A 72,089-nucleotide genomic window follows, 5' to 3' on the forward strand; every position below is an offset into this window, starting at 1 on the left:
ATTGGAAAAAATCCATCTTTGAGGACTTCCCTGGTGTTCTTGTGGTTGAGATTTTGCCTTCCAATGCAAGGGGTGCAGGTTTGAACCCTGATCGGGGAAGCTAGGATCCCACACGCCTTTCAGCCAAGAAGTCAAAACATAAAACAATATTGTAACAAATTCAACAAAAACTTAAAAAAAAATCCCTATCTTCAGGGACGTCATGGTCAAGAGAAATACAAGCCTGCAATACAAATAACTGCAATACAGTAGAAGTACCAGCAGGAGCTCTGTGAAGGGAATAACTAATACTGCCCAAAAGACAGAGAAAAAACTAAGCAGAGGAGGTGATAGCTGAGGAATAAGAAGGTGTTACTGTTCCATTGGGACATCTCCTTGGAGTATGAGTGGACATACTGGGACATTCTGGCCCAGACCCAAGGCATCTTCCCCCAACATGTGACAAGTGCCAAAGCTAAATGAAAGGTTTCATTTTGCTGTTAGATAAGGGCTTCTCTCGGTTCACGTATTGCTGAAGCCTGGCTTGGAGAATTTTGAGCATTACTTTACTAGTGTGAGATGAGTGCAATTGTGCGGTAGTTTGAGCATTCTTTGGCATTGCCTTTCTTTGGGATTGGAATGAAAACTGACCTTTTCCAGTCCTGTGGCCACTGCTGAGTTTTCCAAATTTACTGGCATACTGGCAGCACTTTCACAGCATCATCTTTCAGGATTTGAAATAGCTCAACTGGAATTCCATCACATCCACTAGCTTTGTTCGTAGTGATGCTTTCTAAGGCTCACTTGACTTCACATTCCAGGATGTCTGGCTCTAGGTGAGTGATCACACCATTGTGATTATCTGGGTCGTGAAGATCTTTTTTGTACAGTTCTTCTGTGTATTCTTGCCACCTCTTCTTAATATCTTCTGCTTCTGTTAGGTCCATACCATTTCTGTCCTTTATCAAACCCATCTTTGCCTGAAATGTTCCCTTGATATCTCTAATTTTCTTGAAGAGATCTCTAGTTTTTCCCATTCTGTTGTTTTCCTCTATTTCTTTGCATTGATCACTGAAGAATGCTTTCTTATCTGGTTTTAGAAATGGCAGAGGAAACAGAAATCAAATTGCCAATATCCACTGGATCATTGAAAAAGCAAGAGAGTTCCAGAAAAACATCTATTTCTGCTTTATTGACTACGCCAAAGCCTTCAACTGTGTGGATCACAAGAAACTGTGGAAAACTCTGAAAGAGATGGGAACACCAGACCACCTGACCTGCCTCTTGAGAAACCTATATGCAGGTCAGGAAGCAACAATTAGAACTGGATATGAAAAAACAGACTAGTTCCAAATAGGAAAAGGAGTACATCAAGGCTGAATATTGTCACCCTGCTTATTTAACTTCTATGCAGAGCACATCATGAGAAACGCTGGGGTGGAAGAAGCACAAGCCGGAATCAAGATTGCTGAGAAAAATATCAATAACCTCAGATATGCAGATGACACCATCCTTATGGCAGAGAGTGAAGAGGAACTAAAAAGCCTCTTGATGAAAGTGAAAGAGGAGAGTGGAAAAGTTGGCTTAAAGCTTAACATTCAGAAAACTAAGATCATGGCATCTGGTCCCATCACCTCATGGGAAATAGATGGGGAGACAGTGGAAACAGTGTCAGACTTGATTTTGGGGGGCTCCAAAATCACTGCAGATGGCGACTGCAGCCATGAAATTAAAAGACGCTTACTCCTTGGAAGGAAAGTTATGACCAACCTAGACAGCATATTAAAAAGCAGAGACATTACTTTGCCAACAAAGGTCTGTCTGGTCAAGGCTATGGTTTTTCCAGTGGTCATGTATGGATGTGAGATTTGGACTGTGAAGAAAGCTGAGTGCCGAAGAATTGATGCTTTTGAACTGTGGTGTTGGAGAAGACTCTTGAGAGTCCCTTGGACTGCAAGGAGATCCAACCAGTCCATCCTAAAGGAAATCAGTCCTGGGTCTTCATTGGACGGACTGATGTTGAAGCTGAAACTCCAATACTTTGGCCACCTCATGCGAAGAGTTGACTCATTGGAAAAGACCCTGATGCTGGGAGGGATTGGGGGCAGGAGGAGAAAGGGGACCGAGGATGAGATGGCTAGATGGCATCACCGACTCAATGGGCATGAGTTTGAGTAAACTCCGGGAGTTGGTGTTGGACAGGGAGGCCTGGCATGCTGCGATTCATGGGGTCGCAAAGAGTCGGACACGACTGAGTGACTGAACTGAAGGGATTCTCTGGTAACTCAGCTGGTAAAGAGTCTGCCTGCAACATGGAAGCAACCCAGATGCCCATCAGCAGACGAATGGATAAGGAAGCTGTGGTACATATACACCATGGAATATTACTCAGCCATTAAAAAGAATTCATTTGAATCAGTTCTAATGAGATGGATGAAACTGGAGCCCATTATACAGAGCGAAGTAAGCCAGAAAGATAAAGACCATTACAGTATACTAACACATATATATGGACTTTAGAAAGATGGTAACGATAACCCTATATGCAAAACAGAAAAAGAGACTCAGATGTATAGAACAGACTTGTGGACTCTGGGAGAAGGCGAGGGTGGGATGTTTCAAGAGAACAGCATTGAAACATGTATATTATCTAGGGTGAAACAGATCACCAGCCCAGGTTGGGTGCATGAGACAAGTACTCGGGCCTGGTGGACTGGGAAGACCCAGAGGGATCGGGTGGAGAGGGAGGTGGGAGGGGGGACTGGGATAGGGAATACATGTAAATCCATGGCTAATTCATTTCAATGTATGACAAAAACTACTGTAATGATGTAAAGTAATTAGCCTCCAACTAATAAAAATAAATGGAAAAAAAAAAAAAAAGACAAAAAAAAAAAAAAAAAGAGTCTGCCTGCAATGCAGGAGACCCTGGTTTTATTCCTGGGTTGGGAAGATCCCCTGGAGGAGGACATGGCTACTCCTGTATTCTTGCCTGGAGAATCCCCATGGACTCTGGGACAGAGGAGCCTGGCATGCTACAGTCCATGGGGTTGCAAAGAGTCAGACATGACTGAGCGACTAAGCACAGCACATTGCCCTTTTATTACCCAGCTTCTATTTAACAAACGTTCAACCCCTGAAATCTCCCTGTTGAAGACCATCCCTCTACTCTCTCATGTACTCGTCTCCAGAGGTAGGCATGTGACTTAAGCTTAGTTGATCAAAACACTTAATGCCACTAGCCACAGTAATAGCTGGAAGTTTGAGCATGTCGCCCAGTCAGAGTCAGTGAGATGGAAGAGAAGTTTTGCTAAAACTTCTGGGGAAGAAACTTTCTTTTTTCCTCCTTGACTTAATTTATGAAAAGATGTCAGGTCTGGGCCTGCTTCAGCTATGTTCCCATGTGGTCTGGAACCGACACGGAGGAGGGCAATGATGGGAGAGATAGAAAGACTATTCTTGGGACATACCTTAGGCTACAGTTTAAGCCATGCCAGGAGCCAGAAAAACCCTTGGCCACTTCTATTATATCAGCAGATGAAGCCCAAATTTGCTTAGGCTAATTTGGATTGGATTTTCTGTCTTTCTTTATTCTGAAGAAGAAAACATCCAAGAAGGAACATGAATGCACTCCAAATATTGGAAGGATGTTGCGTAAGAGGATTCTTTGAATATTCTTGTGTGTCTCCAAGGGATGGAACCTGAATCAGTGGGGAGATGTGTTAGGTGGTCAGGTTTCAGATCAGTGTTAAGTAATAACTTTTTAACTTTGGGGGCTCTACCCAATAAAAGCAGCTAGAGGCTTTGATTCAACATGTAGTTGGGGGAAAACATGAGAGGATGAAAGAAACATTCCTGTCCTCCCCTGTTAAAAACATCTTACAATGGCTCAAGACAATTTAAAAGTGGTCTGAGTCACTTTTATCACTGTGTGAGGTTTTAATAGTAGAGCTTTCATTTAGTTTTATAATTCTTCAAAGTCAAAGAGAATGTGACTATTTATTGTTTTACTCCTATTCTCTGAACAAACCATACATTATGACAAATCAGTTTGGGGACTTGAGACTATAATATGTTTAATGAAAGAGAAGAGAATCACATGTAATAAGGGCAAGAGTTGCTTTGTGAAACTTTTGCTTCACTTTTATAAATAAAACATACAGAGTGAGAAAGACAGTATATGTGTTTATATGTCTATAAGCATGAACTTTGGAATTGGCCTACAAAGATTAAACTTCTAGGGTTACTACTTACTGTTATGAGAATTAAATGAGATGATATAGGTACAGAGCTGGGCAAGATACTGGCACAGACTAAGCACTCAATACATTAGCCACTCTGTTATTATTACTATGTGATAATTCTTAGGAATTATCAGGCCCCCAGATTTTGCCAGGGCTTCCTGGTGGCTCTGATCGTAAAGAATCCGCCTGCAATGTAGGAGACCTGGGTTCAATCCCTGGGTTGGGACGATCCCCTGGAGGAGGGCATGGCAACCCACTCCAGTATTCTTGCCTGGAGAATCCGCATGGACAGAGGAGCCTGGCAGGCTACAGTCCATGGGGTTGCAAAGAGTTGGAAATGACTGAGCAACTAAGCACTTAGCACTTAGCACAGATTTTGCCAAAAGACCAGCAACTTTAAGATTTTCTAAAGGAGAAAAAAAAATTGCCAAATGTTTCTTGTGTCTTCTGGTAGTGCTGGGAAATGGTACATTGTCAATTGCTATCCAAAGCCGATAGCAAGAATATGAAAAATAACCAAGTTATCAGACTGCACGCCTTCCTGTTAGACAGAGGACTTGTTTATTCATCATTATAGAGTACCTGAAAAATAACTGTTTAAATGTTATTAACCATCTCAGAGTACCTGGAAAATAACTGCTTAATGTTATTAACTACCTCTAATATTTGGTCTCATAGCTTTTGATGTTCTTTCCACTACCTAAATCTCCTCTGTCCTTTGTTTCATCAAGAAATCTTCCCTGGTTCTTAGAAAAAGGAAAATCTCCCTCATCCCCTTCCTCTAAGTGCCCCACAACATGCAAGGAACACACACACACACACACACACACACATCCTACACACACCACACGTATGTGATACCATATTAATGACTTTTCAATCTTCAGGGATATAGGCTGTTTTTAAGCATCTATTATATATCCTTGTCACTGAACTCATGATTTCCCACTTTATCTCATTCAGAACCCATGGATGAATACCATCTGGTCCTGGTGATTTACTGCACAGAGTCCCTCAAGGTGCTCCATACCTTTCTCCTCAGAGACTGAAGAATCTCTGTCAAGGCCATTCTCTGCTTTGCCATAAAATGTGTCCTTGGAACAGGAATTTCCCCATTGTCTTCTCCAATAAATACTGATTCAAAATATTCATTTAGCTGCTCCTCTCCTTCATCATTCCATTTACTATCCTCCTTCTCCTAATGAAAGCTCTTAACATAACAGATATAGTCACCTTACTAAAATGCCATGGACTCTTTATTACTATTATTATTTATCTTGATGTTTCTATATGTTTTTCCCATTCCCCCTTTAACCTCTGTTACTTCTCAGCTGATACAGTTTGAGTTCCCACCAGAGTATGTGGCTTACAAGAATGGTCATTAAAAAAATTTTTTAAACATTTTTGGCTACACTGGTTCTTGGTTGCTGCATGCAGTCTTTCTCTAATTGTAGCAGGTGGGACCTGCTCTCTAGCCGCAGTGCACAGGCTTCTCATTGCAGTGGCTTCTCTTGATGCAGACCATGGGCTCCATAGTATGCAGGCTTCAGTAGTTGAGGCGCGCAGGCTCAGTTGCCCTGTGGCATATGTGGAATCTTTCCCTGGACGGGGGAGTGAACCTATGTCCCCTGCATTGGCAGGCAGACTCAACCACTGGACCACCAGGGACATCCAGGAATGTTCATTTTAAGACAGAGCACCTTTAAAACAGCTATTGTGTGTGTGTGTGTGTTTGCTATAAAATGAGACTGTGCTATGCCTAGAAATTTTGGAAAATTTAGAAAGGAGAAGAGAGCACATCTTTCTAAACGAGCACTGATGGTGTGTGTTTCGGGCCCAGCTTTTGCACTTTGGTCTGAAACATAACCTATTGGATTGCCTCCTCTCCTTTCTCTCTTGTGTGCTGTACTCTGGGGGAAGTGAGGCGCCTCTCCTGTACCTCAGACATGGTTGGGGTGTGTCTTCACTTAGCCTGTATGAAGAGATGGTATCAGGTTTGTCCTGCAGGCAGGCCTGGCCTGTGAAGACCTTAGCTACTGGATGGCTGGGGTCACTTGCCACTGCACAGATTCATCGCATTCTCTATTTCACCAAATTCCGCTTCCTCTGTGACAACCCATGCTTCTGCAGGCTTTCTCTTTTGCGTTGAGTTCCTTCTTTGTTCCACCAGCCCCCAGTTCGCATCACTTCCCCTTAGATATCTTCAGATCTCTTACATGTCAGTGAATTTCAGTCTCAAGGTAACCAACCTCTGACCTGGCCCTAGAACTTTCTCTGGTGAATGCCCCTTCTCTGATGAGTCAGCCCTGAGGGTCCTTGTGAGCGGAGTCCTGGTCACCTCCATTCTGCTTCCTCCCAGCTTCCCTAAGAACACCTTCGTGCAGCCCAAGCCAGGACGCATGGGCTCTGGAATAAGACAATGCGAGTTTGAATCATGATCTCTGGCCGTCTGGCTAGTAATGAATTTCACTGAGGCCCTTATGACTTCATCTGAAAAATGGGACAATAATACAGTTTGTACCTTATAACACACTGTTAATTTTATTATTTACCTGACTCAGATAACATATGCTATGGGGAAGGTGTTTTTTTTTTGAGGAGTTTTCAGAGATTAACAGCTAGTTTAAAGCCTTAGAAAGTTTGGATTATTTATTCATTTATATGAATTATTTATTCACCTATAACAAAAATTTCATTACAATTGTTTCAATGTAGGAAAAAACAGTCTGGGAGCTAGAATATTTAATTTGTAATAACAGTTACTTTATTTTTTCTTATGGCATTTTCAACTTTAAAGTTTGTATTAAAAAAAGAATAGCTATAAGTATTGTTATGAGTGAATAATACCACTCCCCCTACTGCTGCTGCTGCTAAGTCACTTCAGTCGTGTCCGACTCTGTGCGACCCCATAGACGGCAGCCCACCAGGCTCCCCCGCCCCTGGGATTCTCCAGGCAAGAACACTGGAGTGGGTTGCCATTTCCTTCTCCAATGCATGAAAGGGAAAAGTGAAAGTGAAGTCGCTCAGTCGTGTCCGACCCTCAGCAACCCCATGGACTGCAGCCTTTCAGGCTCCTCCGTCCATGGGATTTTCCAGGCAAGAGTGCCGGAGTGGGGTGCCATTGCCTTCTCCGACCACCCCCCCAACCACCCCCAAGAGATATGCCCATGATGTGACCTTATTTGGAAAAAGGATTTTTGCAGATTTAATTAAGGATCTGAAGATGAGATCATCCTTGATGAATGGAGTGAGCCCTAAATCTGATGACACAGATTTCTGTAAGAAGAGGAAAAGATATCCAGACACAGAGGAATAGGCTATGTGGAGACAGGGACAGATTGGGGTGATACCTCTACAAGTCAAGAAACACCCCAGGATTCCCGACAGCCACTAGAAGCTGGGAGAAAGGTGAGACATGGATTTTTCCTCACAACCTCCAGGAGAAACCCGTCCTGCTGAAACCTTGATTTTGTACATTTCAGTCTCCAAATCTGTGAGATAATGAACTTCTTTTGTTTTAAGCCACCAAATTTGTGGTAATTTTTTATGGCAACCCTTGGAAACTAGTATATTTTATTACTGCAAGCTAAAAATCCTATATTGGGAGATCAAGACAGAACAGAAACAAACCTAAAAATCACCACTAAATTATGATCAAAACATAAAATCAATCAAAAGCAGATTTCTAGACTTGTAAAATAAACAGCAGCATAGCTCATAACGACAAACAGTTAATAAGAGAACATAAAGCCAAATAAGTTATGTCAGCTGCTCAAAGCTGCTCAATGTTGCTCTACTCTTGGGATACCAGCTTTTTAAGGTGAGATGCTAATTCCCTATTATGGTTGTGTAATGACCAATTAAAGTCTACATGATGCAAAAATCTATTCCTCATTTAATCAATCAAATAATATCCAATAGTCAAGTAAAAATTTGAGCAGTGGAAGAAATCCCTGCATATATTCTATTACTTTATTATGAAGCTTAAAAATGAAATAATGCAAATACTACTCCTTGATTATTTACTAGTACCTAAGAAGAGTTTAAGTTTAATGAATGTTGTCCTTTCCCTATAGAAAACAGGTATTCATAGCACATACTCACAAATACAGAGCATGTTTTACATACAGTAGGTGTTTTGTAAATACTGGGAGTATAGATCTTTTTCTCTCTTGAATTTCCTTGTTTTTTTTCAACACCAACTACCATGGTGTTTATAATCCAAGCCAATTCTTCCATGCACCTGATAAAAAGTAAGAATTTATAATGACAGGGGGACAATATTATGGTATGTTTAGGGTTGATTTTTAAAAATCTTTTGAATTACACCACTATAAGTTATACGGCCATGTATGTAACTACTGTCTTCAGGAAAAATGAGGAACGGGTGATAAGATGTAATAGAATAACAAACATTCAAAGATTGTCCTCATGTGATCCTGTCCTTCATCCAATGTTCATTCATTCAATGTCTCAATCCTCTTAGATCAACATCTGTTTGTGTCCAGAGCTTAAAAACAATGCAGGGGAAAGTCCTGAGGAACACCTAAGATAAGATGTGGGTGCAGCAATTAGTGAGTCATTCTAAAATAATAGCAGCAGGATTGTGTGATTTTGTGGAACAGACTAGTTTTAAATTGAACAGAAAGTTTTAAATTGAATTGGAAGGGCAGAGACAGGAAAAGCTTTTTGGATGAGGACTTTCAAATTGGATCTTAAAGGAATATTAAACAATGGGCTTAAATGTGTTTGTAGCTGTGCTAATGACACATTTCTTTCTTAATTCCAAACCTAAACTACTGTATAGTGCCTAACGTGTGATAGATTTCAGGTAAGTTTTAGCTGCTCAGTCGTGTCTGACTCTGATCCCATGAACTGTAGCCCACCAGGTTTCTCTGTCTATGGAATTTTCCAGGCAAGAATACTGGAGTGCGTCCAGTCCCTTCTCCAGGGGATCTTCCTGACCCAAAGAGCGAACCCAGGTCTCTTGCATTGCAAGAGGATTCTTTACCATCTGAGCCACCAGGGAACATGTAATAGGAGCTTGTCAAATATTTACTGAATTTAAAAAAGAAAAAGGAATAAAAGAACAAGTGAGTCATCCTTGCCTCTTCTATGTCTCTCCAGTCTGATCTTTTTGAGCCTGTTTTTTCTTTTGGGGGGGTGGGGGGTGGGGGGATTGGGGTGGGCAAGAATACCATTCCCTCCTCCAGGAGATCTTCCTGAGCCAGAGATCGAACCCAGATCTCCCGCACTGTAGGTGGAACGCTTTACCTCCTGAGCTACCAGGGAAGTCTGATCTTTTTAATACATAGATCTGTTGATGTCATTCACTTCTTCTAAAGCTTCACAGTTGCCCTTCAGTCTCTAGAGAAAGAGTAGAAAATGATCTTTGAGTCAAATGGTGTTGGATTTGAGTTCCAAATGCCTTCAGATTGGCCTCCATCCTATCCTATAAGTTCTTAGCTCTCTTTTACACCTTTCTGTCCTTTTGATACCTAAATCTAACCATATCATCTCTCCTACCTCCCACCTCTCCCTTCAAAAGTTCATGTGGCTGCCCCTCGGTCTGCAGAACCTGGTATCTAGTGTCTTCTCCGGCTTCTGCTTTCTGGACTCTTTAAACTTCTCACTGTCTGGAAGGTGTCACATTTTCTCTCTCCTTTGTGCCTTTATGCATATTTAGAATGCTTTACTTGCAATATTCCTCTCTATTATATGCCACCCTCCCCACCCCAGCCACCCTGAGTATTAAGTTAACTCCTGTGCATCTTTCAAGTCAAGGATTAAATGACATTTGAGGCCTCCCCTGCCCCCAAGTGGGTTCTGGGCTTTGAGACTTGCAGAGCACCTACACTTACTCCACTGTAACACACACCACAGTTGATTGTGGTGATCTGCTTTATGATGGTTGTCTTTCCTACCTGGACTGAAGGTGCTGTGAAGGCAGTGACTATGTCCCATTCAAAATTGTCTTTAGTACCTGGCATAGCAACTGGGCCAATGAATATCTTTTGAATAAGTTCAGTTCAGTTCAGTCATTCAGTCATGTCCAACTCTTTGTGACCCCATGGACTGCAACAAGCCAGGCTTCCCTGTCCATCACCAACTCCCTGAGCTTGCTCAAACTCATGTCCGTCGAGTCAGTGATGGCGTCCAACCATCTCATCCTCTGTCATTCCCTTCTCCTCTTGCGTTCAATCTTTCCCAACATCAGGCCTTTTCCAATGAGTCAGTTCTTCGCATCAGGTGGCCAAAGTATTGGAGTTTCAGCTTCAGCTTCAGTCCTTCCATTGAATATTCAGGACTGATTTCCTTTGGAATAGACTGGTTGAATCTCCTTGCAGTCCAAGGGACTCTCAAGAGTCTTCTCCAATACCACACACAGTTCAAAAGCATCAGTTCTTTGGCACTCAGCTTTCTTTATAATCCCACTCTCACATCCATACAGGACTACTGGAAAAACCATAGCTTTGACTAGACAGACCTTTCTTGGCAAAGTAATGTCTCTGCTATTTAATATGCTATCTCTGTTGGTCATAACTTTTTTTCCAAGGAGCAAGCGTCTTTTAATTTCATGGCTGCAGTCACCATCTGCAGTGATTTTGGAGCCCCCCAAAAGAAAGTCTGTCACTGTTTCCATTGTTTCTCATCTATTTGCCATGAAGTGATGGAACCTGATGCCGTGATCTTTGTTTTCTGACCATTGAGTTTTAAGCCAACTTTTTCACTGTCCTCTTTCACTTTCATCAAGAGGCTCTTTAGTTCTTTGCTTTCTGCCTTAAGGGTGGTGTCATCTGCATATCTGAGGTTATTGATATTTCTCCCGGCAATCTTGATTCCAGCTTGTGCTTCATCCAGTCCAGCAGTTCTCATGATGTACTCTGCATATAAGTTAAAAAATCAGGGTGACAATATACAGCCTCAATATACTCCTTTCCTGATTAGGAACCAGTCTCTTGTTCACCGTCCAGTTCTAACTGCTGCTTCCTGACCTGCATACAGGTTTCTGAGGAGGCAAGTCAGGTGGTCTGATATTCCCATCTCCTTCAGAATTTTCCACAGTTTGTTGTGATCCACACAGTCAAAGGCTTTGGCAGAGTCAATACAGCAGAAGTAGATGTTTTTCTGGAACTCTCTTGCTTTTTTGATGATCCAGAAGATGTTGGCAATTTGATCTCTGGTTCCTCTGCCTTTTCTAAATCCAGATGAACATCTGGAAGTTCACGGTTCACATACTGATGAACCCTGGCTTGCAGAATTTTGAGCATTACTTTGCTAATGTGTGAGATGAGTGCAATTGTGCGGTAGTTTGAGCATTCTTTGGCATTGCCTTTCTTTGAGATTGGAATGAAAACTGAACTTTTCCAGTCCTGGGGCCACTGCTGAGTTTTCTACATTTGCTGGCATTATGAGTGCAGCAGTTTCACAGCATCATCTTTTAGGATTTGAAATAACTCAGCTGGAATTCCATCACCTCCACTAGCTTTGTGCATAGTGATGTTTCCTAAGGCCCATTTGACATCCAGCATTCCAGAATGTCTGGCCCTAGGTGAATGATCACAGCATCATGATTATCTGGGTCATGAAGATCTTTTTTGTATAGTTCTGTGTATTCTTGCCACCTCTTCTTAATATCTTCTGCTTCTGTTAGGTCCATACCATTTCTATCCTTTATTGTGCTCATCTTTGCATGAAATGTTCCTTTGGTATCTCTGATTTTCTTGAAGAGATCTCTAGTCTTTCCCATTCTGTTGTTTTCCTCTATTTCTTTGTGCTGATCACTGAGGAAGGCTTTCTTATCTCTCCTTGCTATTGTTTGGAACTCTGCATTCACATGGGTATATCTTTCCTTTTCTCCTTTGCCTTTCGCTTCTCTTGTTTTCTCAGCAATTTATAAGGCTTACTCAGGCAACCATTTTGCCTTTTCCATTTTTTTTTCATGTGGATGGTCTTGATCACTGCCTCCTGTACAATGTCATAAACCTCTATCCATAGTTCTTCAGGCACTGTCTATTAGATCTAATTCTTTGAATCTATTTGTCACTTCCACTGTATAATTTTAAGGGATTTTATTTAGGTCATACCTGAATGGTCTAGTGGTTTTCCCTACTTTCTTCAATTTAAGTCCGAATTTGGCAATAAGGAGTTCATGATCTGAGCCATAATCAGCTCCCAGTCTTGTTTTTGCTGACTGTATAGCCTTCTCCATCTTTAGCTGCAAAGAATATAATCAATCTGATTTCAGTATTGACCATCTGCTCAGTAAATCTTTAATACAATTTTCTGTTGATGGGAGGGGCTGTGTTCCCTCCCTGTTGTTTGGTCTGAGGCCAAACTATGGTGGAGGTAATGAAGATAATGGTGACCTCCTTCAAAGGTCCCATGTACGCACTGCTCCACTCAGTGCCCTCAACCCTGCAGAGGGCCACCGCCGACCTATGCCTCCGCCAGAGACTCCTGGACCCTCACGGGCAAGTCTGTGTCAGTCTATTGTGGGTTCATGAATATCTTTTGAATAAGTTAATGAGATCTAAAATTTACTGGCTGCATGACCCTGGACTGATAACTCTGCCACTCTGAATCTCAGTTTTTTCTTTTGTAAAATGAAGATAATAGCTACCTCATAGAGTTTGGTACCCTCTAAAGTGTGTTAGTCGCTCAGTTGTGTCCGACTCTTTGTGACCCCATAGACTGTAACTCACTAGGCTCCTCTGTCTATGGGATTCTCCAGGCAAGAATACTGGAGTGGGTAGCCATTCTCTTCTCCAGGGGATCTTCCCAACCTAGGGATCAAGCCTTGGTCTCCTGCACTGCAGGCAGATTGTTTACTGTCTGATCCAACAGGGAAGCCTAGTACACTCTGAAGTTTCTCTAAAAGATCATATTACTGTCTACTTGTCTAGTTTTACTGGCCTTCCATGAGTAAATCCTCACTTGTCTTTTTACCTTATGTCCTGCTTCACGCATTAATGGCACCAAAATGGACTTCTCAGCTTTTTCCTGAACATTGTCCTGTGTTTCCCCCATTGTCCCAATGGGACAAATGGGACAAATGCTCTTCTTTCTTCCTAGAACTTCCTTCTTCCCTTCTCCTGATTTCAAAACCTCAATCTTGGCTCCATGAAGTCTCCCTTGATTTGTCTTAGTCAAGTTACTCCTCCTTTCAACTTTTGCTACATGTTATCTGCCCTTCTTCTAGAACATTTGCCACATTCAACATTATGAAATAGTTATTGATGTACATCTTTCAGTTTAGCAGGTTCTAGAGTCAGTTTTCCTGGATTCATATCCCAGACCTGTCTACTAACTATATAACTGTTGCCTATCTCATACTTACTTCACTTAGTATCATAATCTCTGGGTCCACATACTAAGTGAAGTAAGTCAGACAGAGAAAGATAAATATCATATGGTATCACTTATATGTGGAGTCTAAAAACAATGATATAAATGAATTTATTTATAAAACAGAAACAGTCTCACAGACTTTGAAAGCAAATTTATTGTTACCAAAGAGGAAAGTTGGGGTGGGAGGCAGGGATAAATTAGGAGTTTGGGGTCAACATTTACACACAACTATATGTAAAATAGATAATCAACAAGGACCTACTGTTTTGTACAGGGAACTGTACTCAATATTTTGTAATAGCCTATTTGGGAAAAGAATCTGAAAAAGAATGTATATATGAAACTGAATTACTTTGCTGTGCACTTAAAACTCATACAACATTGTAAATCACCTATGCTCCAATATAAAATAAAAATTGAATTAAAAGAGTAACCATGGCCTAGTTAGTCAATTTATCTAAGCCTCGATTTTTTTAGCCAATAAAGTGGGAATAATAACAACCATCTCATAAGTTATGTGGGTGAGGGTCACATTAAACAAGATTATGTAAGTAGATCATTTAGCACACTATCACACATATAACCAGTGATTATGGAATTGACATAATTAACATTATCATCCTCAACAGCACCTCCTCCCTAATTAAACTCTGAGTTCCATGGGGATGAAGATAATGTTTTTATAGGATTCCCCTATTGTACCTAGAACAATGCCTGCCCCCATAGTTGGTGCTCAGTAAATGTTTGTTGAATGCACGCATAAATAATATAGACAAATATAGACAAAAAATGACTTTTTCTTTTGCTCTAAAATGATTCAAGTTGACTGCATTTTTGAGCTTTTTAGTAACTACTGTCCCTGTGGATTTCCCTCAGCCTGAACATTTTGAAATAGTGCTAGTAGAATAGGCCCACTATGTTGCCATCAGTCTGGAATTTGGAAAATTACAAGCAGAATTAAAGAACAGTATTGGAATTATTTATTCTTTCTATGCCCCTTTATTGCATTCATTTTAGGAGAAATTATCTATTCTTGTTTAACAAGAAGATTACATTACATATTCATGTAGAAAGAATTTTACCAATTTGTGGAAACTTCTCAGATCTTGCCACATGTTAGATGTCAGGCAATGTCTCATTTGGAGAGAGGAAAAAACAACTAGAGTTACTGTGATTTACTGCAAGGCAAATTATTCTGAATTTCCTTGGTAAAAAGAAAATGAAAGCTACATTTGTTAAATATCATAGAGGTTCATCTTCTAAACAGCCTCTTATCTGGAAAATATATGTAGTCATTTTCCTGACTTAATAAGGAGATAAAGCAAGTTTCACTTATCTTAATTTTGCTTGTAATGAATATACTAGATGAGATTTTGCTATGATATGTGACTGCTCTTTCATTAACAGATTAGATAATTGCCCTCTTGGAATGGACCAACTTTATTATTTAGCACCTGACTCAATTCTGAAATAATCTAGAACTTTTTTGAAAGTCAGTGTGCAGAGCTATGGTTAGAGGAAATTCACTTCAGTCACTCAGTTGTGTCCGACTCTTTGCAGTTGATAGACTGTAGGAGGCCAGGCATCCCTGTCCTTCACCAACTCCCAGAGCTTGCTCAACTCATGTTCATTGAGTTGGTGATGCCATCCAACCATCTCATTCTCTGTCATCCCTTTCTCCTCCTGTCTTAAATCTTTCACAGCATCAGGGTCTTTTCCAGTGAGTCTGTTCTTCACATCAGGTGGCCAGAGTATTGGAGTTTCAGCTTTAGCCTCAGTCCTTCCAATGAATATTCAGGACTGATTTCCTTTAGGATAGACTGGTTGGATCTCCTTGCTGTCCAAGGGACTCTCAAGAGTCTTCTCCAGCACTACAATTCGAAAGCATCAATTCTTCAGTGCTCAGTTTTCTTTATGGTCCAACTCTCACATCCATACATGACTACTGGAAAAACCATAGCTTTGACTATACGGACCTTTGTTGGCAAAGTAATGTCTCTGCTTTTTAATATGCTGCCTGTTTGTCATAGCTTTTCTTCCAAGGAGTAAGCGTCATTTAATTTCATGGCTGCAGTCACCATCTCCAGTGATTTTGGAGCCCCCCAAAATAAAGTCTGTCCCTGTTTCAATTTTTTCCCCATCCACATCATTTGCTGTGAAATGATGGGACTGGATGCCATAATCTTAGGTTGTTGAATGTTGAGTTTTAAGCCAACTTTTTCACTCTCCTCTTTCATCTTCATCAAGAGGCTCTTTAGTTCCTCTTCACTTTCTGCCATAAGGGTCGAGTCATCTGTATATCTGAGGTTATTGATATTTTTCCTGGCAATTTTGATTCCAGCTTGTGCTTCGTGCAGCCTGGATTTCATATGATGTACTATGCATAGAAGTTAAATAAGCAGGGTGACAACATGCAGGGTGTTAAATAAGTTAAATAAGCAGGGTGATAGCCTTGATGTACTCCTTTCCCAATTTGGAACCAGTCCATTTTTCCATGTCTGGTTCTAACTGTTGCTTCTTGACCTGCATACAGATTTTTCAGGAAGCAGTTCAGATGGTCTGCTTTTCCCATCTCTTTCAGAATTTTCCAGTTTGTTGTGAGCCACACAGTCAAAGGCTTTGGCATAGCCGATAAAGCAGAAGTAGATGTTTTTCTGGAATTCTCTAGCTTTTTTTGATGATCCATCATATGTTGACAATTTGATCTCTGGTTCCTCTGCCGTTTCTAAATCCAGCTTGAACATCTGAAAGTTCTCAGTTCATGTACTGTTAAAGCCTGGCTTGGACAATTTTGAGCATTACTTTGCTAATGTGTGAGATGAGTGTAATTGTGCGGTAGTTTGAGCATTCTTTGGCATTGCCTTTCTTTGGGATTGGAATGAAAACTGACCTTTTCCAGTCCTGTGGCCACTGCTGAGTTTTCCAAATTTGCTGGCATGTTGAGTGCAGCACTTTTGCAGCATCATCTTTTAGAGTTGAAATAGCTCAGCTGGAATTCCATCACCTCCACTAGCTTTGTTTGTGGTGATGCTTCCTAAGGCCCACTTGACTTTGCATTCCAGGATGTCTGGCTCTGGTGCTTGATCACATCATCATGATTATCTGGATGATTAAGATCTTTTTTGTACAGTTTTCTGTGTATTCTTGCCAGCTCTTCTTAATATCTTCTGCTTCTGTTAGGTCCATATCATTTCTGTCCTTTATTGAATCCATCTTTGCATGAGATGTTCCCTTGATATCTCTAATTTTCTTGAAGAGATCTCTAGTCTTTCCCATTCTGTTGTTTTCCTCTATTTCTTTGCATTGATCACTGAGGAAGGCTTTCTTAACTCTCTCTTGCTATTGTTTGGAACTCTGCATTCAAATGGGTATATCTTTCCTTTGCCTTTCACTTCTCTTGTTTTCTTAGCTATTCGTAAGGCCTCCTCAGACAACCATTGTGCTTTTTTGCACTTCTTTTTCTTGAGAATGATTTTGATCATGGCCTCCTGTATGATGTCATGAACCTCCATCCATAGTTCTCAGGCACTCTGACTATTATATCTAATCCCTTGAATCTGTCACTTCTACTGTATAATCATAAGGAATTTGATTTAGGTCATACCTGAATGGTCTAGTGGTTTTCCCTACTTTCTTCAATTTAAGTCTGAAAGGCATTGTGTATACTGGGCCTGAGAAGTCATGGGTTTCCATGTGCCTTGGGGAGATAAGCCACTGCCTGCATGACACAACGTCACAGGAAGTTGAAAGATTTGATCTCATTTAACTGTTGATCAAGGTGTGAAGGGCTTTCTAGGTGGCTCAGTGGGTGAAGAATCCACCTGAAGTGGACTGAGCACCCACGCACAAGGTCTGAAATTGTACCATCTGAATTCCATTCATTCCAGTTGTCTGAGGGGAGGACCTAAGACAGTGGAGGGCTTGGAAGGCAGCCTACTGCAGAAAATGGGTTGGCAAGCTATGGTCTACAGGCCAGATCCAGTTCACTATCTATGATTATATAGCCCAGAAGATAAGAGCAACTTTACCATTTTAACTGGCTGGGGAAAAAATCAAAAGAAGAATGATATTTCATGACATGTGAACATTACATAAATCTCAAGTTTCAGTGTCCATCCGTAAAGTTTTATTGGAACAGTCACATTCATCAGTTTTCATATTGTCCATGGTTGTTTCTGTGCTTCAGACTTGAACTGTCACAGTAGAGACTGGGTGACCCTAAAATCCGGAAAATTTATTATCTGGCTCTGCACAGAAGAAGTGTGCTGACCACTGGTGTGGAGGTGACGCTAGTAGTAAAGAACCCACCTGTCAATGCAGGAGATGTAAGAGATACAGGTTTGATCCTGGGTTGGGAAGATCCCCTGGAGAAGGGCAGGGCAACCCACTCCAATATTCTTGCCTGGAGAAGCCCATGGACGGAGGAGCCTGGTGGGCTACTGTTCTTAGGGTTGCAAGGAGTCAGACATGACTGAAGCGACTTAGAGGGAAAGAGCATTAAAACCCATGGAGTCAGTCCTAGGTTGAATCCCATCTCTTCCAGTTACTAGACCTCTAACCTCAGTCAAAGTGATCATTCATTCAAGAAACATTTATTAAACTCTTACTGTCCCTCAGAGACATTGCTTGGCATTTGAAATGCAGTGATTTTCACACCTGAAGTGTTACCAATAAGTAGTTTGCTGGTTTCACTGAGAACTTTAAATGAAAGTAAGTATTCAAAGTACATGGCATCTAGAAGTTGTTCAGTTAATGCTCCCCGCCCCCCCAACTCTATTATTTATTAGGAGTCAAAGGTGGGGAAGCCACTTAATTTCTTAGGGTATTTACTCTTTCAACTATTAAGCAGCTCAACAAATGATTTTTGGAAGTCTACGTAAAACCACTCTACCCCAGTATTTTGGGATGGCTTTAGAAGTGGGGCAATGCTGGGCTTCCCTGGAGGTTCAGAGATGAAAAATCTGCCTGCAGTGCAGGAGACCTGGGTTCAATCCCTGGGTCAGGAAGATCCCTGGAGGAAGAAATGGCAATTGACTCCTGTATTCTTGCCTGGAAAATTCCATGGACAGAGGAGCCTGACAGGCTAAAGTTCATGGGGTTGGAAAGAATTGGGCTCAACTGAGTGACTAACACTTTACTAATGCTGAGAAAGATTGAGGGCAGGAGGAGAAGGGAGCAACAGAGGATGAGATGATTAGATAGCATCTCCGACTCAATGGACATGAGCTTGAGCAAACTCTGGGAGATAGTGAAGGACAGGGAAGCCTGGTGTGCTGCAGTCCATGGGGTCATAAAGAGTCAGACACAACTTAGTGACTGAACAACAACAACAAAGAAGGCAAAATGATGAGCTGCTGGCTCACTGGGACCTAGCCTGGTATCTCAAGTGGTGATGTGCTGCGAACCTAGAGGGGAAGAGAGGCATTGAAAAGGCAAGGCCAGCAACCACAAACAAATGACTTTATAGTTTTGGTCTGGGCCTGCTTTGTTCAGATGTAAACTTCTGTGGGACCCAGTCTTGGATGGAAGGTGGTCTTTTGATATCAAAATACTTTCAATGGTCAGAATACTTCTAGTATGTGATGGGGCCAGAATTTCGAATCCTAGGCATTCTGATTCTGCTGCCATTAGTCATTACACCAGTGCCTCTCAAACTGGGGTCTCCAGTTACATGGATATATCATCAGGGTTCCTAGAGTTCTCCACAAAAGCCTCTAAATTCAGAGTTGCATGAGAATCTTAGGAAAAAGAGAAAAAAGATCATATAAGCACACTCTGGACTCTCAAGTGACCCTTTATAACCTGGTATAGCCCTGTGGTGCCTTCCTCTAAGTTTGCACTTGTGTTTACATCGGGTAATTTTAGTAGGCTAATAAGGAAACAACAGAGGCAGCAGTTCTAATAAGAAAATAATGTGTTGACACCCTAGGAAGGTCAAATGATATTACTGCTTACTCTAAGGACAGAAGTTTCACGGTAATTCTAAGTGAGAAAAGAGGTGGGAACCAAATCGTTATACAGCACACAAGGGTGTTGGAGTGCTGTGCGAAACTGGCACATGGTTAGAATGGCAAGCTAGTTTTTGCAAAACCACAGTCACTGTGTAACTTGGATTTTATTAGTTTTGTGATTTTGCTTTGGTTTAATATATTGTACAAAAGCTACATGCATACAACATTTTAAAATCTAGTTGTTTAAAACCAAGTTTTAACTCATTTAAATGACATTTGATAAAAATTGTTCCAGTGATGTTCCAAATAACTCTTTATTATTATGTGATATTGCCTTATTTTACAATTTGAAGCTTCACTGAATGAGGGCACTCTCTAAATTCTTTCTAAAGTGTTCAAAAGAATAGCCTAGAGCTGGAGAAAAGGCAGGAGAAATTTTACACACATTTTTGTGTGGTTGTCTTGTGCTTGTGTTGATGAGGTTATTTTTCCTTGCACAGGAATATGTCCAAAGGAGATAAATGCTGAATCTTCAACATGGTTATTTAAATGATAATCCCATTTCTTTCCTATTTCTTTAGTCCTGATCATTCAATTTCTATTCCTGTGATTTTTTGCTTATCGATGAAATATCTTTTCATCAGAGTCTGATGCTTATGCTACCATCTTCAGAATAGTTCTTGGTTCTTATTTATCCAGAGAAAGGGAAAGGAATGATCAGCCACCCACCACCTCTCCATACCTGTACTTATGTTATAAATATACTTATTTGTTTATTGTCTGTCCTCCCATTAGAATGTAAACTATGTGAAAGTAGAGTTTTTCTCTTGTTTATTTCATTCAGGGATTCAAAACCAGAGGCAGTTTTTCATCCAGGGAATATTTAGCAATGTCTGTTTGTCCAACTAGGGTGGGGGCTACTACTGTCATTGGTAGGGATAGAGGCCAAGGAAGCTGCTAAATAACCTATACTACACAGGACAAGCCCCCCTGGCCTCCCCAACCAACAATAAGGAAGGCAGTCAAAATGTCAGTAGTGCTGAAGTGGAGGAACCCACAGTTGAGAAGTGGTGTCCAGCAAGTAGCAAGATTTACAAATATTTGTGGAGTAAATGAAAAGATAACTGACATGTAATATGTGTCAGGGACTACATTAGAGGCTTCATAGATGTAGCAAGATCATTCACTGAGATATTAATTTGTTTTGGTTCTCACTGGATTTTTCCTGGCTCCCTTTCCAAAAAGGTCGTAGTTGGGCATTTCCTGTCTTCAGAGTCTATGACAGGGTTGAGATGTGGCAGAAGAAAGGTCCTCTGCTTGCCTTTGTGAAGGGTGAGTCACTGACATTGGGCCATATATTCTGGAGGGTCTTTCTGTGGCCTTGTGGAGACAGGAGTGTAGAGTCCTCATAGTGTCAAAGATTTAAGTCTTTTTTTCAACCTACTAGGCTAAAATTTTGAAGTTGGATTTATTTTGATAAAATAATATGCCATTTTTTTTTTATATATAAATCTGTAGAGTAAAATTTGTAAATTTTGTACATTATTTGATTTAAAAATTCTTAGTAAGCATTACTAATGCCTACACAGTAGGCATTAATATTGTCATTTTATAGAAGAGAAAACAGATTCAGAGAGACGAATTAACTCACTTCAGATCATACAGATTACAAATGAAAAAGACAGGATTTGATCCTAGCTCAGTCTGACTTCAAAACCCCAAACCAGGCTTTCAAAGAGCTTGTGGGTGACAAGATAAACCTATGCTTTCACGCAGTATAAAACTTCCTTCCTGGACCATTTCTTTTCTCACCAGGGTGGTTTTTGTTCCTAAAAGTGGTTTTCTCTTTCTCCCCAGGTGGACTATTGATTAATTAACTAATAGTAGCACCTACTGTGTCCAAAATGTGAAGCTACCAGAGATGGCGTGTAGGTTTTGTTCTATGTGTCATCCCTGACCATTGATCCTTGGCTGTAAGTGTGTTGAGAAGGCTGAGTGCAGAACAGAGCCATCATCAGTTGGCCATTGGCTGCTGTGTCACGTGGTTTGCACGTGTTCCACACATTTACACTCTCTGAGGCAGTAAGGGCCACAGACGAATAAGGTCTCTTATGGAAACAGCCAACCTTTCAAGACTCAGCTCCGTTCCCATTATTACCTCCAGAAGCTTCCTGATCACCCCAGCTTCTCTCTCTCCTAATCCTATAGCCAAGGTCCCATAGGTGAGACAGGGAAATGGAGCAATACTCATGAAATTAGCTCTGCTGCAGCTGAGTACTCCCCCTGTCTGTATCTCACTGCCTCAGCTGGACAGCAAGGAACTGGAGCTCAGGGGGCAGTGCTCCTGGAGCTCCTGTCTCTCACATGGCTGAATGCAACAGTCACTTAGTGAATGTTTGCTGAGAGGAGGGTTAAATAAATGAGTGCATGAGGTGGGATACTGCATACCTATTCCTATTGCTTGCTCCTTGGAAGGAAAGTTATGACCAACCTAGACAGCATATTAAAAAGCAGAGACATTACTTTGCCAACAAAGGTCTGTCTAGTCAAAGCTATGGTTTTTCCAGTAGTCATGTATGGATGTGAGAGTGGGACTATAAAGAAAGCTGAGTGTCGAAGAATTGATGCTTTTGAACTGTGGTGTTGGAGAAGACTCTTGAGAGTCCCTTGGACTGCAAGGAGATCCAACCAGTAAATCCTAAAAGAAATCAGTCCTGAATATTCATTGAAAGGACTGATGCTGAAGCTGAAATTCCAATACTCTGGCCACCTGATGTGAAGAACTGACTCATTTGAAAAGACCCTGATGGTGGGAAGGATTGAAGGCAGGAGGAGAAGGAGACGACAGAGGATGAGATGGTTGGATAGCATCCCTGACTCTATGGACATGAGTTTGAGCAAGCTCTGGGAGTTGGTGATGGACAGGGAAGCCTGGTGTGTTGCAGTCCATGGGGTCACAAAAGTTGGACACGACTGAGTGACTGAACTGAACTGAACTGATTCTTCTTGGATTGAAGAACCTACAAATATATACAAGAACTCAAAATTAAACCGTTCGGGCCTAACATAGTAAAGGTCCTCCAGGATTCTGTTCTAGCATTGTGGTTAGTATAAATTTTGCCTGGTTAGTGTTCCTCAAACATCTGTAGTTGTTAAATATTTTGAGCATGTAGATTGAACATTTCTGTCTAAAATTCTGTCTAAATCATCTCTCAAAGTCATTATCCCATTTCTTGTTTTAGTCATCTCCTAGCACTTGGCCTATCCAAAACACTCCATATTTTGTTTTATTTATTTATTTTATTGTCTATCTTCTCCCTCAGCAAGGGGGAAGAAAGCAGTGAAGACAGCATTTTTGTCTTTCTGAGTGACTGCTTGTTTCGATTACTAAACAGTAGCTGCACACACACACAAAAAAAAAACCCAAATTTAGTGGCATAAAATAATAGTCATTCATTATGGGCAAAGATTTCACGGGTTAGGAATTCAAACAGGGTACACAGTAGGTGCATTAGTTTTCTACTGCTGTGTGACAAACTGCCAGAAATTTAGCAGCTTAAAATAACATATATCTATTCTATCAGTGGGTCAGGAGCCTGGGTATAGCTTAGCTGGGCCCTCTGCTCAGAGACTGGCAAGATTGCATCTAGAACTCAAGATGTTGGCTGGGTTGTGTTTCTTTCTGGAATGAGGGCCTTTCTCAGGTTCACATGGTTGTTGGCAGAATCCAGTCCCTTATGGCTGTAGGATTGTTGTTCACATTTTCTTGCTGGCTGTTAGCCAGGGACTGCTGTCAGCTTCCAAAGGCAGTCACTTTGCACATGGCCCTTTCACAACATGGCAGCTTTCTTCCTCTAGGCTGGCAAAAAGGGCACAATCCCTCTTTCAGTAGCTTTTACTTTATTATATATTGCTCACCCTGGATAATCTCACCTTTTCTTAACTCAAAATCATTTCATTTGGGACCTTAATTACATTTGCAAAATCTCTTCACTTAGCCATGTGACACAGTTAAGGGAGTGATATTCTATCATATTCACAGTCCTTCCCCTTTCCCCTCAACACACACTGAAGGGCATAAACAGGATATATACACAAGAGTGGGTGCAGGGGGAATCTTGGGGGCCATCTGAGAATTCTGCCTACTGTAGCAGAAGTGTCTTGTAACAGAACCATCATGATGTTGAGGGTTGAGGGAGATCTCTGCTGGGAAGACTCGAATGGCTATGGGGAGTGGTCTCCGCTGGGAATGGCTGAAGGCTGGAACCATTGTGGGCACCTGTACCCAACTCTCTGGCCTCTAGTCAGAAAGAACTCCCCCCCACCAAAAAAACTCTCAGCTGGGATTAAAGACCAGAGACATATGTGACTTTTCCTTGTGGACTGTACTCTTAGCTTAGGGGCTGGTTCTGAGAGGAAGCATCCCAAAAGGGATTGTCCAAAAGTATTTCAAGAAATCAGGTGGAAGTTGTTTTTTTAATTTTTTTTATTTTTATGACCTAGACATAGAAGTCACATAGCATCACTTCTGTGCCATAAAATTTTATAGATTCCAAAGACATAGACCCTCCCTCTTGATGAGAGGAATGGCAAAAAATCTGTAGCTATTATTTTTTTTTTTTAAAAACTACTACATTGTTTTATCTCTGGTAGGCCTGCAATAAATACTTGTTGAACTAAAGAAATATCTGTCTATTAAAACTAATTCAGTCTAGGATGGAATGAAATCAAGAAAAACTATTTGGCAGAGACATATCTTAAATGATGAGCAAGTTGAATAGCAAAAGTACAGGAAAAAATGTTGGGCAAAGGAAACAGCTTATGCAGAGGCATAGAAACGTGGAAAAAACTGGGTACTTTAGGGAAACTCAAGGTAGTTCAGTGTAGCTAGAGCATAGAGTGTGTATGGAAAAATGGAAGGTGATGAGTGTGGAGACGTAGTGGGTGTCCAGGTCATAGAGGGACTTGTGGGTTATGCTATACAGTTTTTCTGGAAGATTTGAGGACACATTGAGAAGTACCACACGTTCAGGGAGGCATTTTAGAAAGACTCTTATTGTGTGTGTAGTATAGGCATAGATTGGTGGTCTGGAGAGCAATAAAGGGCTGCTATAATAATTCAGGTGAGAGATGATGAGAATGAATTGTGGCCTTTGCATTGAGAATGGAGAAGAGAGGACAGTGTGCCACATCAGAGTCTCATTCAATAACTGTAGCATTCTTTACTTGTTTACTTATTTTTGCATTCATTGCAATCTGAATTCCTGTTCTTACTATTCATCACAGAGATTGATGCTCATCTGGAATGCATGAGTGTTGAAACTCATCGGCATAAGTCAGTCATGGTGTACAGTGCATCTGAGCCCTACTCCCTACACAATCTTTACAGCTCAGCTCTAAACCGGCTCCCTTGGTGATGAGTGTTGGTGATGAGATATAAATACATTGAGATGAAACCACGACAGTCACCTTGGCTTGGAATACAGCAAGGAGACAGAATCTGATTCCTGCTTTGCTTGTGTTCAAAGCAGCATGACATATTTGTACAGGAGTGTTCTCTCTGGAGTGTCAAGTACTTAATAAAGATCACCTCTGCACATTTTTTGCAAATAGAGCCAGTTGAATTCCCAGGTTTCTAGGCCTTTTGCAGAGTTTGAGGTGAATAAAATTCTTCTATTTTTTTTTTTCTCTTCACCAGAAAATTATCAAAGGGCTGATTCTTTTGATGAGGACAGATTCTTGACTCCTTCCTGCCCTGTGTGCTAAGTCACTTCAGTCATGTCTGACTCTTTGCGACCCTATGGACTGTAGCCCACCAGGCTCCTCTGTCCATGGGATTTCCCAGGCAAGAAACCCAGGAGTGGTTTGCCATGCCCTCCCCCAGGGGATCTTCTCAACCCAGGGATCGAACCCTCGTCTCTTAGTCTCCTGGATTGGCAGGTCAGTTCTTTACCACTAGTGCCACCTGGGGAGCCCTGACTCCTTCCTGCTGACCCTTATATTGCAGATTGGGAAGCTAAGCTGAGGGTGGGAAGAGGGCTTAACAGCTGGTCAGTGGGGACACCAGGGGGAAATTCAGATCACACAGGCATCTCATGTAACTAACGGACTTGTCATCTTTAGTACCCGAAACAAATATATTTTGTTTAGGAAAATCTCGACATGAAGAATCCCTTCAATTCCATTCAATGATGATTTATTTAACATGTAACAAGTGCTGTTCACGATCAGAGATTAATAACAACAAAATACCTGTCCTCACAAAGCTCACATTCTAGTAAGGGGAAATAATAAACAATAATGATAATAAAGAAATTATACCTAAAATTACATGTGTGCTAAAAGTAGCATTTAAAATCAATAGTGCATTAGAAGGTGAGATGTTTTATAGGAAAAGGGAAGCTGAATGAATCAGGCTGGCAGATCTGAGGGAATGGTTTGTAATCTTAAATAGGGTGATTATGGTATGCTTATTAAAAGATTTTTTTTTTTTTTAAAAAAAAAAGATGTTTTTCTCCTCAGCTCCACCCTGTTGTATTTGAATGCAGAAGCCACTTAAATTGCTCAATCTTTCTGAGCCCCAGTTTCCCATTCATTCACTCAATCAGACAGCGTATTATTGTATTAGTGATGTTGGTTCCCATTCATATTTTGGAAAATATCAATAAAAAACCAACACAATCGTTGCTCTGATCTAACCTAGTAGGAAGGAGGACTTTAAATAAATTTTCAGGAAGTAAAATGCTTTGAAAATGAAAGCTTGGCATGCTGTGAGAGCAAGCCATAATGGATGTATAACCTAGTGTAGGAGTCCGGGAAGACCTCTGAGAAACTTCATTTACGCTGAGGCCTGCAGAATAACTGGGAAAGCAGGGTGGGCTAGAACGGTAAAGGGTGTTCTGGGTGGAGGAAACAGCCTGTGTGATGAGAGTCTGGGGTCTTTGATGACTTGACTGGAGTTTAGTACAGCTGGAGCAAAGAGGATAAAGTAGGAGGTGCCTGGAGAGGTAAGTAGGGGTCAAATCACACAGGAGCTGTAGCCATGTAAATTATCTGCAAAACAGAGATGAAGAATGATGCACATCATCTGGCATTGAGTAGGTATGCAATAAATGATGGCTGTTAACCATGTAAATGATGACAACAGTAATAATGACATTCAGCAGTGCATAACCCTAAGCCAGTTGAAAGCTGGTATCTTTGTATCTTCTGGGTAAGGTAAGCTTCATGTTGGAGGCAGTAGGCTGACTTGGGAATGAAAACTGACTTAATTTAAGTGAAAATGAAGTTATCCATTGACTTCTGATCCCAATGCGCATGTTTCCTGATTTTCTTGGCAGGTGATAAAAGAGTTTGAAATTGGGAATAGGTAGATCTGGTTCTCAGGGTTAAGTCTGCCACTAACTGAGACTGTGACATTGAACAATTTTTTTTTTTTTAACCTCTCTGGATCTCAGTGATTTTACCTATAAAATGGAGAAAATAATATTGTTAACTCTCAAAGGGCTGATTGAAGATCAAATGGAATGATATTTGGGAAATTTTTATTGCAACTTCTGTAATGCTACAGTTTGGTTTGATCTACTCTTCATTATATTAATGGGGAAAAGATCCTAAGAAAAAGCCTCCTCTTTGTATTTTCCCAAGACCAGTTTCTTTCCATCACAACTGTGATGCATTTCAACATATTTCCCAGCCTGTGTGCTGATGCCTTGTTTGGTTATTAAGGGAATACTGTTCTGAGGCTCCAGTTCATTTATGGTGCTGCCCTAAAATTCAGTCTAAGCTGAAAACAAATACAAAGTTGGGAACTGGTGGTTAGATCATATGACATTCATTCACACTTCTCCATAAATAAAGGGGGTCTGTTTAGGTGGCAATAGACAAGTCTAATCTCCCCCATATTACTGTAATTATTAACTACTACTCCTAAAATCTATGGAGTTATCCTTATTGTTATTATTATGAAACTCAATCCCATTTCCATGTCATAAAGATAAACCAAATCTCATTTCAATTAGTTACAGCAGGAGGGAATGAACTTTAAACAGACATTTAATTTCTGAAAAAAAAATTAGGAAGTTCTTCATGGAAATGTTATGGCATTTTGAAACAGATTAATAGTTCAGTGTGAACACATCCACCCTGCAGCTAAATGATGGGTGTATGGTGATGAGGAGACAGGTTAAATGAGCAAAACCAGTTGATACCACTGGTTTGGTTCTAATCAAATAATGTTCACTTTATGACTCTTGAGTGCTTGCTTTTTTTTTTTTTTCATTCACTTTACAGATTGAGTTATTGGTCTTCCATTATAGATGTATTTTATTTATTAAGAGAAAGTAGTTGACTTTCAGGTGATGATAAAATTTAACAAAAATACTCCCACCCTAGATGCTATGGAGAGATTTATGTTCTCCCCCAAAAAGTCAGACTTCCGAGATGTTGACCTGGAGCTGGGGGCAGTGGGGAGGGAACCCGGGGCTGATTCAGAAAGCTTGTTCATGCTTTTCATTTTATCTTTTCTTTTTATTAACATTCATATCCGAGAGTGTGCCCACTTTTCAGCAGCTGAACATGACAAGGGGAAAAGGTTTCAGTGATGAATTCTGGTGTGTGTCTGTAAATTTCATGCTTGTGAAGTTGGATTAATAGCAAGGCAGACTGAAGTCCTTTTGTTCTTGCACAAACAGCTCCAAAGCAGAGAGCGACAGTGTGAGCGTCCCAGTCTAGCGAGGCCTCGAGGCATGACTGGGGGGACCTCATTGCCAGTCTCTGGCCCCTCTTCTGAGGGCTAATTATGGCATTTGTTCCACTGGGACCTGGATGGGAACCACGAAACGAATGTCAGCAAGACTTCAGTGTTTCTTTCAGCCTCCATGAAAGCTGGATTTGAAGGAAATCTTTTAAATCTGTTGCCATGCAATTACCACCCAAGGTCTTTATATACTTCTCAGTTCTTAGGGAAGGAGTCTATAAGCTAACCTGGCTTTTGTGTGGTTACAGAAGGATTGGTTTTGGGAATTTTGGAATATAGTTCCTCGAGGACACAGGAACTGTTGTTAGATGTATGATGGGATTAAACCCTCTCTTCCTGGAAAAGAGAGGCCACTTCACTGTGCTAACTGTTATACAAAGAACAAGGCTTTTGGGAGGATCTGTTGTAGACAATTGAAATAAGTTAATAAGACTGTTATTAACTGTTTACTTAACAGTGTTATAAACAGATAAAGCAGTTTATCTAACATCATTTTAAAAAGCATCTCAAAGTATTTCATCTAATTCAGTTTAGCACAGTTTATAGCCCTACTAATTAGCTTAGTGACTAGACATGGTTCTTCTTAAATGAGGGCTTGCCTTCACTGTTTGTAGAGAAATGATAAAAATAAGGGCAATGTAGCTTTTTTATAAAGCCTAATTAATTTTTCAACTTTAGGCATTAAAGATATCCTTTCTTTTATGAAGTGATGCTGGCAGTAGACGGTAGTTGTTTTTCCAAATGCTCTTTACAAAGCACAAAAGATGACAAACAGGTTTATTCTCACATTAAAAAAGTTGTTTTTTAAATTTTCAGGTCAACACAATACAGTATACTAACACATATATATGGAATTTAGAAAAATGGTAATGATAACCCTATATGCAAAACAGAAAAAGAGACACAGATGTACAGAACAGACTTTTGGACTTTGTGGGAGAAGGTGAGGGTGGGATGTTTCTAGAGAACAGCATCGAAACATGTATATTATCTAGGGTGAGACAGATCACCAGCCCAGATGGGATGCATGAGACAAGTGCTCGGGGCTGGTGCACTGGGAAGACCCAGAGGGATGGGATGGAGAGGGAGGTGGGAGGGGGGATCGGGATGGGGGAATACATGTAAATCCATGGCTGATTCATGTCAATGTATGGCAAAACCCACTACAATATTGTAAAGTAATTAGCCTCCAACTAATAAAAATAAATGGAAAAAATAAAAAATAAATAAAATAAAATAAAAAAATAAAATCAATTTTCAGGTCAACAAAATTCCCAAATCTGAAAACTACTGTCACAGCAAGGGCTTTAGAGTTAGAAATACTACACTTCATGACTTACCAGCTATTTGATCTTGAGCAAGATAATTACTTTTCTGAGCCTTGATTCTTCTCATTTGTAAAATGAAGACCAAAATATCTATCTCAGAGAGATATTGTAAGCTAGCAACATTCATAAAAGTAAAACATTGGAAATGATCCAATTTAATGAATGCAAATGTTCACCAACTGGTGACTGGATAAACAAACGATGATATACCTATGCAATGGAATACTATTCAGCAATAAACAGGAATGAACTACTGATCCATGCAATAACATGTGTAAATCCCTAAAACATGTTAAGTGAAAGAAGCTAAATACCCAAGACTACAAGCTGTATTATTCCACTTACACTGAACATCTAGAAAAGACAAATCTATAGAGACAGAAAGTAGATTCATAGTTCCCTAAGGCAGGGGGTGGGAACAGGGATTAACTGCAACTGCACATGATGTATCCTGTGAGTAACAGAAATATTCTAAAACGGGACCGTGGTGATGTCTGTACAACTGCATGTTTACAAACAATTATTGAGTTACATACCTGAAGTGGGTGAACCTCTTTGGTATGAAATTATACCTCAGTAAAGCTGTTTAAGGGCTTCCCAGGTGGGACAGTAGTAAAGAATCCACCTGCCAATGCAGGAGATGCAAGAGACATGGGTTTGATCCCTGCATCAGGAAGATCTCCTGGAGTAGGAAATGGCAACCTACTCCAGTATTCTTGCCTGGAAAATTTCATGGACAGAGGAGCCTGGTGGGCTACAGTTCATAGGATTGCAAAGAGTTAGACACAATTGAGTGTGCCTGCGCGCACACACACACACACAGCTGTTTAAAAAATATTTTTTTTCCATTTATTTTTATTAGTTGGAGGCTAATTACTTTACAATATTGTAGTGGTTTTTGTCATATATTGACATGAATTAGCCATGGATTTACATGTATTCCCCATCCCGATCCCCCCTCCCATAAAAAATAATTTTAAAAGAAAAAAATAAACTAACATCTGTGAAGCACCTAGCCTAGTGTTGGTATATGGTATGTATAATTAAAGTGGAGGTTGATCAGTTGTGTCTGACTCATGGACTGTAGCCTGCCAGGCTCCTCTGTCCATGGAATTTTCCAGTTAAGAATACTAGAGTGGGTTGCCATTACCTTCTCCAGGGGATCTTCCCAACCCAGGAATCAAACTCTGGTCCCCTGCGTTGCAGGCAGATTTCTTACCATCGGAGCCACCAGGGAAGCCCAATGATCAATAGAAGCAGAAAAAGGTTCTGACAAAGTTCAGTTCCCATTTATGATAAAAACTCTCCAGAAAGTGGTTATAAAGGGAACATACCTCTACATAATGAAGACCATAACCGACAAACCTATAGCTAACATTATACTCAAAAGTAAAAAGCTGAAAGCATTTCCTCTAAGGCCAGGAACAAGACAAGGGTGTCCACTCTTTCCACTTTTATTCAACATAGTTTTGGAAGTCCTCGCTATGACATTCAGAGTAGAAAAAGAAATAAAAGGAATCCAAATTGGAAAAGAGGTTACACTGTCACTGCTTGCAGATGACACGATCCTACACATAGAAAATCCTAAAGATGCTACCAGAAAACTATTAGAGCTCATCAGTGAATCTGGTAAAGTGGCAGGTTACAAAATTAGCACACGGAAATTTTAAATAAAAAAGCCCCGTGTATAATTAAGAGCATCACAATTATAGAACTATGTTGGCCAACTTTTCAGAGAACTCCTTCCTCCACTGTGACTTGTTGGACTTCTCACGAGTGAGACATTAGTTAAAATCATTATGATTTCAGTGTTATGTGTTACTATAGTTAATATACATCCCTGCCTGCAAGGAAATTGCAAGCTGGTTGGGGAGACAAGACCTATGCATTAAGTAATTAGATGCTTAAATAAGCCATTTTAAGATTAAATTCCAAGGTGAGTCACAAAAACAGTTGTTGGTCTGAGACTTCAGAAAAAAGTAAAATTTCTATGTCAGAAAAGGGGCCCTATGCCGGATTTTGAAGTGTGAAGAAATCGGATAGAAGAGAAGAGGCAGAGGGATGTTCCAGAAAGGAAAAGAAGGATAAACAGTCACAGAGAAATGTCAACCATGATCACTCAGAGAGCTGAAAAGAGTTTGGGCTTTGAAGGGAGACAGATTTGAGTTCAGACTCTGGCAGCACCTTTGCAAACTGTGTGACCTTGAGCAAGTAACAAGTTCTGAGACCTAATTGCATTAACTATAAAGAGGTGGAAATAATACCTATCTCTCAGGATTAATGTTAGTATTAAGTGAGATATCCTACATAAATCTCTTAGCACGATGCCAGGCTTACAGAAAGTATTTAATAAACATGAATTTCCTTTCTTTCTCTGCCCTCAAAAAGGTGATAATTTGGTTATGGAGAAGCACATACTAGGAATAATTTTTTAAAAAGACAATGTCAGATTAAAACCAAATTTAAGAAAAATTTTATTTTAATTTTCATTGGAGTATAGTTGGTTTGCAATGTTGTGTTAATTTCCGCTGTACAGCAAGGTGAATAATGTCCACTCATTTTTAGATTCTTTTGCCGTATAGGACATTACAGAGTATTGGGTAGAGTTCCTTGTACTGTACAGTAGGTCTTTATTAGTTATCTACTTTATATATATCGGTATGTTAAAACCAAATTATACAGTTAATCAGACATTTTTATTTATCTTAAGATCTAGTTTATCAATTAACGCAGCCTGTATTTCTCTTGGCAATACTCTTGGCAGTTTTTAAAAATCTATCTTAATATGGTACAATTTACATATAACAGAGTACATCCATTTAAAGTATGTAATTCAGTGAGTTTTGAAATACGTATACAAGGTGTAACCACCAGCATCAGGAAACAGAACATTTCCATAATTCTCAAAAGTTCCCTCATGCTTTCTATCCTTCTTTCATTCCTGGCCACAGGTAACGCTGTGTTTTCTGTGACTGCTGGTTAGTTTGCTCTTTCTAGAATCTGGTATAAATGGAATTATACAATATGTATTCCCTTGTGTTTGGCTTCTTTTGTTCACAATGTTTTTCAGATTTACCCATATTTTTGTATTTTAGTAGTCCATTCCATTTTATTGTTAAGTGGTATTCCATTGTATGGATATATTGCAATTTATTTATCCATGCTGGAAGAAATTTGAATTGTTTCCAGTTTTTAGCCGTTAAGAATAAAACTTCAGTACACACTTTGGTAAAAATATGTTTTCATTTTGGGGAAGGAAATACCAAGGAATAGAATTGCTGTGTCATAAAGTATATCTAACTTAATAAGAAACTGCCAAAATTTCCCATTGTGGTTGCTCCATTTTACATTCCCAACAGTAGTACATGAGAGTTCCAGTTTCCTATATCCTCACCAAAACTAAGTATTGTCAGTCATTTTAATTTTAGTGGATGTTTGGTGAGAAATCACAATATCTCACTGTGATTTCTAATTTATATTTTTCTGATAACTCATGATTTGGGGCTTATTGGCCATTTGCATACTTTCTCTTGTAAAATATCTGTTCAACTCTTTTGTCCATTTAAGAATTTGGGCACTGGTAGTTTTAATCATTTTTTAAATGTCTGTCTTACCTTGTTACTGTTGATCAGTGGCTCAGTTGTGTCTGACTCTTTGTGACCCCATGGACTGCAGCACTCCAGGCTTCCCTGTCCTTCACCAACTCCCGGAGCTTGCTCAAACTCATGTCCATTGAGTCGGTGATGCCATCCAACCATCTCATCCTCTGTTGTCCTCTTCTCCTCCTGCTTTCAATCTTTCCCAGCATCAGAGTCTTTTCTAATGAGCTGGCTCTTTGCATCAGGTGGCCAAAGTATTGGAGTTTCAGCTTCAGCATCAGTCCTTCCAATGAATATTCAGGACTGATTTCCTTCAGAATTGACTTGTTGGATCTCTTTGCTGTCCAAGGTACTCTCAGGAGTCTTCTCCAACACCACAACTCAAAAGCATCAATTCTTCAGCACTCAGTCTTCTTTACGGTCCAAGTCTCACATCCATACATGACTACTGGAAAAACCATAGCTTTGACTATACAGACATTTGTCGGCAAGGTAATGTCTGTTTTTTAATGTGCTATCTAGGTTTGTCATTGCGTTTCTTCCAAGGAGCAAGAATCTTTTAATTTCATGGCAGCAGTCACCATCTGCAGTGATTTTGGAGCCCCAGAAAATAAGTCTGTTCTGTTTCCATTGTTTCCCCAACTATTTGCCATGAAGTGATGGGACTTAGGCCATAATCTTCATTTTTTGAATGTTGAGTTTTAAGCCAGCTTTTCACTCTCCTCTTTCACCTTCATCAAGAGACTCTTTAATTCCTCTTTGTCTTCTGCCATAAGGGTGATATCATCTACATATCTGAGGTTATCGATATTTTTCTCGGAAATCTTGATTCCAGCTTGTGCTTTATCCAACCTGGCATTTCACATGATGTACTCTACATATAAGTTAAATAAGCAGGGTTACAACATACAGTCTTGACGTACTCCTTTCCCAATCTGGAACCAGTCCATTGTTCCATGTCCAGTTCTAACTGTTGCTTCTTGACCTGCATATAGGTTTTACAGGAGGCAGATACGGTGGTCTGGTATTTCCATCTCTTTAAGAATTTTCTACAGTTTGTTGTGATCCACACAGTCAAAGATTTTAACATAGTCAGTGAAGCAGAAGTAGATGTTTTTCTGGAATTCTCTTGCTTTTTCCATGATCCATTGATGTTTGACAATTTGATCTCTGGTTTCTCTGCCTTTTCTAAATCTAGTTTGAACATCTGAAAGTTCTCGGTTCACATGCTGTTGAAGCCTAGCTTGGAGAACTTTGAGCATTAATTTGCTAGCATGTGAAACAAGTGCAACTGTCTGGTATTTTGAACTATCTATGGCATTGCCTTTCTTTGGGATTGGAATGAAAACTGACCTTTTCCAGTCCTGGGGCCACTGCTGAGTTCTCCAAATTTACTGGCATATTGAGTGCAGCACTTTCACAGCATCATCTTTTAGGATTTGAAATAACTCAGCTGGAATTCCATTACCTCCACTAACTTTGTTCATAGTGATGCTTCCCAAGGCCCATTTGACTTCTCACTCCAGGATGTCTGGCTCTAGGTGAGTGATTACACCACTGTAGTTATCTGGGAAATCCAGAAGAAGGAAAGATAACAATTTACTTGGGAAAAAGCTTCATGGAGAAGTTGACATTAGAGATGAGCCTGGAAGCTGAAAGCGATTAGGATATTTGAGGATGGAAGGATAGGGAAAGGTACTACAGGTCGGCAGAGGGACTAGGAGGCATGAGGAAAAGCCCAGAGGTGGAAAGGCTGAGGTAATGGTTCATAGTCCAGCTTGAAATAAGACTGGTGAGTAGGCATATGACCCAGCAATCCCATTACTGGGCATATACCCAGAGAGAACCATAATTAAAATGGAACAAGCATCCCAATGTTCATTGCAGCACTATCTAAAGTAGCCAGGACATGGAAGTAACTTAAATGTCCACCAGCAGAAGAATGGCTAAAGAAGATGTGAAACATGTATATGATAGAGTATTACCCAGCTGTAAAAAGGGGCATTTGTAGGGACATGGGTAGACCTAGAGACTGTCATACAGAGTGAAGTCAAAAAGAGAAAAATAAATAATGTATATTAATGCACATATGTGAAACCTAGAAAAATGATATAGATGATCTTATTTGCAATTTGCAAAGTGGAAGTAGAGCCATAGACATAGAGAACAAATGTATGTGTACCAAGGGAGAAGGGGGAGGATTGGATGGAATTGGGAGATTGGAACTGGTATATATATATACACTATTGATAACTCTGTATGAAATAGATAACAGATTAGAACCTATAGTATAGCCCAGGGAACTTTACCCGATGTTTTGTGGTAAGCTAAATGGGAAGGAAATCCATAATAGAGGGGATATATGTGTATGAATAAGTGATTTACTTTGCTGTACAGTAGAAATTGATGCAACATTGTAACACAACTATATTCCAATAAAAAAAAAAAAAAAACAGACTAGAGAGTAGGGAGCAGCATTGTGGCAAGAAAGTTCAATACACTCATCTCTCACTTGGGGAGAGTTGCCCTGGAATGGAAAAAGACTTCTTAGAGAAAAACACTTGACAAAAATTCTTGCTCTTTCTAGTCAATTGTAAGTGGTAAGACTCTATTCAGGATATAACTAGACAGACTAGGTCCCATACTCTGAACTCCCATAACACTCTCATTTCAAGCTTCACTATGCTTGTTGATTTACCTGGCTTGCTGGGTTGTAAGTTGGATGAGGGCAGGAATCATGTTGGTTTCACTATTGTATTATTTCCAGGGCCTGTTTATTTAATGAGCAAATTAATGAAAAATGAAATTAATTTCTGAGATTTAGAATGTTTGCAATAGAATAAATTGTTGTGAATTTCTACAGCTATTATGATAATAGTAAACTAGCTAATTGACTGGAAAGTTTAACTAGAAGTAAAGATTCTGAGTTTTATTCCAGCATTGTCTGTTTTAGCAGGGATTTTTACTTTTTGTAATAATAAGAGCTATAATGGAAAAAGGCACTTACTCTACACCAGACATTGTATTAAAATGTTCTTTATACCAAATGAGAAATTTGATGTCAGAAGAAGTTGAATTATTTGCCCATGATTCACAGTATGTGGCAGAGTTGGGATTTGAATTCAACTCCGGTTGTGGATAAAGTTAGTGTTTTTAACCACTCTATTCTACTGAGACATTGGACTGGTGTTACATCATTGATTCTTTAGACAGAGTTCTTCAACTTGAGCCCATTCCTACAGAAGCTTCTGGGTGATGCTCTTGATTTGACCAAAAGTGTGAATTTGAGCACCCAGGTTCTACCTTCAACCTAGACTAGTGTCTGCTGACCAGAAATGTGAAGTACAGTGATTAGGGGCTTGCAGAATGTTGAAGCTATTTTGCAGTTTATTTTACTACCTTGCTTTTCTAGTACAAATTTGGAGATAGCCTGTTCATGTCACTTGAAAAGGATTCCCCTAGGTTTTGCCTTTCTTTGAAACTGCTGAAATTTGGGAAATATTCTAAGTTAATCGGAGAAGGCAATGGCAGCCCACTCCAGTCCTCTTGCCTGGAAAATCCCATGGATGGAGGAGCCTGGTGGGCTGCAGTCCATGGGGTCGCAAAGAGTTGGACACGACTGAGCGACTTCACTTTCTCTTTTCACTTTCATGCATTGGAGAAGGAAATAGCAACCCACTGCAGTGTTCTTGCCTGGAGAATCCCAGGGACGGGGGAGCCTGGTGGGCTGCTGTCTCTGGGGTCGCACAGAGTCGGACACGACTGAAGCGACTTAGCAGCAGCAGCAGCTAAGTCAGGTAGTGTCTGCTAGGATGCTAAGGGGAACTGGCTACAGAGGATGTCCAGCCTAGCCTCGCACCTCTTCGCTTGGTAAATTTTGTATCACCTGAAAAATCCTATGGAAAGTTCTGCTGTTAAAATAAAGAAGAGGGACTACTCTGCTGGTTCAGTGGTTAAGAATCTGCCTGCCAATGCAAGAGACATGGGTTTGATCCCTGGTCCAGGAGGATCTCACATGCCATGGAGTAACTAAGCCCATGTGCCACAGCTACTGAGCCCGTGTGTCCTGGAGCCAGGGCTCTGAAGCGAGAATGGCCACTGCAATGAGAGGCCGGCACGTTGCGCCTGGAGAGCTGCCTCCACTCACCACAGCTAGAGGAAGCCCAGGCACAGCAGCGAAGACCCAGTGCAGCCGTGAATAAATAAATAGATAAAATTCTTTTAAAGAAGAAAAAATTCAATGAAAATGTATGCGTTTTCTCTGTGTATTAATTGTAGGTAAATCTGATTTTAGAAACAGCATTAATACACTTGAAACCAATCTTTAGGCTAAAATTTAAACACTCAAGTGGTTTCCTATTATTTTCAGTTGACTCAAGGAGCTATTTTCTCATTTTTTCTACATATTTTTCAAACAAACTGTGTGTGCCTTCATATACATATATGCACCAGAATGCCTCTTTAAAACAAATAGTTTGGGTATGGTGAAAAACATATTCAAAGTAAGCCGTTGCTTTTGTCACATATCTTATGTGCCTTTGAGCACAGTTCCCGAAATTCATTTAGTGGGCATTCACTTAGAATTTTCTGAAGAACAATTTCTCTGTAAATTATTAACTTTTTATTGCCACATTTCCTAGATTCAATTAGATTAACATTTAGTGTCATTTCTCAAATAGGGATAATCATCCTGATTATGCTTTGGAGAAAGAACTTGCACACTATCTACCTTTTAGGCTTTTAATTTATCTTATTTATTTGGCAGGAATGTGTATATGTGCCGGGGCAGAGAGAAGCTGAAAGGGATGACACTTGATGGGAATGGATAAGTTGAGAATCATTCAGTACTGAGTTTATGGCATTTGGTTTCCTCTGCCGTGGGCATATCAGAAAGCCGACAAAATATGCAGGCTAAGGAGGACGGGTTCCCTAAGTGGCTTCTGAATACAACATTTATTTCTAGCCAGTAAAGTTTAGCAAACCATGTCCGGTGCTGTTGACAAGTAGCACAAACTGAATGACGACAGAATGCTTTTGATGTGCTGGAGAAGGTAGGGTTTGAAACTCCTTGCTTTACTGTCTCGCCACAGTATGTGGTAAAGTCCAAAGGAGCAGCGATGCCCATGCTGAACCCTCTTGCTATGGTAGCAGCTACTTCAAACATAGTTTCATGAATAGAAGCTCATTTGACCCTTGACCAGAACCAGGCTCTAAATTGGCAGACGGAGAATCGGAGTAATTTGTATCATTTCAATTAGTTACTCGCTGCATAACGGGGAGGTCATGACTTTCTGCCGTGATTACTGCCCATGGCAACCAAGCTTGAATGTACCATCAGTTTCCAAATACTTTCACTTAATAAATGTAACTTCATAAACAAGGCTCAATTGTTGGGGGTGCACAACAAAGTGAATTATCCACTCCACGACTGAACGAGCAGAAGATGACATAACTTTGTCGGCAAGATCCTTTCAATTTTTTTTTTTTTTTCTTAAGAAAGAAGCTGATAAATGGGGTTAATAACATTGGCTGAATGAGCAGTATTGATCTTTGGCTATGTAAAACAGCCAGGAAAGAAGTGAGTTTGTATAAGAGCACTGTTGTAGTTCTGAAAGCCGGCAGTTTTCTTTCACTGTTTGCTCTGTATAACCAAAATTCAAAAATCCTAAAATCAATGTTGCCATTGTTGGATCCAAACAGCACACCCTTCCACAGACAATGCAAAGAATTTCAAAATATAGATAGCTCTCTGATACATACAGATCTGATTGTAAGAAACATTGGGTTGTTTTCTTTCTTGAACAGAAAGGGCAGCTTGTTTCAGGGCGAAGACAATGGTGTGTCTAGATGCCTGTGAAACTTCATGAACCCAGTGCAATAATTCAAGCCTTTGATTCGAAAAATGTTTTGTATGTCTTCCTCCACATCTGCAAATACCTCCACTTTCCCTTGATGCCAGCCAAGAGTTGTTAGCAAGTCAATGTTTTCCACTTGAGGAAGAAAAAAAAGTTCAGCACGTACATAAGTTTTGCTATTTGGCTTTTGTTTTTTGAATTAAAATAAAGGTTTCCTTCTTTCATGTCACAATCTATTAGCCAGTGGGAAGCCTGGTATCACAGTTCTCTCCCATTCACCCCTGCATTTGTAGCAGATTTGACGGTGTGTGGAAACCAACACGGGCTCTGCTCTGTGACTGTGTCACCTACAATCAGCTTGTGCTGTGCCTCAGATTAATCATGACAGTAGGCAATATTTCCAACATTATTAGAAGAGAAACCTAATATTTTGGGACATCAGGGATCTCTGAGCTGTTGTCCATCAAACTGAGAACCTTCATTTCCTACTCCTTGGATGGGTAACCTTAAGTTTTAACCACTTAATGGACAAAACACTTCTTTAACCAAAAATAAAGTAAAAGAGGAAGATGTGGCCATTCTGGTATTTAAAGTTGTGTCTTGAGGTTATGCCCATAAGGTTTGATAGTCATGCCGTCCAACAGTGGACTCCCATTCTTTCTTGAAAGATATCCATCGTCGTTCCTAGGTTTTTCTGGATTTCCATCCTTAGGAAGCATTGCGATTAAATTATGCTACTGTTAAACTGTTATCTTATACATTTCCTATCATGTAAACAGAATGAAGATTTGCTGAGGATGTCACAAGAACAATTTCCAGGAAGGAGATTGAGTTTGTGTTTGAAGGATACTTATTAATATCCTTAATTATAATAAGGATACTTATTATAAAAAATGGATTAAAGGTATATATGCCAAATTATGTGATTCAATTTGACAGTACCATTTAGAAAGTGTATAGTTTTAAGGTCTGAATATACTTGCTTTGATGTACTTCTACCTTTTGTCTGGCTAATTTAGTTTACATGACTAGGACTGAAAACTGGGTACTCTGTTGATCCTTTCATACTCTGATTTTTCTTCTTTGTTGTTAAAAAACCAAGATTATCAGATGATAATGCAGATGCTATAGAGAAAATACCATTATTCATGGCTTCCCAATGGTCCGAAATCTTTCTATATTAAACTTTTGTTGAACATCTAATATAGTCTAAATACTAGGGATTTTAAAAAGCCTTTAGTCATATCAAGGCAGCACTATGCTTTGAGAATCTGGTTTCTGTTAGACATGATGTGTCATGATGACATAATGTGTCATCCATTCAGTTCATAGATACTGGAAATCAGAGCAACCAGGGGCTGTTGCCACACTTTTGGTTTCCTGTTTTAGACCTCTCCTTTCTAGCCCCTAGAAAAGAGTAAGTTTCCAATAAATATGTGTGGAATGAGTGATTCCTCAAACTAATTTATAGGCAGTATTATCAGTAAGAGACCTAAGTCTTGATACATTTCCTTTGCATTTAGCAAGTTTTGGTGTGTGAACAGCTTAACATTTTCTAGTTCAATTCTTAACTAAATTATACAATAACAAACACTATACAATTAACCGATCATGCTCTACCTTCTCATTCAGTCTCAGGAAAAGAACCTGATAAAGTTCAGGACGTTTCCTGGGACCTTTCTTTCCTTTTTGGGTTTTGGCTGCTCCCAGGTCTATCCATCATCATTTTAGCTTTGAAAGTTGGTTCATTTGTCTTGTTCCCTCGGTTCTGTCACCGCAAGCTTCGAAGGCTGAGTCCCAGCTTCTTGCATGTGGTCTTTCACTGGCCCGCTCCCTGCTGGTACCCACTCCATCATTCTCGCAGCTATTTGATCTTCTTTTTTTTCTCTATGTCAGACTCTGCTCAGCCACCTGATGGTTTTTGGTTCCAGGCTTGCCACGTATTCTCCATTCTCTTTCTGACTTGTCATTCTGTCACTAGGTTAAGCTTCAACCTCTTCTTTATTCTTTTAATTAAGAAATGGTTTATTGTGTTTTTTTCTGATTACATCGCCATACTTTGTTATGGAAATTTTTGAAAAATGAAGAAAAGCACAGTGAAAAACCAAAACATCTACAATCTCACCATCTAGAGAGCATCATTGTTGCCATTTTAGAATATGAGCTTCCAGATGCTTTTTTCCTGCTATTTTCCTTCCTTGTTTCCTTATTTATTTTCCTTCTCATGTGTTTTGGGGCTGTTTTGGATAGCTTAGAAAATTATTGGCTTCTTGAGCATTTTTTTCTTTTCATCTTCAAAAGCATCACTTTGAGCATTTTTCTTCAAAGATTATCTCCAAATGCTATAAAATTCTGTTTTCTTCTATTGCCTCCGTAATTTTCCTTCTCATTTCCTTCCCACAGTTTCAGGCCCACATAAAATAACTCATGGTTTAATATAATACATGTTCTCCATAAACTTTTCAGTTTGGCCTGCTTGGATGTACTCCGTTATGAAGTTTTAATCTTGTAATAAGATTGTAATCTTCTTTGCTTTTCCTACATATGACTGACACTTTTTTTTTAAACTGAGAAAAATATAGGGTATTTCAAGCTTTCATGCCTTACAAACTCTATTACTGGTGGTTTAGCTGCCAAAGAACATAGGGTGTAATACCCAGATTACCCTCCTAGACTTCCCAATTAGAAAAGAGACCTATATATGTTATCCAGAAGTTAGGCATAATTCTATAAGTTACGCACTAGTTTCAGTCTTTTTAAAACCTTAAAAGGCTTCTTGATCATTCATTCATTCACTCATTTACCCAGCAAAAATTTATGGTACATCTTTGTCCAATAGAAATATAATGTAAGCCAAAAATGTGAACCATATATGTAATTTATTTTTTTTCTAGTAGCCACATTAAAGAAGGAAAAGTAAACCAGTAAAATGAATTTCAATTATATATCTAACTGAAGCAAAGAGTTAACTCATTGGAAAAGACCCTGATCCTGGGAAAGATTGAGGGAAAAAGGAGAATAGGATGGCAGAGGAGGAAGTGGTTAGATAGCATCACTGACTCAAGGGACATGAATTTGAGCAAACTCCAGGAGATAGTGAAGGACAGGGAAGCCTGGCATGCTGCAGTCCATGGGGTTGCAAAGAATCAGACACCACTGAATGACTGAACAACAATTCTATTTAACTTAATAGACTCCAAGTGTTCTGTGTGCTTAGCTGTGTCCAACTCTTCGTGACCCCATGACTGTAGCCTGCCAGGTTCCTCTGTCCATGGGGGTCTCCAGGCAAGAATACTGGAGTGGGTTGCCATGCCCTCCTCCAGGGGATCTTCCCAATCCAGGGATCGAAACCAGGTCTCCTGCATTGCAGGTGGATTCTTTAAAGTCTGAGCCACCAGGAAAGCTCCAAAATATTCTTTATAGATAATCAATATAAAAATTATCAAAACTGTTTCTCGTGTCTTCAAAATCAGTGTTTATTTTCTACTCGCAGCACATCTTAATTTGAATCAGCCCCATTTCAAGTATTCAGTAACCACATGTGGCTGTGGCTACCTTATTGGACAGCACCATTTCAAAGACTCTTGCTGGAGAGTCTATGATGAGCAAGACAGAAACAGTCTTCACACACAGCCTGTACTCTGATAGGCAAAGCAGTCATATGTAAGTGAATATTAATATGATACCTACAACAAAAACAAGTGAAGAAGCGAAAATGTCAGGCTAGGGCAAGTACCAATCCAAATAGCTACACACCCAAACTATTTCTGGGACTGAGTTTGGGTCAGGGGAAAGAAATTCAAGTTCTCTATATTGTTCCCCCCATTAGCTTTGCAATGAGCTAATTGTGTGATCTTGTGTGTGTGTGTGTGTGTTCAGTGGCCCAGTCATGTCTGACTCTTTGTAATCTTGGGCCAGTCAATTAACCTCTTCCTTCTGGACTCAGATTTGAATAATCACCCACAGCTCCTTGACTCTAAAGAACCTACATTAAGAAACAAAATAGAAGAACCTACATCTAGGCAACTCTGCCCTATGTGTGTGCTCAGTTGCTAAGTTTTGTGTCCAGGTCTGTGCAACCCTATGGACTGTAACCCACCAGGATCCTCTGTCCATGGAATTTTCCAGGCAAGAATACTGGAGTGGGGTTGCCAATTCTTCCTCCAAAGGATCTTCTTGACCTAGGGATTGAACCTGCACTCCCTATGTCTCCTGCATTGGCAGGTGGATTCTTTATCACTGAACCACCTGGGAAGCCCAACTCTACCCTACTGCTTTCCATAATTATTAGTTTAGTGTCTCTGTTCCCTGCCATATTGTAGCTAATGTGAGGTTAGAAAATCTTTCCCATTTGTCTGTTTCTGTCTCTTCAGCACCATCCTTCCATATTTTTTGAATGAATAAATAACTGAAGGAGTGATGAAGACTGAAAGACTTCCCACTTAAAATCTCTTGTTAGGATTAAAATTCATGTGTTGGTTTATGTTCTCCCACACACTAAACTTTTCCCTGCCTCTGTTTCCCTGCCTCCTCCTCCCCTTTTCTGTCATTTCATAACTATTTGGGTAAGGCTTGCTTACTCTGTATCAGAAATTGTGAAAGACACTGGTAGGTAAATATAAAAAACTGAGCGTCCCTACCCTTCAAGGAGCTTGGAGCCTTTTTGATGTGTTGCTTCAATTGACAACAGCTAACATTTACAGAGTTCTTTCTTTGTGTCAGGTGTTTGGTTAAGCACTATATTGTGCTTTTATGTTTTAAAATCTTCAGTTTGGTATGTTGGGTACTATTTCATTCTCATTTTACAGGTGAGGAAATTCAAGCTCAAAGAAGTTAAATGGTTCAAAATCCCATTGCTAGTAAGTATTGGAGTGGGGATGCAAATCCTGGTCAGAGATTATGCTCTAAGCCAATGTACTAAAAATCCTCCAGAATCTTTAGAGCCTGGGATGACCTATTGCACATTATGCAAAATTAGATAAAGTGTCATCCTTAAAATGAATAACTGGTTAGATATTAATATTTTAAAAATAATAAAGGGAAGTGTGATCTGTCTCCTTACTAAATCCTCCAAAGAGCTATTTCTTAGCCCACTTACTTTATGCCTATTTCTAATGTGTATGTATGTATATATATTTCATATTTGTGTTTATGCATATAAAATCTAAAAGATATACAAATGGCAGTTCCGAGATCCTAAGTCACACACTTCTTTTAAGCTTGATAGATGATTGACCATTTCTCACTGATCAGTTTTATTCTTTTCCAAGGCACAGTTGCCCTTGAAACCTTAACTATTACCATGAAAATTCCACTAATTCAGTTATTTTGCCAATATCTTCCTGTCCTGAGGGTGTTTATCTTCCTTTCATTTCCTCAGCCAGCCCCCAGTGGCTTCCCTCCTTCCCCCATTCCAGTCTTTGTGTGTAAGCTTCCCTTAGGAATTTATGGAGCAGGATTGCAGCAACTTTCTACACCTATTTTCTTTGGGTAATGATTTTCCAACTCCTCTCATCTCTTGTCTTTTTCATCCTTCTACTCTAAATGTAAGTTTTATCTTTTCACAAATGTTTTGAGTTCCTCCCCTGAGATTCCTTGCTGCTCTTCCACTCAAAATGATGTTAATTATAATTTAATTCTGGATAACAATATTGCAATATGATTATTCTTCATAAATTTGAGCAATCCTTTCTCTCAAAAATACTAAATAGAAGTGTCAAATAATATGAAGTTCTAAATCATGCTATCTTTGACATAGTTTTTGAATAACTTATCTCAAACAATATTTGTAAAACTGTATTAACTTGTTTGTCCACTCTGATTTCCCCTCCTGACTTTCCCCTTTCTGTCGGGTGGTATTCTGCACTGGTCACAAACATGGACGTGGTGTCAGACACACGCAGGTCCAGATTCAGTGCCTGCCGGTTGCTCCTGGACCCTGTTGTATCTTGTGTTATATTCTCTGTGCTCTAATTGGCTCACCTATAAAATGAGGATGACAGTACTTGTACCGTATGGCTAAAAACTAATACTTACTCTAAGTACTTTTATGATAACATTTAATCTTCATACTGACCCTATGAAGAAGGAAGTCACATTGTACAAAGAAACTGAGGCACAGAGGGGTAAATACAATGATCATAAAGGTAGTGTTTATAAATTTGAATTTTTTCAATTTAACACTGTAGCACAAGCATTTTTCATGTTGACATAACTTTTAATTGCTTAGTAAATATATGTTTTAATGGTGACATACTAGTTAACTGTGTGGTTATTCCTTTATTTGCTTAGATATTGGCTTAGTAAATATTTGGATTGTTTTGGTTTCTTCTCTACTTTAAACAATATTGTGATGAACATATTTGGATATAAGGTTCTTCTGTAATTCCAATAATTTCTTTATCACAGATTCAAGGCAAATTAGAATCCAAGGGCAAAAACACTTTTTAAATCTTCTGCTGCCTGTTCTTACACTTGTTTTCCAAAAGTTTGTATAAATTTGTACTCCCATTATTGGACATGAAGGTCTTTTCTATTTCTGATCATTTCTTTGTCACACATTCAGGAAAAGGAACTAGAGTCCAAGAGCAGAAATACTTTTTAAGGCTTTTTCTGCCTATTGCTACACTTGTTTTCTAAAAGGTTTTGTACATTTACGCTCCCATTAGCATGAGCGTGTCTGTTTTACTGCCCTCTCCCTAGGTCAAAGTCATCGTCTAAAGAACAGAAAACAAAGGTTGCAAACCCTGTAATGCAGTGCCTTTCACTCTAGCTACCTCAAAGAAAGGGTAGTCTTTTCCGCACTGTCAGCCAGCTTGCATTGACCTAACCCTTCCCGCCAGCTTCATTTTGAGCTACCAGATAATGGTCAGCTGCACTTTAATCTCACCAGAGGAGCCTTGACATCAAGGATTATGCTTCTGTTATCATGTGGACAATTAGAGCCTTTGTTTGACAAAGTCCAGCTAAATTGGGTAGATTTGTAAAGGGTATGATTATAAGATGGGATGGTTGCAGGTATTTGAATTGCATCCTTAACCTGAGAGGTAATGAACATTTGCTGCTTTGGACAGCAAAGAATCTGTGGAAGAGTAGCTCTATGAGTTCTTTTCAGGAAAAAAAAAAAAAAACAACTCAACTTTATCAGGAAGATGATGTTAATTTATTATGTTCTCAATAGTGGGTTCTGTGCCCAGAATTTATTTTCTTACATATACTGACCTTGGACAAGCTATGAAATCTTGCCACCACTCTATTTTCTCATCTTTAAAATGGGGATAATATTACCTATCACTCAGGGCTTTTTAAAAATAGAAATAAGATGTGTGAATTCTTACTGTGAGTGCTCAAGTCATGGTTCATTGCCTGATTGAATTTTTGTTGCTTTTATATAAGAATCATTAAGATTAAATTTTTTTTTCTGAATCCATATTTGTTCAGACTAGATGTTAGTTGATCTTTGGCTTTAAAATCGGAGGGGCTGTTAATTAGACTATAGATTAAATATCCAGACTTTTAATATCCTGGGGGCCACTGCTCATACCTTCAAAGAGATAGCACAAATTAACTCAGGAATGCTTCTCTCAGAATTGTGCTTGCAGTACTTTAATAAAACAATACTCATAATATAAACACCTGTTAGAAAATGAAAACCCCACAGCTTAAGAAAGAAAATCTGTGAGTTCTAGTTCTGAAGCATGTCTGGGGCATATCATCCGACTTTGACTTCTTGGTACTTTATGTAAAGCACGTACATACTTTCAAGAAAAACTAGTGAACTATGTACAAGACACCCCTAACTTTTTCTTTCTGTATGGGTGAGTTTGTTTTACCCTCTACCTTTTTAGCCAGAAAGGAGGATAGATATTTCAGAATGCAAGAGAATGGCCATGATAATAAGAAAAGACAGTTAAAAAAGACTGGAAAGAAATACATCAAGATGCAGCAAAAGCTTACATTTATTGAGAGCCTTTAAGATGCCAAGCCTTGTGTTTAAGCACTTTTCATAATTTATCTTTACAATAACCGGTGGAGCAAGTACTACTGTTATTCCCATTCTACAGAGGAGAAAACTGAGCCTTGGACTGTTGAAGTGACTTGTGCAAAGCAAGTGTGTATGCGATCTGGAATTTAAGGTCATGTCTTACAGATTTGATTTCTTGGGTCTACCTTAGATGTATGAGTATGGAATTTTTAACATCTAGAAGGTAGCATGAAAAATGTGACTAAAGTAAGAAATGTCATAGAAATCAAAAGCAGGAAAAAACACCTTGTAGATTATCCAGACTAACCAGACTTTCTCTATATTGTTGTGGGAACTGAGGGGCAGGGATGCAACTTTTCAGAGATCACACAACCTATTCTGTGGCCAAGTGAAGATACAAATTGCTAGCATTTGTATTAAACTTTCAAAAATCTTATATTATTAATATAAAAAATTTCAGCCACACACAAAAGTAAAGAGCCTTCTATCATTCAGTTTTACAATTACCCATATTTTACCATTTTTGATGACCATTTTTTTTCTTTTGATAGCTCTCTTTAGCTTTTCTCTTTTCTCGGTTACAGCTTTAAGTTTAAAGTTGTAGTCAGTAATTTGAGAATTATGTACAATAGTATGTGCATGTAAGCACAGATACAGAAAGAATTGATCCTGTTAAATCTGCCTTATTTAGCTTTTTACTTTAGATTGACTCTTTCTTTTTTTTTCCTTTTTTTAAATTTTGTATTGACATATAGACGATTAACAATGTTGTGGTAGTCTCAGGTGAACAGCAAAGGGACTCAGCTATATGTAAACATGTATCTATTTTCCCCCAAACTCTCCTCCCATCCAAGTTGCCACATGACATCTGTGTTCCCTCCTCAGTGAGAAGGGAAATTTAAAAGTGACTAGAAATAATTATGAATTCTTTCTATTTCGTTTCGGCTTTAAAGAAAGTGCCAGGATGAGAACATTTATGTTGCTCCCGACTAATATTCCATTGTGGTGCTTAGTTGCTCACTTGTATCCAACTCTGCGACCCCGTGGACTGTAGCCTGCCAGGCTCCTCTGTCCATGGAATTTTCCAGGCAAGAATACTGGAGTGGTTTGCCATTGCCTTCTCCAGGGGATCTTCCTGACCCAGGGATCAAACCTGTGTCTCCTGCATTTCAGGAGGACTCTTTACCTGGTAAACCATCAGGATTTCCCAACATTCCATATCCAAGATAATTCCCCCTCCAGAGCCAACTGAGGCAGAGGAAAGAGGTACTTGGAGTAGGAATTATAATTAGTTTTGTGAGATTAGCTCATCAGAGTCACATTTGATGTTAAATAACTGGCTTTTTAGTAAAATTCTCATTGGACTTGTTTCCCTGTTTGATATGCTACACCCCTCCCCCGCTCCCTCCAAAGGAGGCACATTTTAACAAATTTTTTCAAGCTAGGACTTTTAAAAGATCAAAGAAAAGATACCAGAATCCGTCCATTAGCTTTTGATGAACAATGGTTCCCAAACATCTTTCTGCTTAAAATCCTATTATTTTTGTTAATAGTAACATTTTTGTTATTTCACATTCACTAAGCACCAACAATTAGCTAGGCATCGGTTAAGAACAGAGAAAATCTGTTTCCGCACTTAGGTGCTCACAGCCCAGTTCTCATGCCCCTCTGCCCTCTCTGTGTCATTTCTGTGCCCAGTATTTGTCTTTGAAGTTCAGTTGCGCCTGATCCACAGAAGAGAACTTGAGGGAAATGAATACAGCTGAGTATGGACTGCCGGATACCAGAGGGTGAGCTGTGTCTTTAGGAGCATCTTTAAGGGGTCACTTCGTTCTCCCAGAGTTGAGGGGGTAGCATCACTGTCAGGAGGGCAGAAGGGGTAGTTAGAGAAAAAGAAAAAAAAGGAGAGAGAGAAGAGGAGAGGAAGCTGGAGTAGTTCTTTTTAAAAATCAGTAAAGCTCTAGACCTAGAAATTTATCTCTGAAGAGTCAGATAGGAGGAGGAAAAGGGTCCATGCTTAAAATGCCAAAACGAAGCCCAGCAGATTGATTCTGTGCAGCCAGCATCAATCATGCAGATAGATTTTGCCACAAAATGGTCCAATGTTCCTTTTTTCTTCCTTTCTCTGACTTAGGCGTCCAGATGGTGCATGAACAGTGAAGAATGGGTGGATATTTTAAGACATCTTAACTAAGGTAGGGATGGCAACGCTAAGTATGAATTTCCCAGTTCTCCTTTCTCTATACAAGAAATAAAATTCCTGTACTGAACTGCCAAGAAGTATCTGTTTCAATGGAACTTTGTGTTGTGCTATTAAATCAAAGCTTGAGTATCCCTTTGAGAAAAGGAGGCTTTGAAACTAATTACTTTCCCTTGATAGGGTCTATTTTTATAGGAGTACATTTAAGTGATTTTAATGTATTAATAATCTACTAAGTGATTTGGACTTGTTTTAATGTTTCACAATTAAATTTTTTTAAACTTACTATGGTTATAAAAGTAATATGTGACCATTGAGGAAAAATTGGGAAATAGATGAAAGCACAAAGAAGAAACTAATCACCTATATGTCTACTTTCCCAAAATAACCATTGATAGTATCTTGATATATTTTTTCAGTCTTTTTTTTAAATAAATAAACAATCATGCTTGCATAATTTAGCTATTTATTTTCTTGTCATTGGAGCTTTAATATATCAAATATAAAAGAAATAATACATAATTTAGATCAGGTAAAAAATTGAAATGTAGGCTAGAATTTATAGAATTGATTTTGTAATTTTAAAAGCATCAATGGTCAAATTGTAAGCTCTCTTGTCCTAAGACATGTTATAATTCCCTTTAATCAATAAGAATGGCTAAAACATGTGATCTAAAATTGTAGCATTTGCTTACAAACAGAAAAAAGAAGAAACAAAGAGAAACTATACGGACTTGCAGGCCATAAGAAAGCCTTGTGTTACTTAGCATTTAAAATTGTCAAAGATAGAAATTAAAAGTACAAAAGTTGAGGCATTGGTGACCACAGCAAGGCCTCCAGACATGAGTCAGCCACAAAAAATGCTCAAACTCACTTAAAAAGCTCTTTGTCATGGTCCAAAAAAACAACATTTTTAGTGTTTTCCTTTGACTTCACATCCCGCTATTGCAAGTACATGGCTAATTATTATCTGAATGATATCTATTATTCCTGTGTTCCAACCGGATATGATCCAAATATGGCCACAAACACATTATAGTGTGCAGCAAAATCAAAAGAATAATTCTGTTCTTAAGGGTTAATGGTATTTTCACTCCTCCTCAGTTTGAAACATGGACAATTGCTCTACTGTTGTCTATTCTAGGCAGCTGTGCAGAATGGTAAAGGTTTGGAGATCTTTGTAGGCAGGAGAAAAATTAAGCCTTTGTACACTTTTTGTTCAATATATTCTACCCAACACCCATATGTAAGAGTTGGACTTGGGAGTTGCAACAGGCTAAGGAAAGTTTGCACAGATAGACAGAGTTATTCAAAATTCTGTGCCTACTAAGCTCTGAATCACAAAGTGCACTTGCAAATCTTTTCGAAATTATATATAAAAAATCCTTTCTCTAATTCTGCCCACTGTATTCTGTGGGTTTCACATATTATTTTTGAATGATGAACACATGAAACAGAATTAGTTGAAAGTTAGCAATTACCTCACCTTTTTCAGTTCTCAAACTATTACTGTTCTTAAGCCTCTGAAAAATGGAGTGGTCTTATGAAAGAACATATCCATATGTAGAAGGAAAAGCAAAAATATCAGTATAGCTTTAGATATCTAAAAAATGAATTTCAAATAATTGATAACTGTAGCCACAATTGAAAAGATATGGTTAAAATCATTTGTGCCTCCATTTGGTTTCTCAGGATGTACTATCATCTTTCTTTATGTCTCCTATGCTTGGCATGAATGCAAACTATTCCTAACACATATATAACTGGGAAGAGTAAGCCAAGGTGACAGGGAGGTGGAATACGGGATAAGAAATATCATTGGGTCTAGGATTTTATTCCATTTGTCACTTTGGAAATCATTTCTAAGAAAGATTTAAAAATCTGAATGCCCTTTCTTATCTCACTCTTGTAATTGTCGGGAAAGGAATAATAATAATAGCTACCTCTTACTGAGCACATAACATGCGTCAGGCACTACCTTTTTAGTATCTCATTTAATCATCACAGCAGCTTCACAATTAAGTAAAATGCTTACCGTGGCTGAAAGGGCCTGATACAATTTTGGCCCCAGTGACCCCTCTGCTCTCTTTCCCCACTTCTCTCCTCTTATATAAACCATCCCAGTCATGCTGGCCTCCTTATTCCTCACATATAACATATGCACTCCCACTTCAGGGACTTCATACTTATTGCTCCCTCAATCTAGAATGTTCTTCCCCCAAATATCCAAATGGTTTGCTCCCTTACTTAATTTGGATCCCTGCTCCAACTTCACCTCATCAGTAAAGCCTTCCCTGGTAATCACAAAAGAACTAGCAGACCTTACCACTCTGTCTCCTTACTTGGCTCTATTCTTTTTAATAGTGTTTGTCACCACTAACCTTATATATTTGTTATTGTCTTTCATTGCTTGTTAGAGTGTAAGCACCTTGAGAATTTACACAATTATTTGAGAACTAGCCTTTGTCTATTCTTTTTCCTCCACTGATTTATTGCTATGCTCAGAACTGTGCCTGACACATAGTAGACATTGATTATATTCATTGAATGAAGGAATGAATGAAGAAACTGAACCTCAGACTGGTTAAGTAACTCTCCCAAGAATACATAACACAGGGCAGAACCAAGATTAGAACTTGCGTCCTTCTGGGGGCAGGTGGCAGACAGGATGTGATATTGGAATTGAGCTTCAAAAAATAAGTAGAACTTGTATCTAGAGTTTTCTGCTGCTGTTGAAATGATGTTGCTCACTTGTAGCTTTCATATTACCATTCCTTTTTAACATTTTTATTCCACTTAGGAATAAGTCTTATTATAGGAATGATGAATCACATGATACCAAAAAGATAATTAACCAACTTGCTTACATCATAATCTTTTTCCTGTCTATCCATTCAGTGGGCAATGGCTCCTGGCATTTAAACCTATGACTCAGATATGAAACTTGGCATGAGAGGGGGACTTGGGGTGCTCTCACTGTTCATAGGCATGGTTCACAGCTACATGTTCAGATCAGCTTCTTATTCTATGTGAAGCACTTAGCCCTATAGCTGGCCGTTGGTCACAACATATGATTATCATTATTATTAGCATCATAATTCCTTGAACCATCTTCATCCATCAGTTCTGCTGTCTCTGGTGCTTTGGACAAACCCTGTGCTTTCCCAGCCCTTGGCACCTGTTACCTGTGGACAGTTGCAAGCACCTGGTTTGCTCTGACCACTAACTGGGACACAGAGGAATCCTGAACTCCTATTTATAGCATCCACTGATATTTTATCAGCCTTTTGGCAGATTGCATCTGTGTGAGGTCTTCAAGAAAACTTATGGCTTATTTCGCTAAACACTTTTGTTTAATCCAGAGAAATATACATCCCATTTTTCTCTACTGGCAGGTTTGATGATGTGTCCTTGAATGAGTTGCTTCAGCTCTCTAAACCACAGGTTTCCCTATATATAACATGAGAATAATAATGTTTTTATTATTGTAGTAACAAAAGGAGTTAGAGATGGCATACTGTATATTCTTCAAAATTACATTGAAATACATTGTCATGCATGTTGAAATTATTATCATTTTGTGGTGATGAAGAGACTGGTGATGAAGATGCTGCTGCTGTCTTAAGTAATATTGGGAAACCACACTCCTAATATCCTTCCTCTGTCCTTTGAATTATATTCTAATTAACACCTTTCTATTTCTTCCTCTTCTCCCTTATTCCAGTAGAAGCTGCACAGGAAGTGTCTGCTGGCAATTCTTGGAGCCAGGAATGTAATCCTCAGACTCAGGAAAGCATGCCCCCCCCGCCCCCATCTGTGATCATACAGGTCATGCTCTGAGCTGTGGGTATTTTGTTTTTCTGCTTCAAACAGCTCTGTAAACAACTCCAAAATCTTTGATCTTTCTCTTTTAGCACCACCTTAGACCATCTGTTGTTAGGCCTTAAGCCCATTATCACTTTCTGTCCATTTGCCTCTAAAATGCTCTAAGGGGTCTATGGTGTACAGTGAGGCCCTAGAAGACAGGAACGATGCTTCATCCATCCCCAGCACAAAGCCCAGTGCCTGGAGGGAGAAAACGCTTGCAGTGGGTGTTTGTGTTCTTGCTGAAATTTTCTCTCCTCTTCCATCATCCTGCTCTACCTATGCCTATTTGTATCACCTGAGTTTTGTACAGACATACCACCTCAGCTTGATTTTTTTCCCTCCTGTGTTTATTTCACTAGGTTTACATTTTCTTTTTTAAAATCTGTGCACTTAAATACTTTAGCTGCTGGAAATATCTACATGGTCATTAGAGATTTTAGGAACTTTTTCAACAGTATATTTTACTCTGTCGCTTCCCTCTCTGGAATTTTAAAGAGAGAACAGAGCTTATCTCCCTTTGAGCACTGCTTTTTATCAGATATTAAATTTCTTCCTTTTTTTAAAAAATAGAGATTTGCACCTCCTTCATATATTTCTGGCAAATTTCCCGGACTTTGGGAAATTAATTTTGGCCATTACCCTAGAAAGAAAGGGAACTCTCTTTCACTTTATATTCATAATCTCTGTTTTTTCTTGTATCTAAATCCTATTAATTCTACTAGCCCACTTCCATTTTTGTTTTAATAATAATAACTAACATTTATGTAATGCTTTATAGTGTAAAAAGTATTTTCACATCCACTCTTTCATTTGAGCCTAACAATTCTATATGAATGGCAGAGATGGTACATTTTTATTCCTGTTTCACAGATGAGAAGAAACAACCACACCCCGCAGAGTTAAAGTAATTTTTCTTGGGTCCATTAGTTTACATCAATTAGAACTTGAACCCAGCTTTCTCAGTCCAAATCCTGTTTGTTTCCTACTGTTCCATACCAAGTATCTCTAGAAAGGCCCTAAACATCTAGGTTCAAATGTCAGCTCTGTTATTTTTGAATTTTGTTTTCTCTTTTTTAGATTGTTGTTGAAATCCATCCAAAGCCATTTCTTAGCCATGATATTGGTTTTTTGTCTTGAACCTACATCTCCACTCTTTCCTTGGCTCAGTACTCAACTAAGAAAGTCCATCCTCCAATAAAGTGTCTCTGACTCTTCAGATTGGATTAGGTGGCTCTGCTTAGAGTAGCCAGGGCACCCAGTTCATCTCTTACGTCCCCATATGTCTATGGGGTAGTTGTCCTTTCCCTTATCTGCATCTGTAACTACTGGATGATGAACTGTGTTAGAGCAGGAACCAGCCCATCATCGCCACCTTTGTGATCCCAGAATCTAGCACATTGCCAGGCACAGAGTAGGTATTAGCAAATATTTATGGAATGAATAAATGATTAGTGATAAGAGGAGTGGAAAGATTCTTTTGGTAGCTAATATGAAGAAATCCCAAGGAGGTCTCCTTTTGTTTCATGTGTTTGGGATGGGGGTGCTTTGCGCAGGGTGTGAGCATGGAACAGGGCACGTGATTATGTGAAGGGACAAAGTCATCACAATGCCATTTCTCTTAAGTACAAAAAATAGCCCTGTGACATTTCTTATAAAGGAGAAAGAGTATATTCAGCAGTGAACTATTTCTTTCTTTTTTCTTTAATCTTTGATGATTGTTCTTCAGAGTCTGTGGCTATAGGTCATGTCCTTATGATTTTTCTTATAAAAAGCCAAGTGTTAAAAAAAAAAAACAAGCAAATGTACTAGTTTTTATAAAGGAAGGACAGTGGTTTATGAAATTATACATCTTTCTGAAACAATTTTAGGAATACTGATGTACCAGATTACTAGAAAACAGTGAATAATTTTGCATTCTTGAAGCCAATATTGATTGACTTAAATCTGGCCAGTGATGTGTAATCTGAGTTGATGGAGAACAGAAAGTGTTAATACCACATTTGGGTGTTTCAAGTCATCTAGCTGGCCCAAGATCTCAATGTCTTTAATGCTGTGTTTGTGTGTTTATAATTAAGGTTGCATTTGGATTTTTTATAACAAATCCTATTTCTAGAGGTGTATAACTCCATTAAAAATCCCTTTGGGCACTCATGGTCTTTGCCTGTGGAAACAAACAAACTTCAGTCCAACCACTGGACGAACTGAGAATGGAAAAGGAAAACAATTGCTTCTAGTTTTTACTACTTTTTTTTTTTTTTTTTGGCATCTTAAACAAAAAAGTAGCCAAAGGATTTGAAAAGCCTGAATATAAAATAGTGCTATTAAGTTTTGTGTGTGGAATTACTGATTTCTTGATATCTCTTGGAAACTCTTCTCTCTGTTAAAGCCAAGTTCAAGGGTCTGCTCCCAGTTTTGTCTTCACCTACCTTCATTTCCTTTTGTCATTTGAATGCACTTGCAGTTCAGGAATGGAAATTTCTTGGACAACAGCCTCAAGTGACATCAAAAATGAAAAAGGGAGCCAAGTTCTCTTCTCTGTGAGAAGAAGGGACACATGACTTCTCATGTGAGGATAAATTTCAGATCCACTATGATAAGGCTGAAGAATATTCATTCAACTTTACAAATGATTCCCTCTGTCCTTCCAGAACTGTTTCCTTTCCTGCAATGCAGGAGAGTTGAGTTTGATCCCTGGGTCAGGAAGATCCCCTGGAGAAGGAAATAGCAACTCACTCTAGTATTCTTGCCTGGGAAATTCCATGGACAGAGGAGCCTGGCAGACTACAGCCCATGGGGTCACAACAGTTGGACATGATTTAGTAACTGAACCACCATGACCACCAGGACAAGGGTTAACTTTCCCTATGCCTGACATCTTCTCTTATTTGTTTAATTTTTAAGGAGTTTGAATCTCTGCATGAAAATGTTGATGGGTAAAATTGCAGTGCCTGGCCTGTAGTAGGGTCTCAAGAGTATTTTGTTGACTTGAATGTTGAAACAGTAATTCTAAAAATCTTGCACAGTAGCTTAAGCATGTGTGTGTGCGCTTAGTCATTCAGTCATGTCCAGCTCTTTGTGACCTCTATGGACTGTAGCCCACCAGACTCCTCTGTGCATGTGATTCTCTAGGCAAAAACACTAGAGTGGGCAGCCATTCCCTTCTCCAGGGGATTTGCCTGACCCAGGGATCGAAACTGGGTCTCCTGCATTATAGGCAGATTCTTTACCGTCTGAGCCACCAGGGAAGCCCCAGCTTAAGCATATTAATGGTCAATAAAAATATCACATATTTTATCATGCTTTCCAGTTATAAAAATGTTTTTACAACCATCACCTGATTGTATACAATAACCCTATGAAGTAGGCAGAACAGATTTTATTATCTTTATTTCTCAGATGAGGAAACAGGGGCTTGAAGGGTCAAATGGCTGACTTATTGATATATGAGATTCATCCTATGTAACAACATCTTTGGCACACAAGACTCACTTTTTTTATGCCAAAGCAAAATACCCAGCATGTTTTGAGTAATACCTTTTATCAGATAAACTGTGCAATATTGACAGAAAGACTCCTCTGTCTACGGAAATCCTTTCCTCATAGTCAATCCCTTACTGACCTAGAGGGGAGTTTTCTATATCCCCAAAGCTTATCTGTCAATATTCCACCATTAGTCCAATAAAAGGTATTACTTGAAACTTGTCTCTATATTTTTTCTGACCAATAAAGGCAAGTAATTAAAAATATTGAGTCAGGATTCAAGACATATTGGGCATTGTGATGCTCTATTAGCTACATTCTTGTGATGTACATTCCTGTGTTGTGATATATAGTTATGCTCTACTAGCTACATTCTTGGAAAAATAATTTATTGCCTAACAATTAAAATAAAGTTTGTTTATTTATTTTGTTGTGTTAAAGTTGGTAATTTGGACTTTTCCAAAACCAATCCAGATTTTCAGGGCCAGGTACCCTCCAGCATGCCCCATACCTGGCCCCTTTCCAGCTGGAGGGAGCACGGATGAGGCACTGAGCAGCAGGTGATTATGAAACAAACCGAAAGGTAAACAGGTCGAATCATTAAGCTGGCAGGACAGGGTGGCTCCTTTGAAGAGGGAAAAGCAGAAACGTGGCAGGGTCTTTAGCTCTGTTTTGACTTAGTCAAAAGTGGGGTGATTTAGTTCTGTTTACCTACTTTACAAAGTAGAGTTATTGTTATTCAGAACCCAGAGGTATGTATAAGGCCTCCCTAGAGAAATGGGGTCTCACATGGGATACCCATTAGTGCTCTTTAGAAACCTTGTAGCCACTGACCATTTCCACTCTCCATCCACACTCAGAGCACTCCTCTGTGCTACAGGTGTAATGAATGATTAATTGTTACACTAAAATATAAGCTCCATGGGGTTAAGATATTTTTAATCTGATTTTTCATTGCTGAATCCTAAGCACACAGAACAGTTCCAGGCACACCCTAGGCACTCCATATGTATTTGCTAAATAAATGAATGCATGAATAACAAGACAGATCTGAAAAATTGAGGAGAGGAAGGAAATTCAGGCAGATACACAATTAACAAATTCTGGGAAGGGGAAATGAATGTTTGAGGGACAGTAAGGAATGTAGTCTAGCTAGCAGAGACTTTTATCAGGAACTATTGCTTATTATTAATGCAAAGTAATAGAGGAAAACAATAGAATGGGAAAGACTAGAGGTCTCTTCAAGAAAATTAGAGCTACCAAGGGAACATTTCATGCAGAGATGGGCACAATAAAGGACAGAAATGGTATGGACCTAAGAGAAGCATAAGATATTAAGAAGAGGAGGCAAGAATACACAAAAAAGCTATACAAAAAAGATCTTCACAACCCAGATAATCACGATGGTGTGATCACTCACCTAGAGCCAGACATCCTAGAATGAGAAGTCAACTGGGCCTTAAGAAGCATCACTACAAACAAAGCTAGTGGAGGTGATGGAATTCCAGTTGAGCTATTTCAAATCCTAAAAGATGATGCTGTGAAAGTGCTGCACAAAATATGCCAGCAAATTTGGAAAACTCAGCAGTGGCCACAGGACTGGAAAACATCAATTTTCTTTTTTTTTTTTTTCATTTATTTTTATTAGTTGGAGGCTAATTACTTTACAATATTGTAGTGGTTTTTGCCATACATTGACATGAATCAGCCATGGATTTACATGTGTTCCCCATCCCGATCCCCCCTCCCCCCCCCTCTCGACCTGATCCCTTTGGCTCTTCCCAGTGCACCAGATCCGAGCACTTGTCCCATGCATCTATTTCAATCTCAAAGAAAGGCAATGCCAAAGAATGTTCAAACTACTGCACAAAAGCACTCATCTCACACACTAGCAAAGTAATGCTTAAAATTCTCCAAGCCAGGCTTCAACAGTACATGAACCATGAACTTCCAGATGTTCAAGCTGGATATAGAAAATGCAGAGGAACCAAAGATCAAATTGCCAACATCCATTGTATCATCAAAAAAGCAAGAGAGTTCCAGAAGAACATCTACTTCTGCTTTATTGACTATGCCAAAGCCTTTGACTGTGTGGATCATAACAAACTGTGGAAAATTCTTCAAGAAATGGGAATACCAGACCACTGTACCTGCCTCCTGAGAAATCTATATGCGGGTCAAGAGGCAGCAGTTAGAACCAGATATGGAATAACAGACTGGTTCCAAATAGGAAAAGGAGTATGTCAAGGCTGTACATTGTCACCCAGCTTATTTAACTTATATGCAGAGTATATCATGGAAAATGCCAGGCTGGATGAAGCACAAGCTGAAATCAAGAATGCCAGGAGAAGTATCAATAACCTCAGATATGCAGATGACACCACCCTTATGGCAGAAAGCAAAGAAGAACTGAAAAGCCTCTTGATGAAAGTGAAAGAGAATAGTGAAAATGTTGGCTGGGAGCGGGTAGAGAGGGAGGTGGGAGGGGAGATCAGGATGGGGAATACATGTAAAACCATGGCTGATTCATGTCAATGTATGACAGAACCCACTACAATATTGTAAAGTAGTTAGCCTCCAACTAATAAAAATAAATGAAAAAAAAAAAAAAACAACCCCAAAACAAAAACAAAAACTCAACATTCAGAAAACTAAGATCATGGCATCCAGTCCCATCACTTCATGACAAATAGATGGGAAATAATGGGAACAGTGACAGACTTTATTTTTGGGGGCTCCAAAATCACTGCAGATGGTGACTTGCCGCCATGAAATTAAGACGCTTGCTCCTTGGAAGAAAAGCTATGACAAATCAGACAGCATATTAAAAAGCAGAGGCATTACTTTGCTAACAAATATACATCTAGTCAAAGCTATAGTTTTTCCAGTAGTCATGTATGGCTGTGAGAGTTGAACTATAAAGCAAGCTGAGTGCTGAAAAATTGATGCTGTTGAACTGTGGTGTTAGAGAAGACTCTTGAGCATCCCTCAATTGCAAGGCAATCAAACTAGGCAATCCTAAAGGAAATCAGTCCTGAATATGCATTGGAAGGACTGATGCTGAAGCTGAAGCTCTAATACTTTGGCCACCTGGTGCAAAGAGCTGACTCATTGGAAAAGACCCTGATGCTGGGAAAGATTGAAGGCAGGAGGAGAAGGGCACAACAAAGGATGAGATGATTGGATGGCATCACCAACTCAATGGACATGAGTCTGAGCAAGCTCTGGGAGTTGGTGATGGACAGGGAAGCCTGGCGTGCTTCAGTCCATGAGGTCACAGAGTTGGACACGACTGAGCAACTGAACTGAACTGGTTGCTTATTACCTGTAATAGGCCTCAAGCAATAATCATGACTTAAGTGCAGTACTTTCCCAATACAGTCTTTATCACAGATCTAAATGCCATCAGGCCAAGTACAAAATTCTCAGCTTTAGCTTGCAAAGATCCTCACCTATGTCAAAAACCTATTAAAAGCAAAAACTTCAAAGTTCTAGCATCATCATTATTAATGATCAACCAAAAAGTGACATAAATCTGTCACTCAAGTTGGCAGCATCAGACTTCTCAAGACTAGTGCTGTATCCTTAGCACCCATCAAGTGCTAAGTTTTAAAAAATGAATGGATGAATATGTTTCAAGATAAGCATATCTACAGAGGATCACTGTAAGAATGAAATAAGACAACATAAGTAAAGTTCTTGCATTGGGCCTGGCATGGAGCTAGTGTTTGATAAACAATTAGCTCTAGTACTAACAATGACCCTAGACGGTAGCTATATCATCTTCATTTTATAGGCGACAATGTACTCTCAGAGAGGGTAGGAAACTTGCCCAAAGTACCCAGCTACTCTGACACGATAGCTTGTATGCTTTTCCCCATTTGTAAAGATAAAGATGCTTCAAGATTTGAAAGTCATTTCTGTTGGGTGCAGTAAATAGATGAGCCAGAAAATATCATTTTATTCTGTTTCAATAAGAGTCACTGTGAGGCAAATTCTTGGAAATGTTCAGAGATAGTACAGAATGTAAATGAAAGCAGAATTGGGTTACTGCTTTTGCTACTCAACCTAATATTGTGGTTAAGAGACTAAAATATGGTATTAGATGGCTTCAGGTTAGAGTCCCAGCTGCTCCACTTAACAAACTATGTGATTTTCAGCAAGTTACTTAACTTCTCCGAGTCTCAAGTTCCTCCTTTATAAAATGGAGATTCAAAAAATCACTTCTTTCATAGAATGAGATAAAGTAATGTATTTACATGTTTAGGCAAGCAGTCTATAGCACACCCACATATATCCCATTTTGGTTATAAAGAACTGGCTGCATAATTGGATTTGTTTATTGGGTCTGCCTTGATAACAATTAAATTGGCATCATGGAAGCAGTAAGAAGTCAGTTTTGAAGTGGGCACTCCATTAAGACTAATGGCTTGGAAGGGATGCTCCCACTTCCCTTGATGCTATATTGTTTTGGTCTGTCTAGCTGGAGAGCAAACCAAACAGCAGTGTATTGATTTATGGTATAAAGACGCTACCTTTACAAGATGAAGGGCTAGAAACTTTATTTTCTTTTAATGAAAGTTCAGCTTCTGTAGACCATAGCCAAGTCAGCTAGAAGGAACAAAGAAGAATGTGGGTTTTTTTTTCCCCACCTACAGATTTGATTGCTTTTAATCCCAAGGGAGTACAGAGTCAGAAGGTATTATTAAAGCATTAGCCCAATAACCTCTTGGAAAGATGGTGACCAATGTAAGTTTATAATCTCGAACTGGTCAAAAAACAGCAAATGAGACCAAAAAGTGACATAAATCTGTCTTGTACGAGAATTGGCAATTCCTAAATCAGCTGAGAAAAATTCATTCAGTGTGTTATTTATTATATAGAAAGTCATATATGCTATGTTTTAATTACTTATAGTAATGGGTATTCTATCAATTTGTTGATAAAGTCTCAATGCTATTTTCTTCTATTGTAGTTATTTATCTTGAAGAATGTTCTAGGAATTTATCTATATTCTAAAAAGAGTGAAAATATAAACACAGTGATGGAAAAATAATCTCTTTGGTTTTGAAAATCTATATGATTTCTTCTATTAGCTTAATATGAAATTCAGGAATGTGGAAATCCATTAAAAATTTAACATTCGGAAGTTAATGTTTAACCTTTTATAACATTGTACACTTGCTCTGGATAGTTAATTGTATAAATTAAAATTCACTGATGGTATGTTTTAATACAATTTACATTTGAAATTTGAAAAAGTGGATGGAACTAATGGAGAAATATTGGGTTCCACATTAAATTCTCTTTTGACTTCTCTGAAATGCACTGTTTTGAAAGTAGATTTTAGAACAGACTTTTAATGCAAATATAGTAATAGAAAATCTATGTGTTTTGTTCAAACAGATAATGGAGTTGAAAAATCAAGAAAAGGAAAACTGGAAGATAGAAGAGCTTTTGTGTAATATGGCTAGAGGTTTCAAACAAAACTAGGCATCAAAATATTAGAACATGCTAACAGAACCCCATTGTCACCAAAACTAATTAGTGTTCTGCTGTTTAATGCAAACGCTACATGCTGTCTTGACCTTTTTACACGTCGTGTCTAAGGTTGTGCCATAAAACAGAGGGAAGCACAGAATGCCTCCAGATAGCCTCAGAGGTTTTCTTTTTTAAGTAGTTCAATTGATTGTAACAATGCAGGCTGTGTGTAGGACTTATTTAAAGGTGCTGTTTATTAGATCTTGATTACAAGGAGCCAGTGAATTAAAGTAATGTCATGCTAGGGAACAGTTTCCAGGGCAGAATGACTGCCATTTCTTTTTAATGTGATGCTGCATGGTTTAAAATACACTTAACATAGAATGCATGACTTTGAAAGTTAGCTCTCAGTAAACCCACACGACAGACAGAATGTGGAGCTGTGGATTCTCTGAAGAAGGTACAATAAAGCAAGATTTTCATGGTGCAGCAATGCAATGCTAAGAAACAGTTATTGAAGAAGATAACCCAGCAGGATAGTAACTTGCAGACAGACACAGAAGGGCCTTTCATTTGAAAAGCCCCAGGCAGTTTGGAGGCTCTGACTCATGAGCTTTCCTGCAAGGCAGATGTGGTTTGGTAGTTCAGCAAGTGTCTTTTTCTTACAATTTGGGCTCTGACTCAATGTGTTTTCAAAGATTTGTCAAAGGACAGAAGAGGTGTAGAACCTTCTGTGGCTCTCCAAAGCTTCCGTGGTGAAGTCCACACTTCTCAGGACAGCTCACAAGATTTAAGAAGTCCATGTATCCCAATAGTTAAGCACACAGACCCTGGGTTCTGATTGGTTGGAATTACATTCATATTTTGCCATTTAGGTGGCATGAGACTTCGGGAAATAATATTATCTCTCTAAATCTCCATTTTTTGGTATATGTAAAATGTAGATGATAACAGTACCTATCTTATGGTTAGTAGGAAAGATTTATTGACATACTTTAATATACTTTGATATACCTTTAATATACTTAGCATGACACTTAGCATATAGCGTGCTTTCAATGGGTGGCAGCCAATGATATTGATAATGATGACTATTAACCACCATTTTAGCCTCACCACTTGCCACTTGAACTACCAAACCAGCATTCTTATTTGTAGCCATATGACTCATTTGCTCTTTCCAAAGCACTACAAGCATTTTGTAAGTACTGTAGATATATAACATGGGTTATGTGTGGGCCTCCCTTAATAGATATTCAGTTTCTGGGGAGGACGTCATATGTCTGAAACATAGTATATTTCCAATGAGTGAGTGATGATTGGAATGAGACTTCCTCAAGGATCCTTTGTTGGTTTTCAGAGAGCAGCATAACCCAAAATGGATTCAAAAAAGCATTAATCCCATACAAATATTTCTAAAAAGAGGGTTTTGGTCAAATACATTTGTGGAAAACTTCTTATTCTATCCCTCTTTCAAGAGTTCGAGATAAACAGCAACATTTTAAAGAATAGAATTCTGGGTAAAGAAGACTGTTTAATTTGACTCAGTGTTTTATCTGACCAGGAACCTCACTCCACTCCCCCAAATAAGTTTCATTATTGTTATTCTTTCTTTGTTATTATTGTTCTAACTACCCAGCACTTCTTTAAATCACAAATAATGACCTTAGCCATCATTCCTGCATAACAGAGTTTAACAAGATTTTTTGGAAATTGAGGAGCAGCACTGAGGATTCCACCAATGATTGCCCAGGTCTATATCCCGTGAATCATCTTTGATCCCTTTTAGTTCATCCTTCCCCTTCTTGCAAAGACCTCTCTAGTTGTCCCTGGTAAAGACTCCGGCACATGTGCCTCTCTGTTCCCACTGCCACTGCACTATTCCACTCCAAAGCATTATCACTTGACAACTACAACAGGATGCTAAGTGGTCATTCGTGTCTCTGTCCTCGATTGTATTCTGCCTACTGCTGCCAGGATAATGTTCATCATATCACTTTCCTGGAGGAAGATTTCAAGACTTCTTGTTGTCAAAAGACACGGTTTCCAGTTTGGGTTTCCTTCCAAAAGATGTTGGAGATACTGAACAGATGGGGCTCTGGATTCTCTACATCTGCTCCAACCAGAGCAGCTCTATTAATATTTTTTATGTATATTGAAAATAAGATTTTAGTTCTGAGAAAGGATTCTGAATTGTAAAAAAAAGGGGGGGGGGAGAGAAAGAAAGCCACTGGGCAAAATTGTTATTTTGGCATTCAGGGGCCCCTACAAGTTTCTCACTACTCTTTTCCACAAAGCTTTGCTCAAACCTCACTCATTTAATCACTATATTTTGGCAGTGCTTCTTATATCTCATCTCTAGTTCTTTGCTTAAGTTGTTCTTAAGCTGAACACTGATCCTGTGCCAACCATTTTACTATAAGCAGTTTACATACATTATCTCACATATTATCAACAACAGTTCTATGGGCCAGGTGCTAATAATTGCTCCCATTTTACAGATAAAGCTTAGAGAAATTAAATAACTGGACTAGAGCCATTTAGCTAATAAATGGCAGAGCCAGGACTGAAGTCCAGGCCCATCTGACTTCAAAGTCCTACATTAGAATGTGCTGCCTTTTGCCTGATAACATATAATAACTGCCCTTCTTTCAAGTCTCATTTTTCCACCAAATCTTCTCTGATTACTGTGTCCCGTAATATTTCTCCCTCTCATGAACTTCTTAACACTTACTACACCTATTTCATTTATTTGTTAATTATCACACACATCTGTACCCTCTGCTATGTTTTTAGGGCCAATGTTTTGTTTTCACAGTACTCGCTGAGGGTGTGGAGATTTTGTGCCATATCTTCCCTCTAGAACTCCACTGCTTTCAACCAGGGCTTTTCCAAAGGCAAGGGGTCACAAGGTTGACGTGAATAGACAGATAGTGAGAAGTGTCAGAAGACCTGGATTTTAGGTCTCTAGCTGGAGGCAGGAAGGGCTGAATGAGAATCTGGAGCCCCAGATTTCTTAGTTGTTATAAAAAGGGAAATTGACATGCTCCACGTGTGCATGCTAAGTTGCTTCTGACTCTTTGTGACCCCATGGACTGTAGCCCGCCAGGCTCCTCTGTCCATGGGGATTCTCCAGGCCAGAATACTAGACTGGGTCGCTGTGCCCTCCTTCAGGTGATCTTCCCAATCCAGGGACCAAATCCTCACCTCTTAATGTCTATTTGCATTGGCAGGCAGGTTCTTTGACTCTGTCACCACCTGGGAATACGTGCTCAATACCTGCCATTTAATGTTGTTTTCAGGAGTAAATAAGAACTTTTAAAATGCTTGAATGCTGCACACGTGATAAGTGTTGTTTCAGTGGACATCAGCACACATGGGTTAGTAGAGTTAAACCAGGAAGTTCTGCAGAAAAGGATGAACCAGAGCAGACCAAAAGAAGCTGGACAGAGGCTGACAGTCAAGACCACATCAGCAAACCAATGGATACATTTTCTCATTGCAACACTGTTATCTTTTTATTCATCATTTAATGCAGCCCTGAGGTTTCAATAATCAGAATCAACCTCCCAGGTCAGCAAGCCAGAGACTAACCTTAAAATGAAGATAATACTTGCAATTAAAAAAAAATCTAGTGGCCAGAAATAAAACATTTGTTACATTAAAGAAAGGCTACTGCATACCATACCAAGTCTCTTTTTGTTGTCTGGAGAGTTATAACAATCCTCTCCTGGCAGTTAGTTTTAAGATCATTAAATGATCCTCATTTGCAATATATTTGCAGAAGATTACAGCCATCTAAATTGACCCTGAAGGAAGACTTATTTCATTAATGGGCTGTCCTGTGCTAATGCATAAAGCTAGAAAAATATATCTATTAAATTCTTAATGTGTAAATGATGTTTCTGGCTTTCTTCTTAATTACAAAGCAAAATGAGCCTGAAGTGCACTATGTCTAGGAAAAAATGATCAATTTAATCCATCTTTCAGGGGAAGAACTTTTTTAGTCTATCCCCAAATTCCAGCTGGGAAACTCTTTCTAGGCATCAGAGTGGGGACTTTCTGCTTCCGTCAGGGCTAAAGCAAAATGTGCAGCCTGGCAAGCTGGGGTATGTTTTTCTCCGAATTCTAATGAACATTTTACACAAAGAGGTAATGTGGGTTCTTAGACACGGTGCCTCTTCCCATTCACACAGTAAACCCAGCTTCTGCTAATTTTTCCTTGAAGGATCAGGGGCTTTCTGTATGGTGGTACAAAGGCATAACAAGAATGAGTGTGGATGTGAAAATGAATGATGTTGTGCTATTGTTCACTTATCATATACATGCTGAATATTAATGCAGCTTTAGAAAGAGATTTACTGTACGTATATATTTCCAGTGTATGGGAAGAATCGCCTAACTAAAATCGTAATAGAATGTAAGGATAACTGAGGGGACTCAAGAGCAGGTCCATTTATCTGGTGTAAGGTTGCTTACAGTGGCAGGCAATATTTGTATGGGAAGTTCAGGGGTTTCTGTTCAGAGATGGCAGTTAGTGATGGTACTTTGATTTCCCAGGACTTTTAAGTAGTTAAGACTAATAATTCTCTTTAGACAAAAACTAAATACATCAAGTCCTCTCTCTTCCCAGTTTGTATGTTCTTCTTTGAGAAGTGGAAATTAAGCAGAACCATCTCATATTTGCTATGCTTTTTGGAATGAGCAAATTAATAGTTATTGGCAGTATGAAATATAACACATATACACATGTTTGGTTTTGAGATGCCTGATTTTTAATTTTGCCATATGTAATACCTTTAAATAGAAAAATTGAGGTACTGGTATTCAGAACTTGATAAATTCCCAAATTTCACACATATCTGTTTCCTATTCCAGTCCTGATTTTACGATACACTTTCCAAAAAAGTGCTTAAAATAAATGAAACAATTAAAATGGATAGCATTTATGAATTTGAGCATTTTTGAAAAAATATGGAAATTTGAATATCACAACCAACTTGCTATCAAATTTATGATTTGTTTATTGTTAAGCATGATTCTTTTTTATGCTATTATAGTTTTCAGTGTATGTATATTATTGTCAGTTTGGGTTGATAGATCTTTCTGTGAAAACCAAGGAAGGAAAAAAAACAATATTCCTTCTAAAAATTTATTTTGTATCATGTGAATGAGTTGTACTCATCAATGCTGAGAAGGAAATTCCTATTCAAATATTTATAACAGAATAATGCCCCAATTAAATCTGATCAGCAGACTTTCATAGATTTTCTAATATATTCTTAGCATGGTAGTAAAGAGAAGAAACCTTTTGAAAGAGGGGAAAAAAAGAGAAAGAAAATGAAAAAAATTTTATCTTGTGGACATTTTATAAGTTGAAAAATTTTGCATTATGAGTTTTTTTTTAGAATGATGAATAAAATGTGTAATAGAAAGTGCTCATATATTGCTACTTGGCTTTTACTCCACCAAAATGATTTCTGAAAGCTGTGCAGAGGGAGGATTTTTATGTTAAACCATCTACACTATGAGATCATTATATTCCTATACACTGAGGACAAGCAGGAGAATATAACTCTGATGAAAGACCCAGACACTTCTCTTCCTGCACCATTGCCGAGCATAGGAATAAACCTAACTCGGGAAATAGTATTGCAACAGTTGAAGATCTCAGAACAGTCTAAAGTACAAAGTGTTGTGTTTGATTATGGTACCTCTGATCCAGTTGGAGAGCAACAGCAGATCTGAAAAGTAATTTTATTTAGGAATTTTAATCCCCAGCATGTAGCAAATTTGCTTTTGGACTCAGTTTTTATCTGTAGTCTAGGCACCTTATTTATTTTTCTACTAACTTTGGGGAGAGTCATTGCTTCTATCTCAGTTTTGTACAGATCAATTTTTTAAAAAGTGAATTAATTTCCAAGAGTAGTTGTGGTAGTGGTTCTCAATCAAGAGACTTTTGCCCCCTAGGGGCTATCTGGCAGTGTCCAGAGACATTTTTGAGGGGCTTCTCTGATGGCTCAGTGGGTAGAGAATCTGCCTGCAACGCAGGAGACACAGGAGATGTGGATTGGATCCCTGGGTTGGAAAGATCCCCTGGAGAAGGGAGGTGGCAACCCACTCCAGGATTCTTGCCTGAAAAATCCCATGGGTGGAGGAGCCTGGAGGACATGACTAAGGACCACCACCCAAGAGATATTTTTGATTTTCAAGCCAGGGGAGGCGGGTGGTTGGGGAATGCTGCTGGTATATGGTGGATAGAGGCCAGGGATTCAGTTGAACATCCTACAAAGCACAAGACAAACCCAACTCCACCCTGGTATTGAAGAAGAATCCAGCCCAAAATTTCAGTAGTTCTGAGGCTGAGAATCCATGAGTTAATATAACGCTGTTAAAAACATATAAATGCAAAAACTTAATCCTTAATACTTTACCAGAGTAGATACTTGTTTTTTGCTTATGTAAAGTAAAAATGTATGTCTCTGATCAGAGGTCAGGTTTCCTCCAAATAGGGATTTAGAGACCCAGGCTCCCTCCACCTCGTGGCTCTGCATCTCTTAAACATGTTATCCAAACATGCTGGAGGAGAGTGTATGAAAGATTGCTCTTAGGAGATTTTTATGGACTAAACTTATGCCCATAGGGTTCCCCTGGTGATTCAGATGGTAAAGAATATGCCTGCAATGCAGGGGGCATGGGTTTGATCCCTGGGTCAAGAAGATCCCCTGGAGAAGGGAAAGGCTGCCCACTCCAGTATTCTTGTCTAGAGAATTCCATGGACAGAGGAGCCTGGTGAGCTGCAGTCCACGGGGTCACAAAGTGTCAGACACAACTGAGCAACTACACACACACACACACACTCCCCCATATCCATTTGACCTGGATTAGTCACATAGCCACACCTAACTGCAGGAGAGGCTGAAAGCTAAGTATTGCATTTAGTTAGGTACCCAAGTAGGAGAGGAAATGGGTTTAGAATACAGCAAGCCACTCTCTACCACACTCTATATTTTTTTCCTACCAAATATTAATTTCTATTCAAATGAATACCCTTCCTTTCATTTTCAGACCATTAAAAATTACGATTCAATTAAAAAAATTTTCTGCCTAATTTGATGTCATTTGCAGTTTTGGTAGCATGTCACAGCTCTTAAAGTATTTTCAAGTACATTATCTTTCTTGATCCTCATGAGAATTAGGTGAGTTGAAAAGAGAAAAAAATATTTATTGAACATTTACACAGTGCTCAAGAATCTATTTATACTATCTCATTTCATTCTTATAATAGTCCTACGTTATAGATACTATCATTATTTTGCATTAAAAAATAAGGCTTAAAGAGGTTAAGGGACTTGGTAGAAAAGCCAAATCCTGTGCTTTTGCTGCCTCCTGTGAGATGATTGTCAGGTAGCATAGCCTCCTTTTTCAGCTAGGAAACTCATATCTCAAATCTTACCCAGGGTTACACGATTATGAAGTGGCAAAGCCAGGACATGAACTCCTTTCTTCCATTCTCAATCCTGGGCTTTCTCCCTGACTACTCCTTTGCTGATGTACTTTATTTCACCAACCAAGTCTGTCAATAAAGCATTAAACTTTCTCTTAGAAGGATCAGCCTTTCTAGAACCCTATTCACTCTACCCCCTTAGGGTTGACGATAACCCGTGAATTATTGTTACTTAAGCTTGGGACACACAGAAGAGTACAGATATAAGATAACATAAACCTGGGTCCAAATCTTCACTCTAATGCTTATTAGCTAGGTGGTGCTCACCAAGTCCCTGAACCTCTCTAAGCCTCAATTTCTTCATCTGCAAAGTGAAGATAGAATGCCCATTTCTCAGAATGGCTCAGGGTGAAATGAGACACTTGTGGAAAGTAATTCACACAGTATGAGATTAGTGCTCGAGAAATGTTCATTCCTTTCTCCCCTACTTCATCTGCTATAGTAGATATTTGTGGGTTTTCAGCCTTATTGCATTCCTTTTTTTTAAAATTTTTATAAAGCTGTTCAGTTGCTCAGTTGTGTCTGACTCTTTGTAACCCCATGGACTTCTGCGCTCTAGGTTTTCCTGTCCTTCACCACCTCCCGGAGTTTGCTTAAACTCATGTCCATTAAGTCGGTTGATGCCATCCAACCGTCTCATCCTCCGTCATCCCTTTTCCCCATCTTTCCCAGCATCAGAGTGTTTTCCAATGAGTAGGCTCTTTGCATCAGGTGGCCAAAGTATTGGAGCTTCAGCTTCAGAATCAGTCCTTCCAATGAATATTCAGGGTTGATTTCCTTTAGGATTGACTGGTTTGATTTCCTTGTTGTTCAAGGGACTCTCAAGAGTCTTCTCCAACACCACAATTCAAAAGCATCAACCCTTCAGCGCACAGCCTTTTATTTGTCCAACTCTCACATACACACATAACTACTGGAGAAAACATAGCTCTGAATATTCAGACCTTTGTTGGCAAAGTGATGTCTCTGCTTTTTAATACACTGTCTAGGTTTGTCATTGCTTTTCTTTCAAGGAGCAAGCATCTTTTAATTTCATGGCTGCAGTCACTGTCCACAGTGATTTTGGAGCCCAAGAAAATAAAGTCTGTCACTGTTTTCATTGTTTCCCCATCTATTTGCCATGAAGTGATGCGACTGGATGTTACAATCTTTGTTTTTTGAATGTTGAGTTTTAAGCCAGCCTTTTCACTCTCCTCTTTCACTTTCATCAAGAGGCTCTCTAATTCCTCTTCACTTTCTGCCATAAGGGTGATATCATTGACATATCTGAAGTATTGATATTTCTCCTGGCAATCTTCATTCCAGCTTGTGTTTCATCCAATCTGGCATTTCACATGATGTGCTCTGCATATGTTAAATAAGTAGAGTGACAATATACAGCCTTGACATACTCCTTTTCTAATTTAGAACCATTCCATTGTTACATGTCTGATTCTAACTGTTGTTTCTTGACCTGCATACAGGTTTTGCAGGAGGCAAGTAATGTGGTCTGATATTCCCATCTCTTTAAGAATTTTCCATAGTTTGTTGTAATCTACACAGTCAAAAGCTTTAATGTAGTCAATGAAGAAGTAGATGTTTTTCTGGAATTCTCTAGCTTTGTGTATGACCCAATGGATGTTGACAATTTGATCTCTGGTTCCTCTGCCTTTTCTATATCCAGCTTTTATATCTGGAAGTTCTTGGTTCACATACAGTTGATATCTAGCTTGAAGAATTATGAGCATTAATTTGCTATTGTGTGAAATGAGTGCAATTGCACAGTAGTTTGAACATTCTTTGGCATAGCCCTCCTTCAGGATTGAAATGAAAACTGACCTTTTCCAGTCCTGGGGCCACTGCTGAGTTTTCCAAGTTTGCTGGCATATTGAGTGCAGCACTTTCACAGCATCATCTTTTAGGATTTGAAATAGTTCAACTGGAATTCCATGACCTCCACTAGCTTTATTCATAGTGATGTCCCCTAAGTTCCACTTGACTTCATACTCCAGGATGTCTGGCTCTAGGTGAATGATCACACCGTCATGGTTATCTGGGTCATTAAGATCTTTTTTGTGTAGTTCTTTTGTGCATTCTTGCCACCTCTTCTTAATATCTTCTGCTTCTGTTAGGTCCTTTTGATAAAGACACCCCCATATCTATTTTGGGCATTCTCTCTTTCTCTTTGTGCATAATATTTATGGGGATGTAAATCAAGTTTTTCTTCTCTCCTTTAGACACAGGATGTTACCAGGACCCAAGTTGCGGCAATCAATCTCTTTCTCCTAGTATTCTGAATATTGAGTGTAGTGATATAAAGATAGAAAAAAAGGTTAATATTCATTCATTTGAAAGGCGGGTTACTATGGAGACTCTTAGAGCTGCATTTTCTTTTCCAAACCTGCTTCTTCAGCCATGCAGTATGTTCTCTATACAGCTGTATCTTTCCAATACAATCTTTTTCTACTAAAGTTAACCAGAATGAGTTTCTTTGGCTTATCAAATAACCCAACAAACTTACTCAGT

This window comes from Odocoileus virginianus, chromosome 5 (assembly GCF_023699985.2).
Source record: "Odocoileus virginianus isolate 20LAN1187 ecotype Illinois chromosome 5, Ovbor_1.2, whole genome shotgun sequence".
Taxonomy (NCBI): domain Eukaryota; kingdom Metazoa; phylum Chordata; class Mammalia; order Artiodactyla; family Cervidae; genus Odocoileus; species Odocoileus virginianus.